Below are 63,604 nucleotides of genomic sequence, written 5' to 3' on the forward strand. Positions count from 1 at the left end.
TAAGGGAAATACAGCCTAAATTGTTTTTGAAAGCCAGAAATGATAACAAAGTTCAGCCATGCCAAAGTGAAATACTTTCTAGTGCCAGCTTCAACTTAAATCATACTTTTTAAAGGGACACATACAGAAAATTATAGGAAACAGGCGTAAATTTTGCTCTGTATTTAATGTAGAAGGTTATAGAATTTTTTCTTTTGAATTGCATTCAACCAAATATTTCTCATAAAAGACTAATTTCTGTATAAAGATTAGGGGCCGGGTGTGATGACTCATGCCTGTTATCCCAGCACTCTAGGACACTGAGGCAGGCAGATCACTTGAACTCAGGAGTTTAAGAACAGCCTGGGCAACATGGCAAAAACCCATCTCTACCAAAAATGCAAAAATTAGTCGGGCAAAGTTGTGCACCTGTAATCCCAGCTACTCGAGAGTCTGGGGTGGAAGGATCCTTTGAGCCTGGGAGGCAGAGGTTGCAGTGAGCCTAGATCATGCCACTGCACTTCAGCTTGGGCAACAGAGCAAGAGTCCATCTCAAAAAAAAAAAAGGTTACTTAAACCTAAGAAAACTATTAAATGGCTCTCAAAATTATTGCATCAATTTAAGATTCATAGTGGTTGAAGAGCACGTATGCTCATCAAAGGTGAGGCAACCTTTAGACTTACCCTCATAGCCCAATCTGGTGCTGGATTTTGTCTGGGGGGTTATACATAAGGGTGAATCAGAAGACTGTACCTATTTCTGGCACTCCGACCTGACATCACTAGTTCAAAGAACTAAAGAAATTAGGTTATTTGGCTGGGTGTGGTGGCTCAGGCCAGTAATCCCAGCACTATGGGATGCCGAGGTGGGAAGATCATGAGGTCAAGAGATCAAGACCATCATGGCCAACGTGGTGAAATCCCATCTCTACTAAAAATACAAAAATTAGTGCACCTGCAGTCCCAGTTACTTGGGAAGCTGAGGCAGAATTGCTTGAACCTCGGAGGCGGAGGTTGCAGTGAACCGAGATTGCACCACTGCACTCCAGCCTGGCGACAGAGTGGGACTCTCTCCAATAAAAAAAAAGAAAAGAAAGAAATTAGGTGGTTTCCAGAACTGAGCTAAGAAGGCCAGAATAAAGTAGTAGCAGTTTTTGAAACAGAAATAGATCAGCTCCTGGCTTTGGGGTTAGTGATTAATCAACAAGTATTTTCCTTTCTGCATTTCCTTCCTTTCATTTTCTTGGGCTGTCCTAAAAATTTTTGTGAGGAAAAAAACCTGTTAGGATCATCTCTTTGCCTCACATTTTAGGTGTTATGAAAGACCCTGATTATGTAGGAAGCTGAGATGAAAGGGTAACTTGAGCCTAGGAGTTTGAATCCAGCCTGGACAACATAGCAAGACCCTGTATCTTAAAAAAAGAAAGCAAGAAAGTGATTGATTAGGAAACACTGGCTTTTTGTTTTGGTTTTTGTATAGTAATATAATGAAAGCAATTTTCCTATCAGAGCAAATTACCAGATTTTTTAAATTCCAGTTTTACTCTTAACTTTCTGTAAAACTGAAAGATGTTTCAGTATTTCAATAACTTCCAAGAAATACTTCAAAACTGAATTTTCAAAATCATTATTAAATAACTAAGTCTATTATATATATAGTTTGTGTGACAGAAAAGTAAAATATAGAGTTGATGAAAAATACTACATTTTTTCTGGTGTATTTGTATCATAATTGTTGAGATTAATAAAGTTCTTTCCCCTCTAAACTCTATTTTAAGCTTAAATATGTCCTATTTAGTGAGACTTAGAAAGTTTTGAAATTCTACCCCCTCCACATGTACTCGTAATTCCAGTTAATTGCATTCTTGAGAATTACTTTGTATGACAAACACAACTTAGTGACTATTTTCAAATTTTATTCAAGTAATGATGAAAGCAAAATTTAACACAGAAGTGTGTGTGTGTGTATATATATATATATATATATATATATATGTTGTATTAAAACTAAATGTTTAACTTTCCAATACAAAATATACACATTACAAGAATCACAAAACTTCTATCTATAACGAAACTTTAAACCCCAGAAGCAAGAAAAAAAAATCGCCAATTTACCCCATGAGAATCAAAATTGCAATTAAAACTTTTTTAAAATCAATGTTAGATACAGGCATTCTTTAACCTTAATATTTAAAGTTCAAAATTATATAGAATTAATCCAAATCATATAGCAAAGAATTCTGAAAACTGAATGCACAATTGGTCACATGACTTTTAATGACCTGTACACTACCATCCTGCATATTGGTTTCTTTTATGCTGTCAAATCCAGGTACATTGTGAACTACAGTTTTGTTCAGTAATGAAGATAGGTGATTTCCATCTATTTCTTTCTCTTCAGTTATTACTAGCTTGTTTAAGTTATCTTTTTCCTCATGTGAGCAAGTAGCACTTTTTTCTTTTATAAATTCAGATTGCATTTTTGACTCAGGTTGCTGAGCTTTTCCAAGTATCATTTGAGAAACATCAAGAGACTCTTGTTGAAAGCATGTAACTGAACCAAAGCTATCTATTTGTAGTGCTTTAACTTCTACAGATGAATCAGAATCAGTTGTCGAGGTTTTACAATGTTCTATATATTCCTTTTCAGTTAGATGACTTTCTTCATTTACTCTTTCTTCCTTTGCTTGTAGCTGATCAGAGTTACTACATTCTTGCAACTGTGTCAAGAGAAACAACAAATTAATAATTCTTGGAAATATACAAAATTGTAGTAACTGCCGGAAATAAAAATTTTAACAGTTCTGAAGTAATAGCCCTCACAGACCTGCAGGTGTACCTCCAGGCCTCTCTGTCAAAGTCATCCTCCAGCGTGGCCACGGTAGCTCATGCCTGTGATCCCAGCACTTTGGGAGGCCAAGGTGGGTAGATCACTTGAGGTCAAGAGTTCGAGACCAGCCTGGCCAACCAACATGCTGAAATCCCATCTCTACTAAAAACACAAAAATTAGCCAGATGTGGTGGTGCACACCTGTAATCCCCTTTACTTGGGAGGCTGAGGCAGGAGAATCACTTGAACCCGAAAGGCAGAGGTTGCACTGGGCCAATTTCGTGCCACTGCATTCAAGCCTGGGTGACAGAGTGAGACCCTGTCAAAAAAAGAAGCAAAGAAAGAAAAAAAAGACAAGCAGCATTTGAAGGATGGCTTTTTTTTGTTTCTTTGTTTTTTTTTTTGAGACAGTCTCACTCTGTTGCCCAGGCTAGCACAATCTCTGCTCACTGCAACCTCTGCCTCCGAGTTCAAACAATTCTGCCTCAGCCTTCCAAATAGAGAGGATTACAGGAATGTACCACCATGCCCAACTAATTTTTGTATTTTTAGTAGAGACAGGGTTTCACCATGTTGCCAAGGCGTGTCTTGAACTCCTGACCTCAGGTGATCCGCCTGCCTCGGCCTCCCAAAGTGCTGGGATTACAGGCGTGAGCCACCACGCCTAGCCTACCAGCAGTCATATTTTAACATTATAAACCTGGCATTAATATCCTGATTATATTTTCACAACAGTAATCCACACTTTTGAACATGGTCTACAAAACTCTTTAACAGTTATTCTTTATTTTCTTTTTTTGAGACAGAGTCTCACTCTGTTGCTCAGGCTGGAGTGCAGTGGCGCGATCTCTGCTCACTGCAACCTCTGTCTCCCGGATTAAAGCGATTCTCCTGCCTCAGCCTCCGGAGTAACTAGAACTACAGGTACCCACCACCACACCAGACTAATTCAATTATTCTTACAAGCACATTGTTGAATTTCTTGAATTTTCTTAAATTCCTCTAATTTTTCAGAGCTGCCCTTCTAATAATATGTCTGTCAATTGTGGTAGTTACTAAATTATTTGCATCTTCAATACTGAAGACTATAAAGATAACCAAAATTAAGGTTGAATTAGAAATAATGTACAAATTGTATAACATAGTTCCCATGGTTTGGGAGTCAAAAAAGGCTGTGTATGTCCCTGCACTAGTACTCAAACTTCCTCAAACTTCGTAAGTGTTAGTTTCTCTTTGTTCCTCATTGTAGGATTATTTTGGGATTAAATGAGATTATGTGAAAATAAATAGTAAAGTGTTCAGAACATTGTAAATACACAGTCAAAAGGCTATGCTTGGCCAGGCAAGGTGGCTCACTTCTGTACTCCTAGCACTTCAGGAGGCCAAGGTGGGTGGATCACGAGGTCAGGAGATCGAGACCATTCTGGCTAACACGGTGAAACCCCATCTCTACTAAAAATACAAAAAATTAGCCAGGCATGGTGGCACACGCTTGTAGTCACAGCTATTTGGGTGGCTGAGGCAGGAGAATCCCATGAACCTGGGAGGCAGAGGTTGCAGTTTGCCGAGATCATGCCACTGCACTCCAGCCTGGGCAACAGAGGGAGACTCCCATCTCAAAAAAAAGAAAAAAAAAAAAAAAAAAGCTTTTGTGGCCATCACTGAAGCAAGAGTGGCCAAAATGAAGATCAATCACTTTTTGACTTCTGACCAAAGCAAGAATCGTTAAAGGCATTTCAATGCACCTTCCCACATTTGCAAGTATTATGTATTCCCCTCTTTCCAAAGAGCTGAGACAGAAGTACAACATGCAATCCATGCCCATTTGAAAGGATGATGAAGTTCAGGTTGTACAAAGACACTATAAAGGTCAGCAAATTGGCAAAGTAGTCCAGCTTTACAGGAAGAAATATGTCATCTACATGAATGGGTGCAGCAGGAAAAGGCACAACTGTCCACGTAGGCAACCCCAGCAAGTTGGTTACCACCAGGTAACACTGGACAAAGACCGAAAAAAGATCCTTGAACGGAAAGCCAAATCTCGCCAATCAGGAAAGGAAAAGGGCAACTACGAAGTAATCTTATATACAAGCTTTGATTAAAACTTGAAACTAAGAGAAAAAAAAAAACACAACATCACTATGCCCAGCCATTATGTACATTTTGTTTAAAGTTATGACATTAAGAAATCAATAATTTGTTAGGCTTTAACTCTGTAACTCTGTGCTTAGTTACTCTGCTATAGAGCCCACCAAATTCCTTACCTTTGCATTAATTTGAATCTTATTATCTGTAACCTGAAGAACTTCAATTAATGGTGAGGTTGAGGACATAGACTGTTTGAATGGAGAGCTCAGGACTTCTTCAAGAAACTCATTAACATTTTCTTCATTGACAAATAACCTTTCCTAAAATATAAAGGGAAAAAATATTCTGCCTTATAAGTAATACTTGACACAGTTGTATCTCAAAGCAGCTCAGAAAAATTCTCAACATTGTTCAGAGTTACACTTTTTTAAATGTTTATTTTAGTGTTATTCCCGTGAGCTGTCTTGGAAAAATTTAAGTTTGGTATTGTACAGAGCAATAAGAGTTGAACAAACATAAATGTATAGGAAAAGAACCTAAAAGAAAGAGGTTTTGGTATTTTTTCTATTAAATCTGACCTTTTAGTATTTCTTTTCTTTTTTTTTTTTTGTTTTTTGAGACATAGTCTTACTCTGTCGCCCATGCTGGCGTGTAGGGTGCAATCTTGGCTCACTGCAACCTCCGCCTCCTGGGTTCAAGCAATTCTCCTGCCTCAGCCTCCTGAGTAGCTAGGATTACAGGTGACCACCACCTTGGCATGAGCCAAGATTACAGGCACCCAGCCAAGAACTATATTATATTTTTAAGCACTGGGAAACTCTAGTGTGACATTAGCAAACTGTATAATTATTAATAAGAATGAAGTAGAGAACATATATTCAGGGAAACTTGAATCTGTGCTCCAGAGAAAAGGTAAATTATGAAAAACATTAGGCTGGGCACAGTGGCTCATGCCTGTAATTCCAGCACTTTAGGAGGCTAAGGCAGGCAGATTGTTTGAGCCCAGAAGTTCGAGACCAGCCTGGCCAACATGGCAAAACCCCCTACAAAAAATACAAAATTTAGCTGGGAGTGGTGGCATGCACCTGTGGTCTTAGCTACTCCAGAGGCTGAGGTGGGAGGATCACTTGAGCCTGGAAGGCTGAGGCTGCAGTGAACATTGATTGCACCACTGCACTCCAGCCTGGGTGAGACAGAGCAAGACCCTGCCTCCAAAAAAAAAAAAAATTAAAAAAGGATGCAGATTTCAAGATGCTGACATGAAAAGACTTCCAAACTATTACTAGGAAATGCAAAAATCGCTCTTTTACCTGAATCCCAAACACAAAGCAATTTGTTCATGTCAAGTGAATACAGGTATATAGTTAGGGTGTGGGGGAATAACCATATTAACCATATTTACAATTACTTAATTTATAAAACAGTTCATTTTTGCCCCAAATAAACTATTTTCCTTGGTACTTTTATTTCAACAATTTTTTTTTCCTTCCTTGTTTTTGAGACAGAGTCTTGCTCTTTTTTTTTCTTCCCCCCAGCTTTTTTCCTTCATAGTGGCAAGATCACTACTCACTGCAGCCTCCGCCTCCTGGGTTCAAGCTATTCTCCTGCCTTAGCTTCCCGAGTAGCTGGGATTACAGGTGCCCACCACCATGCCCATCTACTTTTTTTTTTTTTTAAGAGACGGAGTTTCGCTGTTGTTACCCAGAGTGGAATGCAATGGCAAGATCTCAGCTCGCCACAACCTCCGCCTCCTGGGTTCAAGCAATTCTCCTGGCTCAGCCTCCCGAGTAGCTGGGACTACAGGTGCACACCACCATGCCCAACTAATTTTTGTATTCTTCGTAGAGACGGGGTTTCACCTTGTTGATCAGGATGGTCTCGATATCTTGACCTCGTGATCCACCCGCCTCGGCCTCCCAAAGTGCTGGGATTATAGATGTGAGCCACCATGCCCGGCCACCCATCTAATTTTTATATTTTTAGTAGAGACAGGATTTTACCATGTTGGCCAGGCTGGTCTTGAACTCCTGACCTTGTGATCTACCCGCCTCGGCCTCCCAAAGTGCTGGGATTACGCCTGGCCCAATGTCAGCAAATTTTATAATTACAAAATAAATGCAGCTCATTATTTGGTCTAAATAGGTAGAAAATATCAGAATGAAACAAGTTTCAAGTTCTCTTTTATTGAGAACATACATTCAGGGCAACTTGAATATGTGTCTTCCAGGTTGCAGTCCTCTATTTTGGCCCAAATAAATTCTCTACATATATATTTATATCTCTTCCCTTTAAAATTGTGAAAACCTACCAAACAAAAGTCAACCTTGGGAATAGCAATATTTTACATTTAGAGTAATTAGCCTTGCTATTATATGAAGATCCAGAATAACACTGTGTTTCAGAAGCATCCCCATCAAAAGCATTTCTAAGGTTCATGCCTCTGGAAAAAGACATCATCTTTGAATCATTATAAATAATACACCAGCCGGGTGCGGTGGCTCAAGCCTATAATCCCAGCACTTTGGGAGGTTGAGGTGGGTGGATCACGAGGTCAAGAGATCGAGACCATCCTGGTCAACATGGTGAAACCCCATCTCTACTAAAATACAAAAAATTAGCTGGGCATGGTGACACGTGCCTGTAATCCCAGCTCCTCAGGAGGCTGAGGCAGGAGAATTGCCTGAACCCAGGTGGTGGAGGTTGCGGTGAGCCAAGATCGCACCATTGCACTCCAGCCTGGGTAACAAGAGCAAAACTCCGTCTCAAAAAAAAAAAACAAAACAAACAACAACAAAAAAAACAAATAATACACCAAATTTTTTTTTAGTTAATTCAAGGAAGATATAATGGAAATGGTTATGATTAAAATACAGAAGATTTGCATAAACTTGCCTTCTCACTCTAATGACTGATGAAATGACTAATGAACTGGAAAAGTTACTGATCTCAGAGGCCTGAAGCTCCAGGAAAACTGTCAGTGAACACTGAAAACTTCAATACATATATATAGTATTTATTTGTAAAGTTCTGACCATGAAAGCCACAACAGGCATAATGCATATAATATTATTACATTTGTTCCACTACTCATGATTTTTTTCAAAAATTTAACACTTAGAGCCTGGTCCAGTACAAAGTAAAGCAAAAGAGATGCTGGCCAAGTGCAGTGGCTCACACCTATAATCCCAGCACTTTGGGAGGCCAAGATTGGCTGATCACAGAGTCAGGAGTTTGAGACCAGCCTGACCAAACATGGTGAAATCCCGTCTCTACTAAAAATACAAAAATTAGCTGGTGTACTGGCATGCGCCTGTAATCCCAGAGCTATTCAGGAGGCTGCCTCTTGAACCCAGAAGGCAGAGGTTGAGCTGAGATCACACCACTGCACTCCAGCCTGGGCAACAAAGCAAGACTCCATCTCCAGAAAAAAAAAGTTAGATGCTATTGTTCCATCAGCCTTGGCAAATATGATAATTAGTGAAGTAATTAAAAATCTATTTCAGGCTTCAAAGATATAAAATACAGTTGCCCTAATCCCATTTTCATCAAGTTTATTTGCTAAAATGTTAGCATACTTGAAAATCAGATTAAAATGTATTATTGAATATTCTATTAATTCCTTGTCAACAAAGTTTTCTTCCCACACTGTGGGTTATTTTCATAATTACTAAAACAATTACAGGAAAGCAACTGCCCTTTCCTAAATTTCCCACTTCTGATTACATAAACAGATACTCAGTTTCATATTTTATATTCTAACAAACTACATTATCTAGCCCAGTTATTTATTTTACCACTTTTGGAGGGTTTTTTTTTCTTTTTTTTTTTTTCTGAGATGGAATTTCACTCTTGTTACCCAGGCTGGAGTGCAATGGCGCGATCTCAGCTCACAACCTCCGCCTCCTGGGTTCAGGCAATTCTCCTGCCTCAGCCTCCTGAGTAGCTGGGATTACAGGCACGTGCCACCGTGCCCAGCTAATTTTTTGTATTTTTAGTAGAGACGGGGTTTCACCATGTTGACCAGGATGGTCTGGATCTCTTGACCTCATGATCCACCCGCCTTGGCCTACCTGGGTGCTGGGATTACAGGCGTGAGCCACCATGCCCAGCCCCTATGCTCTATTTTCTAAACTCGGAAAAAATGATTACCAGCTTCAAAGTTGCCCATTACAGAGTGCTTTTTAAACTTACTTGTGTTACAAACCCTTTTTGAGACTATAATTAAAATTATAGCCCTTTTCTCTGGAAGAGATCACTCTCTACTTTTTGCATACAATTCCAGAGATCTACCGCTCCCTAAAAATGCATTCATGGTCTCCTTCATATTCAATGGATCTCAGAAAAACGACTATATTCGGGGTAACTTTGAAGATTTGAATCCCATCCACCAGACTCCATGCGTGTTTCTTTTTTTTTTTTTTTTTTTCAAAATCCGTCCAACATGCACTGACATCTTTCATCATGTGCATCAATATCAAGTCATTACAAGAAGTTATAATGGAAAATGCTTTGTTTAGGATAAACTTAAAGGGTGCCTGTAATAGCTTTTTTTTCTTTTTCTTTTTCTTTTTTTTTTTTTGCGACGGAGCCTCGCTCTGTCTTCCAGGCTGGAGTGCAGTGGCTTAATCTCAGCTTACTGCAACCTCTGCCTTCCAGGGTCAAGCGGTTCTTCTGCCTCAGCCCCCCGAGTTGCTACGACTACAGGCGCGCGCCGCCACGCCCGGTTAATTTTTGTACTTTTAGTAGAGACGGGATTTCACCATATTGGCCAGGCTGGTCTAGAATTCCTGACCTCATGATCCGCCCGCCTCAGCCTCCCAAAGTGCTAGGATTACAGGCGTGAGCCACCAAGTTTGGCCAGTAATAGAAAATTTTTTAAATAAGATGGGATATTTCAAATATTAGGACTCTGGAAAGAACTGTTACCTCCAAAGAATCGTTGTTTACACCATAATACCACTCTCTCCAATGTCCATGGCTCTCTGGAGATTTTGCCAGTTCTATCACTGCATTGTTTGAAGAAACGCTAATCACAGGTTCTATGGTACTCAATTTATTCTCTGGAGCAAATTGCAAAAAGAAGGAATAAACTAAATCTTGTGTGGAGAAGCATAATTTGTACCAGACGGGACTCAGATCTCCTTGAAGACTTTGCGGCTGGATCCGAGGCACTTGAATGATCAGAGTCAGGGTTTCTTCGTCCTGATTACACAGTAACGGAGGACACAAAGGTTCCCAGCTCTCGGTTCCGGGACCACCCATGGCGCGGGCGGAGCGCTCACCTCCAGTTCCCTCAGACTCCACGCGCGTCTCCACACTGCAATCTCCGCGCGCTCTCTCTCTTCCCGCAGAAGACTCCCAGGCTTGGCCCGGAAAGGACATAGAAGAGGAGCCTCCACCACCGGGTGAGCTTTCACCTCCGGGAGATGGCTTCTCTCCGCTGCCTGGCGGCGACCCCGCGTGCCAACTCAAGTCCTGCTCCCCCAGCCCGGGGATATGCTCTTCTCCAGCGCCGGCCAGCTGGGGCGCCACCTCGGGGTCCCCCAGGGTGGTGACCCCAGAGCCCGCAGTCACAGCCACGGAGGTATCGAGGCCTCGGTCCTCGGCGCGACCTCCCGCGGGTCCTGCCGCCCCCTCGCGAGCGGAAGTGCAGGCCTGGCTGTCAGTTCCGGGCAGACCCGCGGACTCTTCCGGCGCGGCTGCGGCGGTGACTGTGGGCTCATGGCGCGCGGCCGGCAGCACCACTGGAAGCGTTACCACCAGCTGCCGCCGGGCCTTGTTAAACTGTGCCTTGCCGCGGCCGTCGTCCACGGGGTAAGGGAGCGAGAGCCGCAGCCGGTAGTCGGGTTTCCTCGAGTCGAGGCACAGCAGCTTTCCCGTCACCTCCAGCGCCGCCTGCTCGGCTGAGCGCAACAACGGCAGTTCGATCGTGACCACTAGCTCGTGGGGCACTGGGCTCGGGACTGAGTCCCGGGAGCAGCGGTAATCTTGGAAGTCCACGTGGTGGCGCTGCACCACGCTGTAGCGAGGCTCGGTGGGGGCGGGCTGCAAGGCCGCTTCCGGAGGAGAGGGCGCCCGGGGCCCGGGAGCTGCAGAGTTTCCGGCGGCTGCCGGGTACTGGTAGGGGTAGGGGAAGTCCGGGAGAGGACCCTTCGGCTCCCCTTCGGGCCTGGCCGGGATGCCCCCGGGCAGGGGCGTGCGCAGCACCGCTGCCTCCCGGGTCCCCTTATATTTGACCTTCAGGGTCTTGGCATTCCTGCGGTCTAGCTTCACGCCGAATTGCTTCTCAACTGCCTCTAGGGCCGTGGTGTCCAGCATCTGACGGAAGCCCTCGTGTCGCCGGGCCAGTGCGAGCGCGTCTGGATGGAAGACCACGTCGTAGACCATGTAGCGGGTTCTACTGCGTCCCGCGTACTCGCGGCCGGGCGCCAGGCTGTAGGGCAGGAACCAGTGGCTGCCAGGCGCTGCGCCCTGGTCGCCCCTGGAGCCGGGCCGGCTGCTGGGTGCGCCCACCAGCTCGTTGCTGCAGACGTTCACGAAGCAGCGCCGCGCTCCGTCCAGGCTGGTGCGAAGCACATGGCCCGGCTCTGGGTGCACGAACCGCACCTCCACCCCTCGCTCACGCTCCAGCATGGTGATCTCTGCCTCGTAGCGTCGCCGGTTCTCGGGGTCGGTGAGTTCCTTGGCATACTGGGAGAACATTCGCCGGAACTCCGGGTCCTGGAAGGCGGAGGTGAGCCGCTGGACCTCCTCTCCGCTCAGGTCCAAGTCCTCCAGCGACGAGGAGGCCGCCACTTTGGCCATACTGCCCTGTGGCTCCTAGTCCTTGGGCCAAGGGCGATCAGTCTGAAACTGAGTTGGGGGGATGCGCCTCACAATCTCTGGGCAGCGGAGAGTGTCGGTAACGGCTGGAAAATTGAGCCTTGAGCAGCGCGTGCTTGTTGCCATAGTGACACCACTAACATTCGGGAGGAGGGATAGAAATGGTGGAATAGCGGAAATGCCAGGAATAGCCTCTTAATTTTTTCAAACCAACCCACCACCGTACTTTCTCTGTTTTATATACCTATTCCATGGTACAGTTACTTCTGCAGAATAACTGTTGTAGTAACTGTCATAATTTCCAGCAGTATGTACATTATCCCATTCATTGTTCACACCACTTGAAGATAAACCTCGTCTCTATTTCACAAACGAGATCTGAGAAGCTGGACGAAGGTCATATAGCCAGTGTATCAACAGGCTAATTCAAACCTGTTTAGCTACTTTTCTTCACTTTGCTAAACTAACATTTCAATCTTTTTCTTTATTTTTTTTTCTGAGATGGAGTCTCGCTGTCTCCCAGGCTAGAATGCAATGGCGTGATCTCGGCTCACTGCAACCTCCGCCTTCCAGGTTCAGGCAATTGTCCTGCCTCAGCCTCCTGAGTAGCTGGGATTACAGGCGCCTGCTACCACACCCGGCTAATTTTTGTATTTTTAGTAGAAACAGGGTTCCACCATGTTGGCCAGGCTGGTTTTGAACTCCTGACCTCAGGTGATCCGCCCGCCTCAGCCTCCCAAAATGCTGGGATTACAGGTGTGAGCTACGGCGCCCGGCCAACATTTCAGTTTCGGTGTACCTCCTTTGCATTTTCTGGCAATTCCACTATAATATTTACCCAGTAAAAACTCATTTGGGGCAAGACATATGGGCAGGCCATTCATAAATAATTACCAGTGGTCCATGGACTTAAAAACTTTAACTTCATTAATAATAAAATGCAAATATACCACATGTAAACTACCAAAATATGGAAGATTCTTACAACTACTGTATTTCCTTAGGGTGGGAACAGACTTCAGTAAGATAATTCTAGAGAGCAGTTTTGCAATTATATCAACATCATTTAATTATTTACATATGTATGTATGTATTTTTGAGATAGGTTCTCCTCTTGCCCATGCTGGAGTGCAGCTTCAACCTCCTGGGCTCAAGCAGTCCTCCTGCCTCAGCCCCCCAAGTAACTGGGACTACAGGTATGTGCTACCATGCCTGGCTAATTTTTTAGTTTTTGTAGAGATGGGGGTCTTATTATGTTACCTATGCTGGTCTCCAATTGCTGGACTCAAATGATCATCCTGCCTCAGCCTTCCAGAGTGGTGAGATAACAGGATTACAGGCTTGAGCCTCCACACTAGCTCCAAAACATTTTTTTTTTCCTTGAGGCCGAGTCTTGCTCTGTTGCCCAGGCTGGAGTGCAGTGGTGCAATCTCAGCTCACTGCACTGCCTCCTGGGTTCAAGCATTTCTCCCTGCCTCATCCTCCCAAGTAACTGATATTATAGTCACCTGCCACCATGTCCGGCTAATTTTTGTATTTTCAGTAGAGTTGGGGTTTCACCATGTTGGCCAGGCTGGTCTCCCGCTCCTGACCTCAGGTGATCCACCCATATCAGTCTCCCAAAGTGCTGGGATTACAGGCATGAGCCACCATTCCTGGCTGGGTTTTTTTTTAAAACCATGGTTTATATTGGGTATTTTCTTGCTTTAGGGTATGGCTCTCCCCATTTAAAAAGGTAAATAAACATCATGAAATCTAGGACCTTGCCTTTCTGGTTTACCACTGGATACTCTGATGCCTAGAACATTATTGGGCAGGCAGATGAATTAACATAGTAAAGAAAAAAGCAAGTTTAGTATGTATAGTATGATCCTAAAATATTTTTATAGGAAAAAGCTTATGCATAGGGAAAAATCTGGAAGCATATTTACCAAAGTATTAACAATATTTCTGATAGTAGAATTGCAGGTCATTAAACTTTTTTGTGTGTTTGCTTATATTTTATAATTTTTTTTTTTTTAAGAGACAGGGTTTCACCATATTGGTCAGGCTGGTCTCCAATTCCGAACCTCAGGTGATCCACCTGCTTCAGCCTCCCAAAGTGCTGGGATTACAAGCGTGAGCCGCCGCACCCAGCCATATTTTATAATTTCCTATGAACTTGTTTAGTAAAAAGTTTTAGAACACCCTACACTTAGGTTTTAAAGCTTTGCATCTAAAATAACTTTGAGACATAAAGATGAGTTCCAAAAGGTTTAAAGCACCTGAGGGATGTGTAAAATTGCACTCTTTTCTGTTATAACCCTGAAGTCAATGAGCATAACCAGTCAACTTATTTTCATTCACCTTTGTAACGTCAAAATTCTGGACGTTTGACCTTAAAAAAGGCATTTCCAACATGAACGCACCATACTTCTCAAAAGGAAACAAACTACAACTGGTTGTTTAGAAGTGCTAATGGCCTTTAAAGTTACTGAACCCTCTGAAATTATATGTAGAGGCAGACTCATGGGGTTGGGGGACGTGGTTCTCAGTAGAGGCCCATAGGGCCCGTAGGTTTCATTAGATTCTCTCGGGGTTCCTGCCCTCTGTTTTGCCAAATTTCTTGTATGTGATGTTCTCTTTCCCAGAAGAATCTCTTTGGGAAAAGACAGTGTGGAGTTGTGGAAGAGCCCACTTGCCCAAAACAAATGTTCTCTTACCTAAAATTCATCCATTGAGGAAACCTATCCTTAAAAAATTTAATGGGCAGGGTACAGTGGCTCATGCCTGTAATCCCAGCACTTTGGGAGGCCGAGGCGGGTGGATCACCTGAGGTCAGGAGTTTGAGACCAGCCTGGCCAACATGGTGAAAACCTGTCTCTACTAAAAATATAAAAATTAGGCAGGCGTGGCGGCCGGGCACCTCTAATCCCAGCTACTCAGGAGACTGAGGCAGGAGAATTGCTTGAACCCAGGAGGTGGAGGTTGCAGTGAGCCTAGATCGTGCCATTGCACTCCAGCCTGGGCAACAAGAGCAAAACTCCATCTTAAAAAAAAAAAAAACATGACTTTTGGAGGGAGAAGGTCCTAAGTATTAAATCTATTCTCAGTATTAACCCCTCTGTGCAAAGTCTTATCCTGTCCTTCCACAAATCCTGCATTTGCTCTCTTTAGATGCCATATGCTCTCTTTATTGGGAAGTGGAGGTCCAGAGTAGATGGCTGAGACCTACTGACTTAAGTCAAACACTGTGATAGTACATGCCAAATCCTAATACGTAACAGCTTCATAAACTAAACTTAATGCACTCGAATTTTCTATTCTGCTGTGACTCATTAATATTTCAACTCACTGAAGTTTGACCTTCAGTTTGAAACACTGCTCTAGATAAATGATCTTATATAGCTCCAGTAGCATGTTCAGTAAGGAGGTAGAGTAAGGTAAGACAATACCATGGTGGTGAGGTGCCCCTAAGCTCCAGTCAGATAACCCAACATCAACTCTGCTGCAACCCTCACCAGCTGTGTGACTTTGGGTAACTTATTTAACCTCCCTATGCCTGTTTTCTTCATGTATAACTAAAGGTAATAGTGAACCTAATGAGGAATAAATTGCACAGTGAATAAGCACTTAGCACAGTGCCTAGCATACTAAACATTTAATACATGTTTGGAACAATAGTCCTGTAAACCTTTCCACAACCCCCCAGCCCTTCTTTAATTCAGAAAACCTATCTAAAAATGAAGCCCAAAGTGTAAGCACAAGAAAAACAGTAATAGTAGAGCTTCAGTGGTTGACTAGAGTGGGTAGGGGCCTTGGCTCCAGAGGAAACACATGTATGTGCACAGGATCAGAATGAAATATCCCATTTTAATTTCACCTTTCCTGCTCTGAGCTACCCATGACAAGAGGTTATTCACAGATGGTGGTCAATGATTGCGACTCACCTGATTTTGCTTAATAGGGATATTTTATGGACCACAAAATTAAATTCCTTTGCCTATAAGGCAGAGAAAACAGTTCATGAGCACAATCCAGTCTGTAAGCATGTCTTCTTGGGTTGCAACTTTTTTGGGTTGCAAATTGCAGTTTAAATTAGTGCTTGCGAGGTCAGGATATTGTCCCGAAAAATCCAGATCTCTCTAAAATGGCCCCATTGGCCTGGTTTCCTGCATGGCTGCAGCTGGCTAAAAAGTGCTTCATTTGGTCTGTGCAGTCTCTGGCATTCTATGGTTCCCCTACAAAGACCACGTTTGCTTTTCTTGTAGAGAAATGTTACCACTGTCCTTGTGTGTTAACAATCTGGCTCCTGCTCTGAGGTGCACCTTCACTTGATGGGGGTGCCTCATAAACAGATTGCCACAGTGAGATCAGCTGGGCTTCAAACACCCAGTTGAGAACACGCTGTCTCTATTCTTTACCAAAGCGAAGTCCAGACACGCTTTCACACCGGCTCCTCTGCTGTCCCTTCTTACAGACCTTGGCTTTCTTTTCTGTCTCTGGATGATGTTAATCCTGACCTGGTTCTAGCTCCTGACTTACCTTATTCTGATTGCCTGCTTCTGGCGACTTACTGCTGAGTTAACTCCCTTGCTCCACTTCACTTCATCTCGTTTAACCCCTCAATGCACCCTATTTTCACGTTTTCTTGAAAAGATCTCAGAATACCTCTGCTTTAATTATAAAAACAATTATATATCCAGTGAGTGAGAGGACACCGTGATTTCCATTTCAATTTATAAACTGCCCATCATCATATTTAGCTCTGAGTCTCCTGACTGGACCAGCAGCCTTGCATGTCAATTTTACTTGCACTTTCTAGGCCCAAACTGTTTAAATTTATGCCTTAATTTCACCTGTAAACTTGAATTTTACCAGGTTATTCTTGAAATTAAAACTAAACCTCTTCTAACATTAGGTTCCTTCTGACATTCTCCCAGTTTCCATCCCCAAATCACATATCAGATTGTCATGTCCTCCTTGCTGCTGAATTTACTTATCACTGCATTCATATTAAATTTCCTTGGTGAATGTCTCCTTCACTGTGTCATTTTTATATTTTTTAATTAGTGCCTTTTCTCTCAAAAGCTAATTCCCTTTTAAAGCAATGTCTTCCAGTCTAGGCTCTTTGTCTTTTTTTTTTTTTTTTTGGAGACACAGTGAGACTCTGTCACCCGGGCCTGTAGTACAGTGGCCTGATCTTGGCTCACTGCAGCCTCCGTTCTATTGGGCTCAAGCAATTCTCTAATCTCAGCTTCCCAAGTAGCTGGGACTATAGGCATGCACCATCCTGCCCGGCTAATTATTGTATTTTTAGTAGAGACAGGGTTTCATCATGTTGGCCAGGCTGGTCCTGAACTCCGCCTGCCTTAGCCTCCCAAAGTGTTGGGATTACAGGTGTGAACCACTGTACCCAGCCTATAATTTTTAATTACTTATGTTTGAAACATTCTTTGCACCTCTATCTAACAACTTCCTATCATGCAGATTCATTTCTGGGCTGCTGTTTCATCAATTCCGTAAACTGCATGGTAAGTAAAGGGGTGATGTTGAGTGATTATGTACAAAATAACATACTGCTATGGTTTGAATGTGTCTCTTAAAAAGCATGTAGTAAAAACTTAATCCCCAATGCAACAGTGTTGGGAGGTAGGGCACAAGAAGAGGTGCTTAGTCCATAAGGATGGAGTGAGGGATTCAGGCCTTTATTCTAGGAGGGGATTCATTATCTTGGGAGTAGTTCCCTTATAAAAGGATGAGTTTGGTTCAGTTTTCTCTCTCCCTCACTCTTTGCCCTTCTGCTATGGAATGTATAGTAAAAGGCCCTTGCTAGATGCTGTCCCCTCAAACCTGGACTAACCAACCTCTAGAATGATGAGGCAGTAAATTTCTGTTCATTGTATATTACCCAGTCTGTGTGGTATTGTTATAGCAGCATAAAATAGACTAAGACACACACTGATCCAAAATAAACATTGTCATCTAAATGTAAAAACAATGGGAATTATGTTTTTAAATTTCCAGTGCCAAAAGATAATTATGTAATAAATATCATACTGATACCATGAAGCAAAGGTTTTCACTATTATTAGAATAAATTCTGTGACTTGAATGAGAAAAAATTTTTGCAATCTACCCATCTGACAAAGGGCTAATATCCAGAATCTACAAAGAACTAAAACAGAGTTACCAGAAAAAAACAAACCCATTCAAAAGTGGGCAAAGGATATGAACACTTTTCAAAAGAAGACATTTTTGAGGCTTACAAACATATGAAAAAATGCTCATCATCACTGGACATTAGAGAAATGCAAATCAAAACTACATTGAGATACCATCTCTTGCCAGTTAGAATGGCGATCATTAAAAAATCGGGAGACAACAGATGCTGGAGAGGATGTGGAGAAATAGGAACACTTTTACACTGTTGGTGGGAGTGTAAATTAGTTCAACCATTATGGAAGACAGTGTAGCAATTCCTCAAGGACCTAGAAATAGAAATTCCATTTGACCCAGCAATCCCATTACTGGGTATATATCCAAACGATTATAAATTGTTCTGTTATAAAGACACATGCACACGTATATTCGCTGCGGCACTGTTTACAATAGCAAAGACCTGGAACCAACCCAAATGCCCATCGATAACAGACTGGACAAGGAAAATGTGACACATATACACCATGGAATACTATGCAGCCATAAAAAATGAGTTTGTGTCCTTTGTAGGGATATGGATGAATCTGGAAACTATAATTCTCAGCAGACTGACAAAAGAACAGAAAATCAAACACCACATGTCCTCACTCAGGTGGGTGTCAAACAATGAGAACACAGACACAGGGAGGGGAGCATCGCACACTGGGGTCTGTTGGTGGGGGAAATAGGGGAGGGACAGTGGGGAGCAGGGAGGTTGGTGAGGGATAACATGGGGAGAAATGCCAGATATTAGTGGCGGGGGGATGGAGGCAGCAAACCACATTGACATGTGTACCTGTGCAACAATCCTGCATGTTCTGCACATGTACCCTAGAACCTAAAGTGCAATAAAATATATATATTTAAAAAAGAAATTCTGTAACTTAAAAAGCAATTTGAAAATTGCAGAATATACTATTAGGGCCCTTATGGTGATTAAATTAAAAAAAAAACCTAAAACTAAAACAATGATTAAGAAATTTTTATATGTTTGTGGTTTTTCTTACAGTGAACACAGGGTATGATTAGAAGTAAACTTTTGATTTTAAGTGCAAATGTACAGAGCATATCTTCGGACCAGGCACGGTGGCTTACACCTGTAATCCCAACACTTCAGGAGGCAAAGGTGGGCGGATCATGAGGTCAGGAGTTCGAGACCAGCCAGCCTGGCCAAATGGTAAAACCCTGTCTCTACTGAAAATACAAAAATTAGCTGGGTGTGGTGGCATATGCCTGTAATCTTAGCTACTGCGGAGGCTGAGGCAGGAGAATCACTTGAACCCAGAAGGTGGAAGTTGCAGTGAGCTGAGATCTCACAACTGCACTCCAGCCTAGGCAACAAAGCAAGACTCCATGTCAAAAAAAAAAAAGGGAAAAGAAAAAAGAGCTTATCTTTATACATATCCACATATTTTTTCTCCTCCTCCTCCTCTTTTTTTTTTTCTGTGCCCACCTGCAACTGCCTTGATCGAGTTACATTCTTTTGTTTGTTTGTTTGTTTGTTTGATGGAGTCTTACTCTGTCCCCCAGGCTGGAGTGCAATCTTGGGTCACTGCAACCTCTGCCTCCCAGGTTTAAGTGATTCTCCCTGACTCCTCTTCCCAAGTAACTGGGATTACAGGTGCCTACCACCACACCCAGCTAATTTTTGTATTTTGTTTTTAGTAGAGATGGGGTTTCGCCATGTTGGCCAGGCTGGTTTCGAACTCCCAGTCTCAGGTGATCTGCTCACCTCAGCCTCCCAAAAGTCCTGAGATTACAGGCATGAGCCACCACACCCAGCCCATATCCACATATTTTTCAAAAGAGACTATGCAGAAAATATTTTACCTGGAAAACTTTCTAAAGTATACCATCATATTTGTCACTTAGTATCAAAATTTCACAAAATAAAAATGTAAGCAGAACATCCTAAAGTTTACCATAATTTTACTGTAATATCAGAATCATAAAAGATACAGAATTAAACAGAAAACTGATGAATTTTCTTTCTTCAGATGGTCTTTAAAAATCTCAAAAGCCTTGAAGTTTGCTGAAAATACAAAAAAAAAAAAAAAAAAGAATTAAATATTTGGAAACCTAAGTTGTACACTTACTACTATTTAGTTGTAGTTAATTTTTAAAAATAGGTGTAGTTAACTGATTTTTAAAAATAGGTTAATACATACACAATGTTTCAAATTCAAAAGGAGACTAAGAAATAAGTCATCTTCACACCACCTTTTTGTTCCCCAAAAAACAAGTAAACATCTTTTTTTTTTTTTTTGAAACAGAGTCTTACTGTTGCTCAGGCTGGAGTGCAATGGCAGAGTCTCGGCTCACTGCAACCTCCGCCTCCTGGGTTTGGGCAATCTTCCTGCCTCAGCCTCATGAGTAGCTGGGATTATAGGCACCTACCACCATGCCCAGCTAACTTTTATATTTTTAGGAGAGATGAGGTTTCACCATGTTGGAGAGGCTGGTCTCGAACTCCTGACCTCAGGTAATCCACCTGCCTCAGCCTCCCAAAAAATGCTAGGATTACAGGCATGAGCCACCACACCTGGCCGACAATTTATGTTCTTATAAAGATAGTCTAATTAAATAAAAGATAGTCTAATCATATATAAGCACATGTATATGTGGGCTTATGCTTTAAAAACACATATAGAAGTGATAGGATATTATGCATACTTTTTACACCTTTTTTCCATTAGTAAATACATTTATCTATATTTAATTCTTTAAGGCTTTGAAATTTAAGTAAATCAAAGTTCTGAATAAGTACAAACATTTTGATAAATAAATTTTTAAAAATTTATTGATATGAAAACTGCAATAAAAAGGCTGGGCACAGTGGCTCACACCTATAATCCCAGCATTTTGGGAGGCCAAGGCCTCACCTGAGGTCAGGAGTTCGAGACCAGGCTGGCCAACATGGTAAATCCCTGTCTCTACTAAAAATACAAAAATTAGCCAGGTGTGGTGGAGTGCGCCTGTGATCACAGCTACTTGGGATGCTGAGGCAGGAGAATCGCTTGAACCCGGGAGATGGAGGCTGTAATGAGCCAAGATTGTGGCACTGCACTCCAGCCTGGGCGACAGAGCAAGACTCTCAAAAAAAAAAAACTGCAGTAAAAAGCCAGTTGTGTCTACTTCTACATGATGTACCTACTTGTATGCATAAGCTTAAGTATATCTGTAGGATAAATTCCTAAAATGGAATTGTTGGTGTAGGCATGAATAAATCTTGTCAAATTGCCCTCCATAAAGGTTTTTGCCATTTTTTATTCTGACCAACTACATGTGAGAATGTGTATTTCCTCCACTACATCACTAATCATTGTGTTTTTAAATAAAACTATTTAAAGTCATGTTAAAATAGGATTAATTTCATCAACTTTGACTACATTTCTGTGATTAATGCCACAATATAATTTCACAAATATTCTAACAGAAGGCTTCTTAAGACAAACTAAGTGGCAAGAACACCAGATTATTTCAATTTATCTTGAAATTTTTGTTTTCCCAAAACATAAACATCAATTTGTTTGATCTAGCATTGAAAAGATCCCCCAGTTATCAATATAAAAATCATAGTTTGGAAATTATGTCAAGGCTTTCAGCATCTGAGACCACAGCAGATAAAGGAACCAACTATTTCAGTTTGACATGGAAGTCAACTACAAGTACCAGGCTAGAGTGCAGTGTGGACCAATCACAGCTTACTGCAACCTCGGACTCCCAAGTTGAAGCAATCTTCCCACCTCAGTCTCCCCAATAACTGTGACTACAGAGGTGGGCCACCATGCCTAGCTAATTTTTTGTATTTTTTTTTGTAGAGAGAGGGCCTTGCCATGTAGGCCCAAGCTGGTCTTAAACTCCTGACTTAAGCCATCTGCCCACCTTGGCCAACTCCTGACTTAAGCCATCTGCCCACCTTGGCCAACTCCTGACTTAAGCCATCTGCCCACCTTGGCCAACTCCTGACTTAAGCCATCTGCCCACCTTGGCTGGATTACAGATATGAGCCACCGCAAATGGCTGCAGACTGTTTTCTGTCTGTAAATTTTATGCCAAATCTTACTTTGGTAAAAGTCATTCTAACAGTGGGCAAGACATATGCTCCAAGCTAATCTTAGAATCACAGAATCAAGTGCCCTCAGGATATCGAGCATAGACGAAAAGTGGGGCTGGAGAAGAGCGTGCGTCCCTTACCTAAAGGCATTCCAAATCAGTTTCTTTATAATTTAGTCTGGGTTAGGTAAAAATCAAACACACATTATGAAGTTTTAGCTTTCATAAAACTAAGGGCTAGAATATCTATGACCTTTATGAGAGTATCTGCCTATATTCCAAGAACTCAGCTCTGCATGGGAATACAGCAAGAATCAACTGTATGTAAAATAAGCAAATCCAAGAATAAAATTTAGAATATATCACAGAATAAATGGACTTAAATCTTCCATTAGTATTGAGCAGCAAGAATATATGCATAAAAATTTTCTGAAAGAAATATATTTAAGAAACTTAATCATGGTTTCAGGATTTAGGAAGCAGAAGTATTTTTTCTTTTTTTTTTTTTTTTTTTTTTTTTTGAGATGGAGTCTCACTGTCACCCAGGCTGGAATACAGTGACCTGATCTCAGCTCACTGCAACCTCTACCTCCTGGGTTCAAGTGATTCTCCTGCCTCAGCCTCCCAAGTAGCTGGGACTACAGGCACTTGTCACCATGCTGAGCTAATTTTTTGTATTTTTAGTAGAGATGGGTTTTACTCTGTTGGACAGGCTAGTCTCGAACTCCTGACCTCAGGTGATCTGCCTGCCTTGGCCTCCCAAAGTGCTAGGATTATAGGTGTGAGCCACCATACCCAGCCTCTTCAATTTTATATTTTTAAGCACTGTTTTGAAATTTTTGTATTTTTATTTAAATAAATACGTTTATTACCAAAAAGAAAAAGACAGTTGGGCTATGTGTTCAAGATTATATTGTCTGACGAGAACCTCAAAGTGAGTTACTTGATTTGGTCACTTGTTCTTAACCAGAGTGGGAGCTTTTTCAAAATATAGTTATCTGAGAAATTACATGTTAGGATGCCTGAATTCAAGGGGAAAATGTTTGAAATGCCTGTTCTTTACAATTAGAAAATGATTTGCTGAGTCTGGTGTAAAATCCTGAAACTTAACATTTTTAACAAGGACCCTAGAGGATTCTGATGTGGGTGGTCTATATAGATCACCCTGTGAAAACCACTACCCGCCAAGCGATGACTTTCTTTTTTCCCACGACCTCTCTGTAATTCCAACCCTATACCATCACCAACCTCATACACAGTTCCCTCACCATCAATTTAAGGGAAATTACCTAAGAAGCAAGCATATGGAGGGCAGGGCTGATCTCTCAGAAGAATGAGACCATCATCAGAAGTCAGCCTGTAAGAGAACTGGCCCACCTCCACAGCTGGCCTGAGATTTCCCCCAGAAAACAGTTCTTGATCTATTTCAACAAAAACGTATCATCATGTATGCACAATTCAGTGTCACACAGCATAACCACATTAAGTTCAGCCAAGAACATTTCTTATGGGCCGCTGTAGACATTTTCAAAAACTGCAACACACTGATAGAACATTCCCATTTTCAGTAATTTAACACCTAGAGAAAGATCTTTCTTGCTATGTCTGTGCACACACTTACCTGTCTTCTACGGTCTTGTTGGAAGGATAAAAAACTTTGAATGAAAACCCACTTCTTGGAAAAGAGCCCTTTAGGGGAGAAAAATGCCTGTAAGTGAATGCTTTAACTTTTTTTAAAAAATAATATTTTAAACACTATATATATATATATTGAGACACGGTTTCACTCTCATTGCCCAGGCTGGAGTGCAGTGGGGTAATCTTACTGCAATTTCCATTTCCTGGATTCTAGTGATCTTCCCACCTCAAGTTCCCAAATAGCTGGGACCACAGGCACGGGCCACCACACCCAGCTATATTTTTGCATTTTTTGTGAAGACAGGGTTTCACTGTGTTACCCAGGCTGGTACTGAACTCCAGGGCACAGGTGATCTGCCCACCTCGGCCTCTCAGACTGCTGGGATTACAGGCATGAGCCACCGTGCCCAGCCAAATACTCACGTTTTCTAAAATAATCCCTGTTTTTAAAATTAAATTTCTTGGTCATGACTTAAAATGACAAGATGTGACTATAAAGTAACACAACAGATTTTTACATGATCTTTGTACAGAGTTGTTACTATAAAATATCCCCACTTGAAGCAAAAAGCTTTTGAGTTGGCTCGACAGTCTTATGCTAACAGATGAGGTTGGAAATGCTTAGGAGGAGCTCTACTTTTAGTATAAGAAATAAACAGACTGTGTAATGCTATATTGCATGTGAGACAATCAGCAAGTTCAAGAAGTCTTTCCTGTCCCTCCCTCCAGTGCAAATCTGGGTTTGATTCCCTTCCTATGTGCCTATAAAGCAACTGTGCAATAATCACACATACAATTGTTTGTCTATTATGAAATTCTCAAGTTGCTGAACAACTGTCTTTTCAGTCTTTGTGCCCCAAGCACCGAACCAAATGCCTAACCTATAGCAGGCATTCGTTAATATGAATCAAGAAAGGATGAGGTAATGTCAAAAGCTAGTTTTGAGCTTGCCCAAAAGGTATAAATAAGGTAAAAAAGACATAATGATGGTGTAGGAGGTGGCAGTTTACTGACAGGAATGAAAAAGGAAAATTCAGAAATAAGGTATATTCAAATAGAGCATTAACTATGAGAATGCCCAAAGTTTAAGGAAATATCATCACCATGAAAGACTATTTCCATGTGAATAAAAAGCAGGTCATAAATTTCTAAGCAATAAAACCAAATCAGTTAACTGTGCTCATCTGGGGGATACTACTGGCATTTAGTGCATAGAGGCGAGGGATACTGCTAAAATACCTTACAATACACAGGACCCCACAACCAAAAATTACTTGGTCCAAAATGTCGAAGGTGCCAAGGTTGATAAGCCCTGTAGTGGAGGAAGCTGGACAAACTATGTATTTGAGGAAAGCAAAATAAGTAGAGACAGGGCCTTCTCATGTTGATCAGGCTGGTCTTGAACTCCTGGACTCAAGCCATCTGCCCGCAGGCCCAGCATCATGCCAAGGCATGATGTTTCTAGAAATGTCTCAGATGAAAACAAAAAATTATTAAAGTCTAAAATTTATAAGAATCAAGGAAGCATGCATATTAGAAATCACTAGTGGAGATAATATTTTTTGTTGGACATAACTGTGCTTATATCATTTTTTTATGCAGTATTTATTCTACAAGTTCAAAAAGTCAATCATATTTCTGTAGAAATTCTGAAGCAACCTCAAGATTCTGAAGCAATTTCAAGGTTCTACATAAAAATTAAGTAATAAAATGTATACCAATGAGGTTTCTACATTAATCAGGCTTAGATTTTTGGAACCTGTGCAATTTCCCAAAATCAAAATCATTCTCCAAGGACAAGTACCAACAATATGCAGGCTCTGAAGCAGTTCCCAGAAAGGAGCCCCAAGATGAGTTAGTTTGTAGAGGAGAAAATACTCTTTTGGATTTATGTTTTGGTATGCTTGTTGATATGCTTTTTTTTTTCTTTTTTTAAAAAGTCACATTACTTTATAGTCACATACTATACTGAAAGTTTAAAAACTTTCTGTGTATACCAAATGAATTCAGTGTGTTTCATTAATAGTATATTTTTACTTCAACAATTTTAGTAAATATATATTTTAAATAAAAAATGTACTTTATTCTCGACAAATAATGAGTATATAAGATTAACTACATTCTTACAGGGTTTATGCAGAGGCATTCAGTATTGGTCATAGTGAAAGGATCGTATTTGTCTGCAATGACAAGTAGATCAGGCAGGGGATACACTCTCAAAGCATAGTCATATGCCCAATACACTGGGCAGACATAAAGAGGTAGGGGAGTCAGGTGTCCTTGGGATAAGACAGTCTTTACAAACTACAAAAGAACACAAAACAAAGCAAACTTCAGTTCATTTGCAAAAGTGAAAATAGCTAAACAAATAATTTCAAATCAAATATTAATTACCAAAAGGAACCAGAAAATTTGAGAAACAATTAAGAAAACTTTGTCTCACAGAGCTTTGGGAGACACTATTTTTAAAATGAAATGAATTGTTCTGTATTTTAGAAAAAAAAAAATCTATGAGTTTTAATAGCATATACATCATTATTCTGCCCAGGCTGATCTCGAACTCCTGGTCACAGGCAAGCCTCCTGAAGTGCTGGGATTACAGGCATAAGCCACTGCTCCTGGTCCAAAAACTTTAAATATTATAAAATGAGTAATAAAAATGCTCTGTAAGATCTATTTCTGTACTTCTTAAATGGTATGTGTAACCTGGGATTAACAACTGTATGTCAGGGAACCTCAAAGCCACAAGATAAATACTGCACATTCTTCTGATATGGACATACTGTATAAAATAATCCCATACTATAACCAATGGGATAAATAAGAACAGTTTATTAAAGCTATGTATATTAAATATACATCTATTTTAAAGTATAAGATTAAATATACATCTATTTTAAAGTTTAAAAGGCAAAGCTTTTAACGCAAAGCTTGAAAGAAATTCCCTGCTTATTCTCGGCTTTTCTCTGTCCTTTAGGGTATACACTTCAGTAGAAAGCTGAGAAACACTGACTTCACTTATAAAAATTACTGACAAAAGTATGTTCAAACTATTTTGAACCATAAATAAATGTCCTAACCTAACCCAAGGGCAAATTATTAAGTGGTTTAACAAAATTTTATATAATGCAACATGTAAGACAGTTTAATAAAAAAGATGTTTCACTTACATGATTAGGAATAGCCAAATTGCTACTAGGAAAACGGACACAGTTTCTACACATTTTATTTACTAAGTCTTCACGGAAGACAATAATTTCCTGTGTACAATACTGAATTCTGAAATGAAAACAGTAGTTGAAATTTGACTTCTCAGAAAACAATGAGATAATTTTAAAGGTATACTCTCTTATAATACAGCACCATTCCCACTTCCACTGTTCACCACACAAAACTTCAACCAGGGTCTGTCTATTCACTTAACAGCTATGTACTGAGCTCTTAATACTTGCCTACAACATTCTAGGGATTAGCAAACCGAACCAAAAGATCCCAGCCCTCATACAGCCTACATTCTAGCTGTGAGTGGGGCTGAGAAAATAAAAAACAAACATAATTATAAAGTATGTTTCAAGATAGTTAAGCACATGAGAAAAAGAAAAAGGCTAAAAAGGATAGCATATGTGGGAAGAGAAAGTCTAGAGGGCTGGCATATTAATCAGATGATCAGAACAGGCAGGGCTCGTAATTTAGTGTGACTTGAGCAGAGGCTTAAAGCGGAAGAGGGACTTAGTCAAGCAGATGATCCAGAGGAAGCAAACTGTAGGCAAAGGGAACGGATGTAGCACAGGCCCTCAGACTGCAGCTCGCCTGGCATCCTTGAGGAACAGAAGGGAGGCTAGTGTGGCTGGAGTAAATGGGGAGGAGAGGGAATCAGAGAGGTAGAGGCCAGATCACACAGGGCCTTGATTACCACTGCAAGGATATGGCTGTCACTAAATCACATGAGGGGTCCTTTTTTCTAGGATCATGAAGGTGGACAGGATATGCCTTATGCTTTACAGGATCACTTTAACAATACGTTAAGAGTAGACTATGGAGGGGAAGGGGTAGAAGCTGGAGGCCAATTAGGAGGCTACTGTAATAATCCAGGCTGAGAAGATGGGGGAGCAGGGCTCCTCAACTCCCAGCCCATGGACTGGTACCAGTCCATAGTCTGTTAGGAACTGGACCACACAGCAAGCAAAGCTTCATCTGTATTTACAGCTGCTCCCCATCAGTTGCATTACCGCCTGAGCTCTGCCTCCTGTCAGATCAGTGAAGGCATTAGATTCTCATAGGAGTACAAACCCTGTTGTGAACTGCACATGTGAGTGATCTAGGATGCCCACTCCTTATTAGAATCTAATGCCTGATGATCTGTCACTGTCACTGTCTCCCATCACCCCCAGATGGGACCATCTAGTTGCAGGAAAACAAACTCGGCTCCTACTGATTCTGTATTATGGTAAGTTGTATAATTATTCTAATAATAGAAATAGGGCAGGGCACGGTGGCTCACGCCTGTAATCCCAGCACTTTGGGAGGCCGAGGCGGGTGGATCACGAGGTCAACAGATCGAGACCATCCTGGTCAACATGGTGAAACCCCGTCTCTACTAAAAATACAAAAAATTAGCTGGGCATGGTGGCACGTGCCTGTAATCCCAGCTACTCAGGAGGCTGAGGCAGGAGAATTGCCTGAACCCGGGAGGCGGAGGTTGCGGTGAGCCGAGATGGCGCCATTGCACTCCAACCTGGGTAACAAGAGCGAAACTCCGTCTCAAAAAAAAAAAAAAAGAAAGAAATAAAGTGCACAGTAAGTGTAATATGCTTGAATCATCCCAAAATCACCCCCACCCCCTTGGGGTCTGTGGGAAAACTGTCTCCCGTAAAACCAGTCCTTGGCACCAAAAAGGTTGAGGACCACTGGGGTAGAAGGTCGTGGAGGTGGAGGTGTAGAGAGGTAGCACATTCTGGATGTAATCTGAAGTTAATAGGACTTCCTGAAAAACTTTATGTGAGAGAAACCCCAAAGTTTTTGGCCTGAACAAGTGGAATAATTATTGTTCAGGCCATGAAGATGCCATGAACTAAGATGGGGAAGTCTACAGACGAGGTTAAGGGCACTGGTGGGGAGGAAGATCAGGAGTTCACTTAAGTTAGGGTGGTGATAAGTAGGCAACTGGATACCTGAGTCTGGAGTTTGGAAGGAAGGTTGAGGTGGAAATATAAATGTGAGAGGTGTCAATACACAGATGATACTTAAAGCCATAGGACACTAGAGAAGGCCAGCAAAGGAGTGAATGTAGGCAGAAAAGAGAGGCGAACCAAGGCTGACTCTTATAGTATTCCCACAGTAAGAGTTTACGATTACAATGAGCAATACCAACAGTAAATAAGTAATCTTTGTATTCTTCCTTTGTAACTTTTCTTAAAGGATGTCTAATAAGAATATCTATTTTTAAATCTCTTTCCATTATTCAAGCTTATGAATTCATTACCAATAAATTAAATATAGTTAAAATATTTTCAAAGTTTTGAGAAACCTCCAATATAGAATAAATACAAAAAATAATTTTTTTGTATTTATTCTATAATAGTCAAAATTCAGAGACAGATTTTAGGAATCAAGTTAGTTTTTGTTTGTTTTGGTTTTTTGAGACAGGGTCTCGCTCTGTCACCCAGGCTGGAATGAAGTAGTGCATTCTGAGCTCACTGCAGCCTCTCCACCTACCAGGATCAAGCAATCCTCTCACCTCAACCTCTTGAGTCGCTGGGACCACAGGTGTGTGCCACCATGCCCAGCTAATTTTTGTATTTTGTAGAGACGGGGTTTCACTATGTTGCCCAGGCTGGTCTCAGAACTCCTGAGCTCAAGCGATCTGCCTGCCTCAGCCTCCCAAAGTGCTGGGATTATAAGCATGAGCCACCGCACCTGGCTGAGTTAATTTTTAAATGAAAGGAAAAATGTGTAACACAAAATACTAATTCTTACCTGCAAGGATTAGTAGTAAAAACTGAAAATGGTACCCTTTGTCTGAATTCATTAGTGATGCTTTCAGCAAGTGGTGGCCTAAAAAACCAATTTATGTGATATGGTTTATCTCTTTAAATTTTACAGAATTTTCTATACTGTTGCAAAAATTTGAACAAAACTTACCTTGGTAAGATGGAACCAAATCCAGGATCCTCTGGACCAGATACAAACACAAAACGACTACTGTAGCAAAATTCAACAGAATTCATTTTAAAGTATTATTGTAACACTATCCAAGGGCTTAAAAACAGTTTATTCCCTTTGTTTTCACTTTAAAATTTAAAAAGTTTAAATTTCATGCATTATAATAAACGAACTATTAAATCTCCAGACCAACACTGTTTAGTAATATGACAGCAAAGTTCTGTATCTGTACTGCCCAACTGAACACTTGAATTGTGGCTAGCATAGCCGATGGACTGAATTTTATATTTTAGTTAACTTTAATTAAACTTCAAAGAGACATGTGGCCAGTGACTATCATATTGGAGAGTGAAGCTCTAGACCCTTGGAGTAATGTCACAAAGAAATTCCAAATTATGGCTGAAATTATCTCTATCTCTTTCAGTACTTTTCATTATAAATCTCTAGTACCATGTACAATGTGAGGATAACTTTATCTCTTAGCTCTTTTAATTTTCTCAACTTTATCTTTCTTAGTTTTATAATAATTGCTGATAAAACAAAATTCACTTTTTTAAAGCAAAACTGTGAAAAAAATATATAGTGGTAGAGATCATTACCTTTGGTGAATATCTGGGTATTCACATATTATATCTGCCAAAGTTTTTAGGGAATCTAAAATTTTAAAAGAGTATTGTATTAAATTTGCATAGAATGCCATAAAAATTATATTTGATTAGATACAACTCTGTATATGCTGAATGAAATTAAAATATTATGGATAATTTCTTATTACTTTAGTTTATATGACTATAGAAACACTTCTTATTAAATTAGACCCTTAATACCTTTCAAAGCTTGAACTTGATTTTTTCCATATGGTGCAGATGAAAAATTACCACACAGAATAAAACAGGTTGGAGGTGCTGGTGAATAACCTAAAGAATAAAAGAGTAAAAGAACAATACTTTTCTAATCTACAAATCAAGTTAAAAACCCCTTAACCATGAATTTTTAATAAAAATTTATTATTTTAATGAAAATAACATTTTCATAACATTAAAGTAATAGAAATAATAGTACCCAATTATTGAGTACTTACTATAGGCCAGGCCCTGCACTGGCTTAATTCATCCTCAGAACGTCCATATAATCTGAGACTTGGGTTAAGTAACCTGCCCAAGGTAATAGGCTCGCACTTAAACCCAGGTTTGTTTTTGCTTTTGTTTAAAGATGGGGTCTCACTATGTTGGCCCACTGGTCTTGAACTTCAGGACTGATTCTTATTTATCATGACTATAAACACACACACACACACACACACACACAGGTTTTTCTCAATGTAAAAATTTTGGTCTTTAAAATAAAATCTAATTTAAATTATATCATTGCTAACCCAGTGTAGTTTTTTTTTAAAATAGAATACTCAAAAAGATAAATGTAAAAAAAGAACTTAGTTTTAAGACATGAACCCTCATAAGAGTTCACGAAAGAAAAAAAAAATAAGACCTACCAGAAAACATTATGCGAAGTTTTTCCAGTACTTCCACTTGGTCCAACCAAACATCAGATAAAAACACAAACATAGCATCTTTATTCTCCTCTTCTAGTTGTTTTAGTTTTGCAGAAGTCTTCACAGATGTATTAGAAGGCCCTCCAAAAAAATTAATACTTCCATAGTATGCCCTAGATAATTATAACATAATTAGCTTCTGTATACAACTAGAGATATTTTTCTAATAATTTTATAAATTTAGCTCCTTTTATCTAATGAAGTTATTTTCCAGTGTAAATAGGTGAAAATGTACTCTTTGTAACACTTTAAAAGTACAAGGTTATCGAAATATTCTAAAATAAGAAGCAATACAGAAGCAATAAATAAAATATTTAATAGGCTATATCTGTTTCTTAAAACTAACTAAAGCAAACATTAAAATAATAATTTCCTATGTTGCTGAAAGTAGGAGAAATGAGTACACCATTTGAACGATATCTAATAGAAACCTCAAAATATGTGTTAACCATCTATCCAAGCAATTCCACTTCTGGAATGATTAATCCTAAGAAATTAAGGATATACACAGAGACTAACCTATATTCCAGAACTGTGAAAAAATTATTCGACAGTTCCTTCAAAGCTCGGTTTTATTCAATGCTCACCAAGCAAGGGTCAGTAGGAAAGTGGATAATATACACACTCCCAGCCTCCACCACTTCTGCCCACTCTACACTGACATCTTGCAGTTCCCAGCTTAAATGCAAATACTCCAGAGGCCTCCTCTGAGGATCCCAAAAGAGGTTAGATTTCCCCATTATACACTCTTGTAGGAACCTGCACTTCTCCTTTGCAGATCTTATCAAATTTGTAATCAGGCCAGGTGGGTGGCTCACACCTGTAATCCCAGCACTTCGGGAAAAGCTAAAAAGCTCTTATTTCCTGGTGACATCTTAGCTGTCAAAATGTCCTAGTACCACATATTACTGTCTTTGTAGAGACGCTGGTGTATACAACATACTTAGGCAGCGGGACTGCTTGAGGTCAGGAGTTCGAAACCAGCCTCACCAACATGGTAAAAATTCACCCCATCTCTATTAACATTATGAAACTTAGCCAGGCATTGTGGTGGGCACCTATAATCCCAGCTACTTAGGGGGGGCTGAGGCAGGAGAATCGCCTAAACCTAGGAGACAGAGATCGTAGTGAGCTGAGATTGCACCACTGCGCTCCAGCTTGGGTGACAAAGCAAGATTAAAAAAAAAAAGTGTAATCGGCCAATTGTAATCGGGCGATTGTTTCATGTCTGTCTCCCCCACCTAGTCGCAATACAGTGTGTGCCCAAAACATATTTCCAAAACAATGTCATAAATCATGCTATAAAACACAAATCGTACTATAAAACTATTTTACAGTAATAGAAAAATATTGATAGCATATTAGATGAAAAACAGATTACAAAGCAAGGTACAGTACGTATCCATTTACAGTGCCAAAAAAAGGACCTGTGCATTCATGCATAAAAAGAAACTCTCCAGATATACATACATATCTTGTTATAGTAGATTTTTTTTTTTTTTTGAGATGGAGTCTTGCTCTGTCATCCAGGCTGGAGTACAGTGGTGCAGTGGCACAGTATCAGCTCACTGCAACGTCTATCTCCTGGGTTCAAGCAATTCTCTTGCCTCAGCCTCCCAAGTAGGTGGGATTATAGGCACATACTACCACATCCAGCTAATTTTTGTATTTTTAGTAGAGATGAAGTTTCACCATGTTGGCCAGGCTGGTTTTGAACTCCTGACCTCCATGAGATACCTACCTCGGCCTCCCAAGGTGCTGGGATTACGGTCATGAGCCACTGTGCCTGGCCAATTGATTCTTATTATTAGTGAGTTATATTCTATAAAGTCTCCACAAACAATTAATTGGCAAATACTGAACCACTGCTCCTTGGAAAAATCTGTACATATATAAAAATATATATGGATTGATTATAGTCTTAAGTCCTAAAACCAATTCATCCTGGTAGATTCTGTTTTAACAAATGAGAAAAGTTGGTTCAGAAATGGTAAGTGACTTGTCTGAGCCTGCTGCAAAAACAGGTGCCAGAGCTGAGATTCAAATGCCCCCTCCCCGCTCACAACTTCCCCCAGGACCAGAGATGCTTGCACTACCCTGCACTGCTCCCTGTAGTCTCTGTCCTCTGGTCATCTCTTAATGAGGCAGAAACAAGAGGGTAGTTCGGCTTTGTTCGCCCTCAGCTGGGAACATGCATGCCAGGCGACTCAAAATTTTTTGCTGTTCTGCTGCACATAAATGACCACTAGAGCATGACTTTGGGACGTACAAGAAAATTTTAGCACAAATCTGTAAACAATGAGGATCTACTGTATATAGACAGTCATGCACAGCATAACAACATTGCAGCAATGATGGACTGCATATATGACAGTGGTTTCATAGAATGATAATGGAACTGAAATGCTGTTATTCCATGGTGACATCTTAGCTGTCAAAATGTCCTAGTGTCACACATTACTGTGTTTGTAGAGACACTGGTGTATACAACCTACTGAGCTGCCACTTGTAGGAAAGTATAGCACATACAATAATGTATAATATGTAACACTTGATAATAATAAATGACTGTTACTAATGTATTTACGGTGCTTTTAATCATTATTTTAGAGCATACTCCTTTTACTTTTTTAAGTTAACTGTAGAACAGCCTCAGACAGATCCTTCAGGAGGTCCTTCAAGAAGGCATTGTTACTACAGATGGCAGCTGGATGAATTATTGCCCCTGAAGACCTTCCAGTGGATAAGACATGGAGGTGAAAGACAGTGATACAGATGACTCTAACTGTACATAGGCCTAGGTTAATACTTTGTCTTAGTTTTTATTTATTTATTTTGATTTTTTATTTGTCACCCAGTAAAAACTTTCTCTTAATTTTTAACAAAAAACATTTTAAAAAAATATAATGATGGAAGAAAATGGCTGGGCACAGCGGCTCATGCCTGTAATAATCACAGCATTTTGGGAGGCTAAGGCAGGAGGATTGCTTGAGGCCAGGAGTTCAAGACGAGCCTAAGCAACATAGTGAGACTCCCCCACCATCCCTACACAAAACATTTTTTTAAATTACCAGTCCTAGCTACTTGGGAAGCGAGGCAGGAGGAACACTTATGTCCAGGAATTTGATGCTGCAGTGAGCATAACTGCATCACTGTGCTCCAGCTGTTTCCACTTTGACACAAAGACTGATACTTGTAGTAACTGAGATATGATGTACTGTCTTACATTCAATCCTGCCAGTATTACCAAATTCTCATAGGGTATAAACCAAACATTTTAATACCTAGTAGTACTAGAGGGCTCAGTGGGTGGAAATCCAAAGGCATTGACATGAAACACTTGCTCTTCAAACCAACCTGAAAAAAAGTAACATCACTTTCATTTTTCCAATCCTCTCTGCTTGAAAGGACAAAATTATGTCACACAAAGCAATAATGCCAGGCTAATCTCATGCCCTGTGAACTAAACAGAGGTTGCCAACCTCAATGAACCACACAACAACTTTAGATCCAAAGAGAGTCTCAACTTACAAAGTCCATTTGATAGAAACAGATTTCAGAACTTTTAACTTTTCAATTTTGTAGTACGTGTTGAAATACAGATCAGGAAATGTTTTATTTTATGGCCCTATATAATTTTTTTTTCAACTTTATTGAGATACCATTCACATACTATACAATTCACCCTTTAAAAGTATGTAATTCAGGCTGGGCATGGTGGCTCATGCCTGTAATCCTAGCACTTTGGGAGGCCAATGTGGGTGGATTGCCTGAGCTCGGGAGTTTGAAACCAGCCTGGGCAACATGGTAAAATCCCATCTCTACTAAAATACAAAAAATTAGCCAGGCATAGTGGCACACAGCTGTAATCCCAGCTACTCACGAGGCTAAGGCACGAGAATCACTTGAACTTAGGAGGCAGAAGTTGCAGTGAGCCAAGATTGCACCACTGCACTCCAGCCTAGGTGACAGAACAAGACTGTCTCCATAAAACAAAAAAAAAAAGTGTATAATTCGGTGGTTTTTAGTATATTCACAAGTTGTGTAGCCATTACTACTAATTTTAGAACATTGTCATTACCCCAAAAAGATTTCTATTAGCCTATTAACAGTCTAAGAGTTATTTTGTCAAAAATATGCTCTTCATCCTATCAGGGTCTTGACATATATATATATATATATATATTATACAATATATATATAATACAATATATATTCTACAATATATATTACATATATAGTAGAATATATATTGTATTGTATATATATTATACAATTATATATATATTGTATAATATATATTATATATATATGCTCTTCTAATTAATGGTATCCCAAATTATATCATGTTCACACATTTTACCTAGTGCAGACATAGTTTTACTGTAGAGTGAGAAGGAGGACAGTAACAAAGTATACTGACTTACCTTCTGCTAAGACAAAGCATGCCTCTGTGTATAAACCACTATGGAACTGGTGCACAACAGTTAAGAAAAATAATCCTATGCTTGAGGCAGTAATAAAGTCAACATACATTTTGAGTTCAGCAGAACTTCTAAATAATTCAAAGACTTCCCATTTGAAACTGTGACCAGACCACAGCTTAGATAACAGCTTTAAAAAATTTACGTTTAAATGTCCCCATGCCACTATTACCAAGAGGTAATAGTGGCAGTGTGGATCATTCTTACCATGATATAAACTTTGTCAGTGATTTGTCTAGATTTTCCAAATAAGAGGAAATTAAAGTTGTTCTGCCTCTGTTTAGGGTTATATCTCTACATTACTACACCACCAACATAGAGAAGTTACATTGAGAACCCAAGTTGGCTGGGCACGGTGGCTCATGCCTGTAATCCCAGCACTTTGGGAGACCTAGGTGGGTGAAATCACCTGATGTCGGAAGTTCAAGACCAGCCTGACCAACACTGAGAAACCCCATCTCTACTAAAAATACAAAATTAGCTGGGCGTGGTGGCACATGCCTATAATCCCAGCTACTCGGGAGGCTGAGGCTGGAGAATCACTTGAACCTGGGAGGTGGAGGTTGTGGTGAGCTGATCACACCATTGCACTCCAGCCTGGTCAACAACAGCAAAACGCTGTCTCAAAAAGAAAAAACAGAGAACCCAATTAGGTAAATTCTAGAAGGATATATCATCAATTTCCCCAATTCACATAAAGCAGATTTAAAAAATACAGACAAGTGAAGGATATAGCTTTACTAAGGTCTAGTTGTACTGTTCCAGTAGGATCTTCCAAAAAAAATTTTCCCTAAAAAAAAAAAAGAAATCCACATTTATGTAACAAAACTATGACAAAAAAAACTAAACTACTGACAAGTTTGACAATGGAATACAGAAGGGAGAAAAGTGGATTTTAAAAACCAGCTATTATTTCTAGTCCAGGCTCTTCAATTTACAAGTCTGGTAACTCCAGACTAATCACTTAACTGAGACTCCTCACAGGTACAATGGAGAATGACTGTATAGATCAAAAAATGGCAAGAGGGACACTTGCTGTCTGCCATAAGGAGGGTCTCCCCAGGTACCTTCTAATATAGCCAACAGCATCTCCAAGTGACCAGGACATAGTCTGAAGCTTGCTTTTTCAGAAAACCTGTATTATCTGTTTTTTTTTTCTAAGGTTCAATTCAGGTAGTACTCTCAGTTTATCCAGAGGTCACTGGAGGCCTAATTTCAGGCTATGCAAACTGGGCTCCTGGACAAGACACTCTGTCCTGATGTCTACTCAGGAAACCAAACACAGACAAAAAAGATACTTGGTAACTAAGGCAAGTTTTTTTTTTTTTAACTATTATGAAAAAAGTTTATTTAACAAAAAAAAATCTAATATGAAAATGTAGGGCTAGGCATGGTAGCTCACGCCTGTAACCTGAACACTTTGGGAGGCTGAGGTGGGCACATCACAAGGTCAAGAGATTGAGACCATCCTGGCCAACATGATGAAACCCTGTCTCTACTAAAAATTGAAAAATTAGCTGGGCATGGTGGCGCTCACCTGTAATCCCAGCTACTCAGGAGGCTGAGGCAGAACTGCTTGAACCTGGGAGGCGGAGGTTGCAGTGAGATGAGATTGCGCCACTGCACTCCAGCCTGGTTATAGTAAAACAGGTCTTATGGAGAGGACATGGTTTCTCTGCTGAACACCCAGCCATCATTTATACTCATTCCAAGGCTTCCTTTTTTTTTTTTTTTTTTTTTTTAGTTTTATTTATTTAATTTTTTTAAGGACAGGGTTTCTCCATGTTGGTCAGGTTAGTCTCGAACTCCCGACCTCAGGTGATCCGCCTGCCTTGGCCTCCCAAAGTGCTGGGATTACAGGCGTGAGCCACCATGCCCGGCCTCATTCCAAGGCTTCTAACATAATGATACTATTTCCTCGTATTACCACCGTTCCAATATTGTTCTGCTGGTGAGCCAAGTTTTCAATAAAGAATACATTCTTGTACCTGCTACAATAATGTTCTATGTAACCGACATTTCATCAATCCAAGGCCAAAAATAAAAGTTTGATGCTTATTTAACTTACCTCTTTTAACTGGGTTATCATTCCAAGAACAATCACATCTCCGATTTTGGTTGTACTACCCAATAAGGTTTCTATTGTTTTAAGCTAAAATAAAGCAAAATAAATTTAAAGATTGTAAATACATTCTTTCAAGAAACTAAACTTTTAATGAATAAGTAAATTCAGGGTACACATTTTAGCATTTATAGCTACTTTACAGTAAAAAATCAAATAAAATGGAAATGAAGTTGTAAAATTAAACTCAGGATGTTTAATTTTGTCCTATACAAAAGCTGTAAGATCATGTATATGATGGCCTCGAAGAATCATGCCTAAAGAAGCACCACATCAACTCAGGCTCTTACCAGTAACTGAATCCACACCATATCATTATGAATAATGATAAGTACATTTATTTTTAAATATAAAAAAGAATATCAATTTTATTTTATTTGATAAGTACCTCTTGAAAATTAGCAACCTATTTAAAAATATATATTCTAATTTTACTATTTTAAAAGGCTCTCATTATTATTTATATTCTCAATCTGACCATTATATTTTTTTTATCAGAAAGTTAAAGGTAGTAAAAATTGGGACACCATTTTAAAAAATCCTTTCCATCAGGCTGGGTGCGATGGCTTACGCCTGTAATCCCAGCACTTTGGGAGGTTGAGGCAGGCGAATCATGAGGTCAGGAGTTTGAGACCAGCCTGGTCAACATGGTCAAACCCCATCTCTACTAAAAATACAAAAAATTAGCCGGGAGTGGTGGCGTGTGTCTGTAATACCAGCTACTCAGGAGGCTGAGGCAGGAGAATTGCTTGAACCCAGGAGGCAGATGTTGCAGTGAGTGGAGATCACACCATTGCACTCCATCCTGGGCAAAAGAGCAAGCCTCTGTCTCAAAAAAAAAAATCCTTTCCATCTTTTTCTATATGTAATCCTAATATATGTAAATACATACATATATAATTTATAACACACACCTATACAGTTTATTTAAAAGGATGAAATCATAGTATATGTACTATTCTGCAACTTAACTTTTTCCAGTTAATATTATCTTAGACATCTTTCTATTTTTCTACATATAATTATATTTCCTTCTGTTTAAAGAATAGCAATGTCTATATTATATATATGACCATTTATTTCACCAAACTCCTATTAAAGGACATTTAAGTTGTTCCCAGTTTTCTACTAATAAAAACAATGTTTAATATTTCTGTTCACCTTTCTTGGCCCACTACACATAAACTTTTTTTTTTTGAGATGGGGTTTCACATTGCCCAGGCTGGAGTGCAGTGGCAATATCATAGCTCACTGCAGCCTTAAACTAGGCTCAAGTAAACTTTCCACCTCAGCCCAAGTCACTAGGATTACAGGCACTAGCCACTGCATCCAGCTACAGATATAACTGTTGAAAGTTCTACACATTCTAGAAACATGATTGCTAAATAAAAGGATAATTTTTCATTTTTATAGAAATTACCAAGTGGAGTTTCTTTTATCTTTACTTTTTTTTTTTTTTTTTTTTGAGACTGAGTTTCGCTGTTGTTACCCAGACTGGAGTGCAATGGCATGATCTCGGCTCACCGCAACCTCCGCCTTCTGGGTTCAAGCAATTCTCCTGCCTCAGCCTCCCAAGTAGCTGGGACTACAGGTGCCCACCACCATGCCTAGCCAATTTTTGTATTTTTAGTAGAGACGGGGTTTCACCTCATTGACCAGGATGGTCTCGATCTCTTGACCTCGTGATCCACCCGCCTTGGCCTCCCAAAGTGCTGGGATTATAGGCATGAGCCACTGCGCCCGGCCTATTTTTATGTTTACTTATTACGAATAATTAATATTTACAATAGAAAAAGATTTAAAATATGGACAAGGAAGAAAAAAAATGTACACAATACCATCATTCTGTAATAATCACATTAATATTTAATAAGGAGTTACTCTTAAAAAATATGAACATAGGGCTGGGCGCAGTGACTCACACCTGCTTTCCCAGCACTTTGGGAGGCTGAGGTGGGTGGATCGCTTGAGGTCAGGAGTTTGAGACCCACCTGGCCAACATGGCTAAACCCCATCTCTACTAAAAATACAAGAAATTAGCCAGGCGTGAGCATCTGTAATCTCACTACTCGGGAGGATGAGGCAGGAGAATCACTTGAACCCGGGAGATAGAGGTTGCAGTGAGCCAAAATACTGCCACTGCACTCTAGCCTGGGCAACAAGAGCGAAACTCCATCTTAAAAAAAAAAAGTTATCAGAAAGCCAGTGTAGTATCCAAATAGACTAGGAAGACTAGGAATCTGTCTTGGAGGCCAGAGAGTATCTGGGCCCACCATCGTATCAGAGTCTTCTCAAAGGAAGCAGTAGCTTCTATTAGAGATTTGAGGGACACAGGATGCTAGGAATGGACTGTATCAATAGTGGGCCTGCAGCCAGTCCAGTTAGCTAAACAGTTACCAGTAATTTATTTTCATTTAAAATTCAATGAATTAGAATTAAGCAACAAATATTAAACGTACACACTTATACCCCCCTACATAACTAGGGTAATGTTCTAACCTGGAATTTGCTCCCGCTTTCATCAGGGTTAGAACCTATCACCGGAGGAGTAAATAATTCATGCCTGTGGGTCCTCTATAAAAAACAAAGATTCACATGAATTCCTTAAACAGACATTTAAAACTAAGATTCACTAAAATAGTACCCTGATGAAAAACTGTCCTTAAACTAATGTCACTATTACCTAGTCTCAACAAATTTGAAAACCCATATAATTTAATATACAAATATCTAGTAATATAATTTCTAAAATTTGAAAAAAAACTAAAAATTTTAAAGGTCTACTGAATGCATGGCTGCAGCACACTGTGGGCTAAGGATATGAAGACCAACTAGGTGTCACCCTCAGAGCACTGGGGCTAGTGAAAAAAAAGTGCCACCACACAACAAACTATGTGAGGGCTTACTATACCCCAGGCCAAAGGGGCCATTGAACAACAGCTCAAATGATAAATAAGATTTGGGTAGTAAGAAACAAAAGGAAGCTGAGATAAGACATTCCAGGCAGAGAAATTATAAGAGTTAAAGAGTACCTAGGAAGCTACGCAAAGTTTAGTACAGTCGAATCAGGGTTGCACAAGGCCAGAGATTAGTAAGAACATGAGACAAGGCCAGAGATTATTAAGATCCATGTGGGGAAACTTCCCTCCCCGACTCTCAGTCCATATAGTTTAGGTAGGATTGATGCCCCTTCTCCCTTCTAGAGATAGGAATTCAAGGTCTAGAAAGTCAAAGAACTCCATCCTTTTGGCCAGTGACTTGCTCAAGGACGAGCAGGTGCTTCAAAAGCTAGGTTCAAAAGAGACAGATTCAAGACTTTTGCTAGAAATACTAGAAAAAGAACTCTCTTTCCAAGAATTGCTAAGGCTACTAGTGGAGACCTTTGTCGCTTTACAGGGAGAAACTATTTGAAAGTAAAATCAATTTTTAAAAAGAGCTGGGACATGGAAAGAGGCAAATGACTCCTGACATTGTGTCAGCACCTGGAGCCAGCCAGGCTTGAAACTGATGGACTTCTAGACTTCATAATAAAGCTAAGCCAATATATTCCTTTTTCAGTTTTAGTCAATTTGGGTTTCTGTAACCTCCAACTCAAAAAGCCCTGACAATACCAACTTTGTATGCCCAGCCAAGAAGTTTATCTTATAGACAGTGAGAAACAAAGATTTTGAAGTAGGATAATGATAAAAATCAGATTCGTTTTCAAAATAATTGCAATGAAAATATGAATGGACTGAACTTCAACATGTTTATTTCACAGATGAATAAATGAGGCTCAGAAGGGATAAATGGCACACCCACAATAATAGAGTAGACTTCAAAACATATTTCAGAAAAAAAAAATGTGGTTTTTACTGAGCACCATCTCTGTATAAAGTATAGCACCAAATGTGGCAGAGGAGATAAACAAGGAATCTGCAGTCTGATCACAAAGATAAACATCTCAAATACAAGGCAGGGCCAAGTCTAGTCAGTGACAGAAAACTACACTCAATTCGAGCAGAAGGAGACTGCATCCAGCCAGGCGTGGTGGCACATGCCTGTAATCCTAGCACTTTGGAAGGCTGAGGCAGGCAGATCACTTGAGGTCACTTGAGGTCAGGAGTTTGAGACCAGCCTGGCCAACATGGTGAAACCGCTTCTCTACTAAAATGAAAAAATTAGCTGGGTGTAGTGGTACACACCTATAATCCTAGGAGATTGCATCCAACTGGAGATCAAGAAGGGCTCCAGAAAGGAGGAATCTGAGAAGGACCGTCCAAAATTAGGAAGGTTTCAACAGTGGAGATAAGAGAGAAGAGCAGTCAACAGGATAAACAAAGTCCCAGAAGAAGTGAAAGAAACAATAATTCCATACTTCAGTTTTGGCTCCAGCACAGAGTATGACTAGAGGAAAAGTAGAGATTAGGCCAATTATGTGTGAGAGAAGATCTTAAATATTAAGGAATCTGCATTTAATTCACTAGGCAGTGAATTTCCTTGAAAGACCTCTATGCAAAACCCATGAGGTGGCCAGAGCTACACTTTGGGCAGATTAACCTCGCAACACTATGTCAGCAATGGAAGCAGCAGAGGATGCTGGTTCCTCAAGGATCATTCTCTTCAACCTTCATTTAACCTACTGCTGACCATCTGCTCCTCCTTGAAGCCTTCTTGTGCTTCTGCCATATAACACCATCCTTGCCTGGCCCCTAAGTTCTGTCCTTTCCCCCTCTTCTCTCTCTCCTTTTTTTTGGATATAGTTTTGCTCTTGTTGCCCAGGCTGGAGTGCAATGGCACAATCAATCTCTGCCTCCCAGATAGAAGCGATTCTCCCATCTGAGCCTCCCAAGTAGCTCAGATTACAGGCGTACGCCACCACGCCCTGCTAATTTGCTTGTATTTAGTAGAGATAGGGTTTCACCATGTTAGTCAGGCTGGTCACAAACTCCTGACCTCAGGTGATCCACCCGCCTCAGCCTACCAAAGTGCTGGGATTACAGACATAAACCACCACACCCAGCCTCCCTCTTCTCTTTCTGTCACTTCTCTTTCTCCCAGGGTCTCATCCTTGCGGTTCCATTTTTTACTCTATGCAGATGCTCCCAAATCTCTCTCTTGCTTAGCTCCAGATGTACACTTCACTTGATACTTTCCTGGCAATCTTAACTCACATGCTTAAAACAGAACCTGCCATCACCTTCTACAAACATTCTCTTTCCCATGTAATGAATTAATCTATATTCTACTCTCTGACTCCAGGTCTTACTCATCTCTGATTCTCCACCCCGTCCCTTCTCCTTCACATCCAGACAGTCATCATGTTCTTACAGTTTCTGCTGCTTGAGTGTAATGTCCTCATTCTATGCCACTTGCCACTTCCTTCATCCAGGCTATCATTTATGTCAAGACTAATACCACAGACTCCTAAAAGGCTTCTTTCACACTTTAAGTCATCCCCATATCTGCTGGTGGAGGAAGCACTCAAAAAACCTGGCTGTGATTAAGTTTCTCTGGTATTCCAAAGCACTGTGCACAAAGAGAACAGTCCCAGCTCCCAAGTGTGGCATCCAAAATACTCCTACAATTTGGCTCCCACTTGCCTTTCCAAATGCTACACCTGACTTTTTTCATCAAGTCTTGCACAGAGTCCATTTTTTCCTTTTGCTGTGCCTTTGTTCAAAGTTACCACCACTTGTTCCCCATTTCTACATGATTAAGGCAATCTAGATCTATGCCAAATGCCATCATTTCCTTGAAGCTTTCTCTGATTTTTCTATTGAAAACATTGTATCTTTTTTACAGCACATATAAAATTCTACTTTATAAATTTGTACAAATGTCTATAACTTCATAGACGTAAGCTACTTGAAGGCAATAAAGTGTAATAGGCAATGGTTGGACTTTGGAGTCATGCTGTACTGAAATCCTATCTTTACTTACTACATGTGATCTTTGGGCAAGTTACTAAACTTGTTTAAGCCTCAGTTTCCTCATCTGTACAATGGGGATAATAATAGCATTTACACATATGTTAGTATTATGATGATTAAATGAGGTAAATAATGTTTGTAAAGTGTTAAACACAGTGTCTGGCATATCATGTATTAAATGGTAACTACTCTTTTTACTATCGTTGTTAAGGGGAAAATAGCTTTTTCATCTCTGTGTCTACTACACAGTCTCAGTCACAGAAATCTCCGTAACACTTTCTTGAATGACCAACTTTGGACCACAAAATTCCATTCATTAAATATCCCTGAGATTTCCCTAAACTGAAACAGTCTCTTTTTCTCTCAATTTACCTAGTATGCTCCCCTTTGCCCGCTACCAAACTTACCTGGTGTAAAATGGTATATCGCTCACGAAACAGCTCTGCTTTATCTCTTGCTGTTCCGAATAAATTTGGTGCAGGGTGGTTGGTCATTAACAGACTAGAAAAAAAGAATGCCTATTTTTGACTATCATAATTCACAAAGGTGAGCCAAAAGTACAACAAGAGACTATACCTTCTGGAAAGAAAGTACATTTGAAATTAATTTAAAATAAGTGGATGATATACTTACGGAAGAAATTTTTTTCTTTCTGAATTGTATACAAAGCGTGGAATATCAAATGCTCCTATGATATTGAAAACGTGTTCTCTGAAAAACATTCCACAAAACACAGACCTGATTTACTAAAACCTAAGTACTCTAGGTGAACATAATAACTTGTATTATAATTCTTTGTAATAACATACTTTTCACATTTTCTCAGGCCAGGCATACAATTTCTTATAGTGTCAAAAACACTATGGAAGTAAAAAGTTTTGCTTGTGCATTTTCATTTCAAGGGACAAGAAAATACTGCCAACACTCACAAGAAAAAAAAATTGGCCGGGCACAGTGGCTCACCTGTAATACCAGCACTTTGGGAGGCCGAGGTGGGTGAATCACTTGATATCAGGAGTTCAAGACCAGCCTGGCCAATACTGTGAAACCCTATCTCTACTAAAAATACAAAAAATTAGCCAAGCATTGTGGCAGGTGCCTATAATTCCAGCTACTTGGGAGACTAGGGAGGAGAATTGCTTGAATGCAGAAGGTGGAGGTTGCAGTGAGCTGAGATCGTGCCATTGCACTCCAGCCTGAGCAACAAGAGTTAAACTCTGTCACATACATACATACATACATAGTCAAGTTAACTTCCAGTTAAGAATTTCATCTGTTGAAAAAAAAAAAAACAATTACATATACAATAGTCACATCTTAAAGAAATCTCTCCCTATATGTACTACTCTTACGAGCTACAGTATTATTAAAGGTTTAACTTCTAACAATTCTTATTTTTTTGTTATTGTTTTTGTTTTGTTTTGTTTTTTGAGACAGAGTCTCACTCTGTCACCCAGGCTGGAGTGCAGTGGAGTGATCTGAGCTCACTGCAACCTCTGCTTCCCGGGCTCAAGCAATTCTCCCACCTCCTGCCTCAGCCTCTCCAGTAGCTGGGATTACAGGCCTGTGTCACCACACCCAGCTAATTTTTGTATTTTTACTAGAGACGAAGTTTCGCCATATTGGCCAGGCTGGTCTCAAACTCCTGACCTCAAGTGATCTGACCGCCTCAGCCTCCCAAAGTGCTGGGATTACAGGCATGAGACACCATGCCCAGCCCCAATAATTTTTAACATCTAAAATGTTACGCAAAAGTGTCCCAGGAAAAGTTACACAATGGAAAAAGAACTCCCCCAATTCTGGCCATATCTTTCAGGCTTATATAGTATATATAATGTTAGAGATGGAAAACTAACAAAATTATTTAATTTCATACATTTTTAATAACATAATGATGTTTAAAAGAAGTTAAAATTTTCCACAGCACTATTGTATAAATTCCCAACCTAAAAAGATCTTTCTTAAAATTATATGTTTATCTCCCAAATTGATAATGATCAAAAAAGGTTCATGTTACCCTGGAGGTAACAAGTATAGAGTAGCTGAGAATCAGTGAACTTGAGGACAACCTAGACTCCAGACACAGCTCCATTCTTTTCTGGTGGATCAGTCTGAGTAAGTTATTCACCTTATCATGCCATCTCTTCATCTTTGAGAACAAGGGCCTCTCTTGTGGTATGATATAATGACTCTCTGACAATTGAAGGTGCAAAAATCCTTTACTGTTCAGTCCCCACTGGACCTACACGTAGGCTGGCTGTAACACACAAACAGCCTGACAGAAATAACCGAGCCAGGTCAGTGAGGGGTGCGGGATGGCCGACCCCAGGCACTGCGCTCCGAGGCCAGGGATGAGTCTAAGCCTCACACCTCCTCTGAAACTACCCTGTGCCCTACTTTTGTGATGGGTGTGGGAGCAGGGGCTGCTCAAAGGTGGGCTGGGGTTGGAGGAAGCAGTCTGGTAGTTGCTGTGTGTCCTAAGGCTTTAAAGGCACCTGACCCCACCCTTGTTGGAACTGGTGCCACCAGGAGCTGTTTACTCTAGGTGAGAATCATGATCCTCGGGCGCTCAGTGCATTGCCTGGAAGAGCCACTCACCCTGGACAAGCCTCAAACAGTCCTTGAAGAGAAGGACTGAGACAACATGGGTCACGTACCTGCTCTTAGGGAACTATGATCATTGACAATAGCTGTATCTTCATCTAGAAACTGGGGGAGGGTGGGTTCAGCTATGTGGACCTAGTGGAGGGGTTACAGGATGGACACTTCTATGACCTGAAGTGAATCCTGTGTCATGAGCAGAAGGACCAGAGGAGCCCAGTCAAGAAGCAAACATGCATCACCTCTTCAATCACCCCAGCCTCCTTTACCTCATGGCTTACTGTCTGAGGTAGCAGGGTGCTAGGAATGAGGCCTGGCTGCTGCTTCTGTTCTGTAAGAGAGGAACACTGTGGAATGGATAGAAAGGCAAAAGGACGATGGCAACTTAGGATCAACTCCTTCAGCTGCTGCTGGGTAGCTACAGAGGCCTTGAGGCCATTCATGCCAAGGGTTAGGCCCACGGGGACCTGAAGCCCACCAATATCTTGCTTGGAGATGAGGGGCAGCCAGTTTTAATAGACTTGGATGGCATGAACCAAGCATGGATCATGTGAAGGGCTCCCATGAGGCCCTGACCCTGCAGGACTAAGTGACCCAGCAGTGCACCGTCTCCTATTGAGCCCTAGAGCTCTTCCCTGTGCAGTCACTGTGTCATTGATGAATAGACTAATGTCTGGTTTCTGGGCTGTGTAATATATGCCATGATGTTTGGGGAAGACCCTTATGAAATAGTGTTCAGGAAACATGACAGTGTGGCCTTTACTGTGCCAAACCAACTCAGCATCCCACAAAGCCCCATGCATTCTTCAGGAACATGGCAGCTCCTGGCCTCATGATGACTGTAGACCTGCACCAGCAACCTCACAATACTTGCATCCTCAATCAGTTGGAGGTACTGCAGCCTGCAGCTTCTGGCCAGCACACTACCCAAATCCAAGAAAAGCAGTGGCCATGTTGAGAAGGTACCCCCTTGTGCCTTGGAAAGAGGCTCCTATCCCTCACTGGAATCTCTATCCTCCCTCCCTCTTTCCTTTCCTGCCTTCCCTCTTTTCCTTTCTTCCTTCCTTTCTTTCATTTCCTTCCTTTTCTTTCCTTCTTTCTTTTTTGAGAAACAAGTCTCACTCTGTCATCCAGGCAGGAGTAGAGTGGCACAATCTTGGCTCACTGCAAACTCCGCCTCCCAGGTTCGAATGATTCTCCTGCCTCAGCTTCCCAAATACCTGGGATGACAGGCATGAACCACCATACCCGGCTACTTTTTGTAATTTTTAGTAGAGACAGGGTTTCACTATATGTTGGCCAGGCTGGTCTCAAACTCTTAACCTCAGGTGATCTGCCCACCTCAGCCTCCCAAAGTGCTGGGATTACAGGGGTAAGCCACTGTGCCCAGCCTGCTCTTCTGCTTTCTTACCCCCAAGAACAACACCTGGACAAGGGGCTTTACTGAGTGGGGTTGGGGGAGGGGGTGGGAAAAGGAAAACTGATGGGCTATGGTACACGGCTCTGTGCAGGATTGTTGAGCTCATGTTATGTTCTGTCTCCAAATCTGGAAGCAAGAGAACGTACAAACAGAAGAATAAAGTGAATGCAGATTGGTGGGGGGGTGGGGATAAGTAAATAAATAACAGGTAAACAACAAGTAATGTCTATTTTAGGATAACAATCCTTAAACTTTAGTACAATCATTTTGAATTTCTACTGATGGCTTTAGGAACATCCCTTACACCCTAGTATTTTATTTTATTTTATTTTTATTTGAGACAGGGTCTCACTCTGTTGCCCAGCCTAGAGTACAGTGGTGTGATCTCAGTTCACTGCAACCTCTGCCTCCCAGGCTCAAGTGATTCTCCCGTGTCAGCCTCCTGAGTAGCTGGGATTACAGATGTGCACCACTGTTGCCCGGCTAATTTTTCTATTTTTAGTAGAGACAGGGTTTCACCATGTTAACCAGGCTGGTCTTCCAACTCCTGACCTCAAGTGATCCACCCACCTTGGCCATCCAAAGTGCTGGGATTACAGGCGTGAGCCACCATGCCTGGTCACACTACAGTATTTTAAATGAGTTTGCAAGGATAAAATAAAAAATCCTCAATTTCTCTATTTTTTTTTTAGCAGTTATAAGTTCTGAGAGGGAGAAGATTACAACTTCCGACTAAAATAAAGGTAATGACTCCTTGCAATCATCTACATTGCCCCAAATAGGAAAGAAGTAGCAACGTTAAAACTGTCTCTCCACCCATTTTCCCCAGTGTTTTCCTTCCAGTTAAATGCCATGAATTTGGATGGAAGTATCATATCAAGAAGAAAGAGGGATATTCAGAGAAATAAAACCCAGAAGAATTACTGCCATATAAATTCTTAAACCTAAAAGTATGAGAGTGGAGTCATACAACTGAGGTCCTACCCTCATTTGCTATTCACCAAATGTGGTCACCTCATGTGACCAAGTAAAGTTGCTGAACTTCTCTGGGTGTGGTACTTTCCTAAGAGCAAAGTAAATTATACTTCTAAATATTCATTTCAATTCAACTCATTTGTAGCACACAGAAAAGTCAGATCTATCTGGGTAAGCAGCAGAAGTTAGTAATGAATGGTACAAGCAACACTGTATCCTCAAATCCTAGGAAAAGGGAGTAAAGATGAGTCATGTAATAATAAGGTTTGCAAAGAAAGCTGTTGTTTTTGTTTTGTTTTGTTTTAACTGAGACAGAATTTCGCTCTTGTTACCCAGGCTGGAGTGCAATGGCGTGATCTGGGCTCACCGCAACCTCCACCTCCTGGGTTCAGGCAATTCTCCTGCCTCAGCCTCCTGAGTAGCGGGATTACAGGCACGCGCTACCGTGCCCAGCTAATTTTTTGTATCTTTAGTAGAGACAGGGTTTCACCATTTTAATCAAGATGGTCTCAATCTCTTGACCTCGTGATCCACCTGCCTTGGCCTCCCAAAGTGCTGGGATTACAGGCTTGAGCCCCTGCGCCCGGCCCAGAAAGCTATTGTTTAAAAAGAAACACAGAAATAACAGTAACCACTGTAGAAATGTTGATCACTAATAATTTTCCAAGAAAATAATGAAAAATAAGTGCTCCATAATAATTAAAATAATTAAAAATAACACCTCCAACAAGGAAAAAAGTTAACTGTACCCACATACATAGTTTCATCAACAGATTGACTACATTCCTGGACTGCTGCTTCCACCACAGATCGTTCAATCATGTTTGATGACACTGAAAAGATAATTTCAAAGTCAAAATTTAAAAACAAAAAAATTAGTTCTTTCCACCGACAGCTTTTCCCCCAAAATAATTTGCAAATATTAACACTGGGATTCTTATTACACAGTTTTTAGAAAACAATAGTGTTAGGTGAGAACAATAACAAAAGCCTTATCTCAAATACCTCAGTCTTCCACACTCAAAGTTACAATACCTTAACATGCAGTCAAATGCCTTAATTTTCTAAACACCGTTTAGTTATAAAAACATTTCTGATCCAGGCTTGGTGGCTCACACCTATAATCCTAACACTCTGGGAGGCCGATGCAGGAGGATGGCTTAAGCCAGGAATTTGAGACCAGCCCAGGCAACATGGTGAAACACCATCTCTACAAAAAATACAAAACTTAGCTGAGTATGGTAGCACATGCCTGTAATCCCAGATACTCAGGAGGCCAAGATGGGAGGATCACCTGAGCCCAGGGAGGTGGAGGCCGCCATGAGCTGTGATCACACCACTGGCACTCCAGCCTGGGCCATAGAGTGAGATACTGTCACAAAAAAAAAAAAAAAAAAAAGAAAGAAAAAAAATTCCTAAACTCCCAGTTTTAATAAGGTTACATTAGTGTAACTTTATCACAACTGCTGTTTCAATGAGCATGATAGTAACAATAGTATCAATAGCAGCTACCACTTATTAAGCATTGAGTAAATGTGTGGCACCATGCTCAGTACTTGATTTACAAGCATTATTCCATTAGGTAGATGTCCTGTAAGACTGATGTTAATATGCCCATATCTTATAGACAGGGAAAATACACCTTTGAGAGGTTGAAAAATTTACCCAAAAACTAGAAGAGATAGAGAGCAACAAAAACCCAGGCCTGATTCCAGAGTCGACTCTTTTTTTCTTTGAGATAGAGTCTTACTCTGCTGCCCAGGCTGTAGTGAAGTGGCACAATCCTGGCTCACAGCAACCTCCACCTCCCAGGTTCAAGCAGTTCTCCTGCCTCAGCCTCCCAAGTAGCTGGGACTACAGGCGCGTGCCACCACGCCTGGCTAATTTTTTGTATTTTTAGTAGAGATGGGGTTTCACTGCATTAGCCAGGATGGTATGGATCTCCTAACCTTGTGATCCACCTACCTCAGCCTCCCAAAGTACTGGGATTACAGGCGTGAGCCACTGTGCCTGGCCCAGAGTGGGCTCTTTTAACCACTTTGATATGTTGTCAGGCAAAATACCATGTGCCATGTTAAATCAATGTATAACAGGGACAAGTATCATTTTCTTTTTTTTTTTTTTTTTTTTTTTTGAGATGGAGTTTCACTCTTGTTACCCAGGCTGGAGTGCAATGGCGCAATCTCGGCTCAACGCAACCTCCGCCTCCTGGGTTCAGGCAATTCTCCTGCCTCAGCCTCCTGAGTAGCTGGGATTACAGGCATGCGCCACCATGCTCAGCTAATTTTTTGTATTTTTCTTTTTTTTTTTAGTAGAGACAGGGTTTCACCATGTTGACCAGGATGGTCTCGATCTCTTGACCTCAGGATCCACCCGCCTCAGCCTCCCAAAGTGCTGGGATTACAGGCTTGAGCCACTGCGCCCGGCCTGACAACTATCATTTTCTAAATATTCAACTGTAAAGGAATTTTTTCAGTTATGTAAAATATATGTAAAATTCTGCCTTTAGGAATGAAAATGAGATATAATAACAATTTATCCTATATCATGGAATGTTTCTTCCTACATAATTGAAGAGACTAGCATCTATATAACATTAAGAGTGAACTCAGTACTTTTCAGCCTTTTGACTAAGATCAGGTGGAGTGAGCCATACCCACTTCTAGCCTCAGGGTGCTATAAATATCAAGACTCTTCTTTGCAGGCCCGTGCTTGTGGTATGAAGTTAAGTATTTAACAAAAAGGTCCCTGAATCCCTGTGACATTGTGGCAGTGGCAGGAGGAAATATGGTGACACAGTTTTACTGACTGGCTGAATAGAGGTCTCTTAGAAAACTCCCCCAAGTATCCAGCTGAAATGGACTGCCAATCATAAAACAGTGGAGCAGAGGTTTAGTTCATGGATTGGTGGCCCCATTCTAGCTTCTTTGGGCATCTTTCAACAGATGTGAATTCCCAAAAAAGAACATGAAGGAGGAGAGGAGGGGCCGGGCCCAGTGGTTCACACCTGTAATCACAGCACTATGGGAGGCCGAGGTGGGCAGATCACATGAGGTCAGGACTTCAAGACCAGCCTGGCCAATATGGTGAAACCCTGTCTCTACTAAAAATACAAAAAGTAGCACGGCGTGGTGGCATGTGCCTGTAATCCCAGCTACTCAGCAGGCTGAGGTATGAGAATCACTTGAACCCAGAAGGCAGAGGCTGCAGTGAACTGAGCTTATACCACTGCACTCCAGCCTAGACTACAGAGTAAGACTCTGTCCCCGCCTCAAAAAAAGAGGGAGGAGGGAAGAAGTGTGTAGAAAGGAAATACCTTGAAGGAGTTCCCAAACCTCTACCTTCCTGGGTCACTTTATGTTTTATAACTTTGGTGTACTCAGGAAAGAATGACCAACTTTTATAGAATGTGCTTTTCGCCGGGTGCGGTGGCTCAAGCCTGTAATCCCAGCACTTTGGGAGGCCAAGGCAGGTTGGATCACGAGGTCAAGTGATCGAGACTATCCTGGTCAACATGGTGAAACCCCGTCTCTACTAAAAATGCAAAAAATTAGCTGGGCATGGTGGCGCGTGCCTGTAATCCCAGCTACTCAGGAAGCTGAGGCAGGAGAATTGCCTGAACCCAGGAGACGGAGGTTGTGGTGAGCCGAGATCGCGCCATTGCAGTCCAGCCTGGGTAACAAGAGCGAAAAAAAAAAAAATAGAATGTGCTTTTCTTGATATCCACTTACTATTATTATTATTATTACTGAACTGGAATCTCACTCTATCATCCAGGCTAGAGTGCAGTGGCATGATCTTGGCTCACTGCAACCTCCGCCTCCCAGATTCGAGCAATTATCCTGCCTCAGCCTCCCGAGGGGCTGGGATTACAGGCACCCACCACTATGCCTGTCTAATTTTTGTATTTTTAGTAGAGATGGGGTTTGCTATGTTGACCAGGCTGGTATTGAACTCCTGACTTCAGGTGATCCACCTGCCTTAGCCTCACAAAGTATTAGGAATACAAGCATGAACCACTGCACCTTGTCCTACTTATTCTTATCACGAGCATTATATAATTTTGAATAAATGTTGATTTCCTATAGTTTGATTTCAGTAAAATGCTTTCCAACTCTGTTTAGTATATTTATCATCCCTGCATTAGTAGAATTGCTTTTATTGAAAAGTTACTGCCTCTGCCCTTTAACTTAGACTTACTAAATTAAGTTAAAATGACTAGCCATTCTAGAAAAATTAAAAAAAAAAAATCCCTGAAGAAATCAAGAAGGGATGGCAGCTCTGCTTACTTTACTCTTCTTTTTTCCTCCCTAACATTTAGAAATATCTCACTTAAATAAGACGGGGTAATAGGCACTAGGAGAGACAAAGTGACCATAAAGGTCCAGATCAAAATCAGAAACCAAGTGCAGAAAAGACAGTGATGACACCTCCAACAGGGAGAGGAACTATAAAAGGGCCCTTGGGCTAGGCATGGTGGCTCACGCCTGTAATCCCAGGACTTTGGGAGGCCAAGGCAGGTAGATCACCTGAGGTCAGGAGTTTGAGATCAGCCGGGCCAACATGGTGAAACCTTGTCTCTACCAAAAATACAAAAAGAAAAATTAGCCGGGCATGGTGGTGCACTCCTATAATCTCAGCTACTCGGGAGGCTGACGCAGGAGAATTGGTAGAACTCGGGAGGCAGAGGTTGCAGTAAGCCAAAACCACACCATTGAACTCCAGCCTGGGAAACAAGCAAAACTCCGTCACACACAAACACACACACACACACACACACACACACGGCCCTTAGGAGTCATCCTAAGGTTCCAACTAAATCAAAGTTTGAATATCTTCATCAGTTAAAAGAAAAAAAAAAATTAAAATAAACTAAACGTATTGCCCCTTGGGAAGAAATGCTACCAGGCATACGTCTCATATCATGAGGACATCTTAATACTGGAACCTCCACTTCAATTTAAATCTATACATCTAACTGAAGATATAGAAAGATATTAACAATTTTAGGAGTTATCAGAAAATATTACTTACAGGGTTGTTTTTCAACTGCATCAATTATCTTTTCCAGTTTATCTTCAAGCTCTAACTCACTGATAGACTGAAGAGCTTCTGTGAGGTACTTAATAGCTTCACTAAGAAAAGGGAAGAAAAAATGAGGCAGGTCATTAGTAATTAAAGGCTAAAAGTTTTCTGCCAAAAAGCGGCAAACACTCATCAATCTGACGTTTAAAGAACCACTAACTTCTCTCTTCAAGTAGTACTCACATTTCCTGTGCTTTCTGAACAAAACCATCCTGCCATGCCATGCTAACATAAAGCCCCAAATCACATCCTTCCTCTAAGAGGCCTTCCTAGACCAGCTCTACCTGCTGCAATCTCCCCTTTCTTCTGAAACTTTTAAAAATTACATTTACATATACCTTAGATCTGATCTATCATATTAGCTTTGTATTACTTTTTACCCTACATTTAAGGCAAGGGTCCATATGCCTCAATGTCAAGCACCGTATCCTGACACTCAAATATTTATAACAGACACTCATATATTTAATTTGATAATGCATTTGTTCAAAGTAAATTCCAGTAATTTCATCACTGTTTTCAACTGTAAAATAAGAAAAACAAAGGCTTTAAAAAACTATGATAAATAAAAAAAATTTTAAAAATAATTTTAGGCCGGGCACGGTGGCTCACGCCTATAATCCCAGCACTTTGGGAGGCCGAGGCGGGTGGATCACGAGGCCAAGAGATCGACACCATCCTGGTCAACATGGTGAAACCCCGTCTCTACTAAAAATACAAAAATTAGGTGGGCATGGTGGTGTGCGCCTGTACTCCCAGCTAGTCAGGAGGCTGAGGCAGGAGAATTACTTGAACCCAGAAGGCGGAGGTTGTGGTGAGCCGAGATTGTGCCATTGCACTCCAGTCAGGGTAACAACAGCGAAACTCCGTCTCAAAAAATAATAATAATTTTTAAAAACTATAATATTTGAATATAATCACAGAAGCAAAACTCATATTAAAATCACATGAATTTTTGTTTTATGAAAGTAGAGGTTAGCACTCCCCTTGACAAAGACAGAAGATAGAAGCCTTTAATTGTGGGTTGGGCCTGAAAATATGCATATGGTTAAGGCACTGCCACCTGCTTCGTGGAGTCCGACCATCATTAAAAAAAAAAAAAATCACATTAATTCCTGACTTAAATGCTAATAATGCTCAGAAGGAATACTGTCTATTAGCTAGTTACATGCCATTCTGTATTTGTAGCACACAACTTTACACTTCATATCAATATTATTGTTATACTCATCACACTAATTATTCTATATTTATTTATTTTATTTTATTTTAATTTTATTTTTTTGAGACAGTCTTGCTCTGTAACCCAGGCTGAAGTGAAGTGGCACAATCTCAGCTCACTGCAACCTCTGCCTCCCGGGTTCAAGCAATTCTCTGCCTCAGCCTCCTGAGTAGCTGGGATTACAGGCACGTGCCACCATGCCCAGCTAATATTGTGTATTTTTAGTAGAGATGGGGTTTCACCATGTTGACCATGATGGTCTCGATCTCTTGACCTCGTGATCCACCCGCCTCGGCCTCCCAAAGTGCTGGGATTACAGGCATGAGCCAGCGCGCCCGGCCCCATATGTCCTATAGGTCCTCAGAAACACGGATATGCCCAGGAAACCTGACTTTCATATAAACTGGCAACTGCAGACATGCAAGTGGGCTTTCTCGGGTCTCTCGTGATGTCTCAGCAACCTCCTAGGGAGCCTGAGAGCTGCCCAGGTCACAATGCTGATAACTGGTTGCCACAGACAGGCTGCGGCTTCTCGGGGTCACTTTGACAAGTGCAGAAGAGCCTCGGTCTGCCTAGAAGAAACATTTAAACTCCTCGCGTGCGTCGGGGAAACCAAAGAAGGCATGGCAACCTCAAGATCCACCTCGCTTCTTAGAACATTTGAAGGGTCTCTGTCATTTAAGGTCAAACCCTCTCTCGGCACGCGGGGAGCCGCCGCGGTGCGTCCCGCTGCCCCAGGCGGCGGTCGGGTCCCGGCTCTTCCCTCTCGCCCCTCAAGCTGCCCGAGCCCACTCACCCCCGGAGCAGCAAGCCCCGCAACTTGAAGGCGGAGAGAGCCCGGCTCCGCAACCGCTCCGGCGCCATATTCGCCATTTGGCGCCACCACCTCAGCTCCGCCCCTTCCCGGGCGTGCCCCGCCCCAGTTCCACCTCTTCCTGGGCGCGCCCCGGCCCCGGCTCCGGCCGCTCTGGACCCTGTTAGACCGCTGATTGGTCCCCGCTGTCTGCGCCCCAGCAACGGGGACCTAGCAGTTCGCAGCCCCGGACCGGGTAGGCTGACAGTGGTGACCGCCTTGCACTCCTTTGCTGCCGGGAAACTGACTGCCAGAGCGTTTTCCCCGGTGTCGAGTTGGGAATGTGCTTCCCTTACCCCAAGTGCATCGTTGAGCTGCAGCTCTCACCGCTGCCCTAGACATGCCACTACCGCGGCCGGGCTTCCCTGACCCAGGATCGCTTTTTTGGAGCTATGAGAGCTGTTGGGTTCCCTACTTCGCACAATCTCTGGAAATACTGTGCCTCGACATTTACTGGAAGCTGTTGTAAATCTCCATCGCTCCCACTACACCGATTTTTATTTAACTTGAGGGCTTTGTATGCGCCATGCACTGTCATAAGTGCTTTTTTTTTCTTTTCTTTTTTTTTTTTTTTTTGAGACGAAGTGTCTTGTCGCCCAGGACGGAGTGTAGTAGCGCAGTCTCGGCTCACTGCAGCCTCCGCCTCCCGGGTTCAAGTCATTCTCCTGCTTCAGCCTCCCAAGTAGCTGGGACTACAGGCGTTGGCCACCACACCCAGCTAAGTGTTTTTTGTTTTAGTAGAAACGGGGTTTCACTATGTTGGTCAGGCTGGTCTCAAACTCCTGACCTCGTGATCCGCCCGCCTCGAAGTCCCAAAGTGCTGGGATTACAGGCATAAGCCACCGTTCCTGGCTCATAAGCACTATAAATGTGTGAACTGATGTGTTGTCTATGACAGCCGAAAGAGCTGTGTGCTGTCTTTTTCACAACAGTCCCATTTTACAGATGAGAAAACTGAAACACAAAAATGGTAAAGGGCTCGCTCAAGATGAAACGAAGAGTTAAGTGGTGGAGTCACGATTTGAACTCAGTTATTCTGATTCCAAGAGGACTGTCGATCTGCCACACTTGAAAACGCTTGCTCCAATGAGTTGACTAAACCACAGAGTGCTTATAAGTAAACATGCAGCTTCTAAAACGTGAGGACGATTTCACAGTACCAATATATAGTGACCTCCAAAGTATACAGTGTTTTTTTTTTCAAAAGAGCAAAGTCTAATAAGGGAAGGGAAACAAGAATGTATGTATTTGTTTCTGCATTTTAAAAAACTTCTGGGGGCCCAGGCACAGTGGCTCACATCTGTAATCCCAGAACTTTGGGAGGCCGAGGCTGGCAGATCACTTGAGGCCAAGAATTCGAGACCACAAGGTGAAACCCCATCTCTACCAAAACAAAACAAAACAAAAATTAGCCGGGCATGGTGGTGCGCCTGTAATCCCAGCTCCTGGGGAGGCTGAGGCAGGAGAATTGCTTTAGCCTGGGAGGCTGAGGTTACAGTGAGCCGAGATCCTGCCACCACTCCAGCCTGGGCAACAATTCAAGACTGTCTCAAAAACAAAAACAACAACAAAAATTCCTGAAGGTTAAACCAGAGACTACAAAAGTGATTAACTGTAAAGGGATGAGGGGGATAGGGATGAAAGTGAAGTGTTTCTTTACAATGAGACTTTTAATCCATTTGTATGTTTTACATATTCAAACAATAGAAAAGAAAAAGGCGAGCTTAAAATTGAAAGCACACTAAGCCAGGCGCGGTGGCTCATGCCTGTAATCCCAGCTCTTTGGGAGGCCAAGGTGGGCAGATCACGATGTCAAGAGATCAAGACCATCCTGGCCAACATGGTGAGACCCGAGACCCTGTCTCTACTAAAAATACAAAATTACCCAGGTGTGGTGGCACATGCCTGTAGTCCCAGCTACTTGGGAGGCTGAGACAGGAGAATCACTTGAACCTGGAAGGTGGAGGTTGCCGTGAGCCAAGATCATGTCACTGCACTCCAGCCTGGTGATACAGCAAGACTCTGTCTCAAAAAAAAAGGCATACTAAAATAATACAGCTAACTGTATATTAAATTGGTAACATAGCATCACAAGTGATTTTTGAACACAGTTCTCTTTATTTAGTGAAATATTTTCCAAAGACAAAAACTACAAAGAACTTTTGAATTTTTCTGTAACAAAGAATAGTAAATAAGAATAGAAAGACAGTTAATTCTCAATACTGTACCTGTGATAGTTAGATTTTATAAGTAGCCACCAACAAATAATTAATGAATACTAAACCATTGCTTCTAGGGGAAGTACAGAATTAGGTTCCTGTGAGCTTCTGGTCACCATGTTTTCATCAACTGATCAATATATAACCTTGTTTTATGTGTGTTTTTATTTAAAGACATCTTTGTATTGTGATTCATTAACACTGAACTCAGGGCCAACAGCACTATAACTCATAGCTGAAGAAAGCTTACTTATCACATGTATTTTCTCCATAAGGCACATCACAACCTTCTTGTGTCTTCAAACTCTAGACAAAACTTCAGCACTATGGTTGGAGGCCACTTTTAACAGCAAAATCACCAACAAAAACAGCAAAAATGCTGAAAACATGGCACTAAATACGCCAGAAAAAGGACACTTACTTATAGTATGAGAGATGAAACAAAAAGACAGTGTCTGGGAATATACGTGGCAGGCAACTCAAATGTTTTGCTTCTCTATGCATGTCCTCAAATGACCATGAAAGCTTCCAACATTGATTTGGGAATTACAAACAAATGTTAGTGAATAGGTGAATTTGCAAATAAGGCATGCACAAATAACAGGTATTATTTGCTTACCAGTAGACGGATGAACAAGAAATAAATGGTTACCTATGTGCAGGAAAGGAGCAGGGGATAAGGACATAAAATGATAAAGCTATTAGGTAATGTGTTTTAGGAAAAGGATATTTGCACAGTCCCAAAATATCATCCTCCATATTACTGATAATTACAAAGGGAAAAATGTACTTTTACAATGGAACATTCAGAGGTTACCACCTTAATCAAGTATCAAACTTAGCAATCCAAATAGCAGGACAACATTATGTTACTGTTACTATCAGACAAATCCAGAATGTGGAACAATCTAAAAACCAACTGGCCTGGTCTCTTCAAAATGTTTTGTCATGGGGGAACCAGGCAGAAGGATTGATCCAGATTGTGGTGGCCAGTCTCTAATATAGCCCCCAATGGGCCAGGCACAGTGGCTCAAGCCTGTAATCCTGGCATTTTGGGAGGTCGAGGTGGGTGGATCGCCCGAGGTCAGGAGTTCAGGACCAGTCTGACCAGTATGGTGAAACCTCATGTCTACTAAAAATACAAAAATTAACCAGGCATGATAATGTTTGCCTGTAGTCCCAGCTTCTTGGGAAGCTGAGACAGGAGAATTGCTTGAACCTGGGAGGTGAAGGTTGCAGTGAGCCAAGATTGCGTCACTGTACTCCAGCCTGGGTGACAGAGCAAGACTCCATCTCAGAAACAATAAAATAAAAAAAACAAGATAGCCCCCAGTGATTTCTGCTTCCTGGTATTCATGTCTTGTACACTCTTGTACACAGAAGATGACTGAACTGTATAATCAATAGGATATTGTGGAAAGGACAGGTATAACTTCTAAGCTGGGTCATAAAAAACATGGTTACTTCTGTCTGGCTGTTTCTTGGATCACGCTATCTTGGGGAAACCAGCTGCCCTCAAGAGCTCTATGGAAAGGTCCACATATTAAGAAATGGAGGCCTCCTGCCTTCAGCCAAGACTAACTTGCAGTCCATATGCCAGTATGCATGAACAATTTCAGAAGCAGACCTTCCAGCTCCAGCAAAGTCTTCAGATGACTTCGCAATAGCCAATGTCCTTGTTTTTCAGTCTAGGTTCTGGCTATATTGCCCAGGTTGATCTTGAACTCCTGGCCTCAAGTGATCCTTCAGCCTCAGCTTCCTAAGTAGCTGGGATGATAGATGCATACCACCACTCTGGTCCCCTAGCCAATATCTCAACTGCAACTTTTGTGAGAGACCAGGGACTGAACAACTAGCCAAGCTGTTCTCTAATTCCTGACCCACAGAAATTGTGTGAGATAATAATTGTTGTTTTAAGCCACTAAGTTTTGGGCTAACGTGTTATGCAACAATATATAATACAAAGCTTTAAAAGACTAAAAGGGGCCGGGTGCGGTGGCTCACACCTATAATCCCAGCACTTTGGGAGGCTGAGGCAGGTGGATCACTTGAGGGCAGGAGTTCAAGACCAGCCTGACCAACACAATGAAACCCCATCTCCACTAAAAACCAGGCATGGGGGCTTCACCTGTAATCCCAGATACTCAGGAGGCTGAGGCAGGAAAATCGCTTAAACCCAAGAGGCAGAGGTTTCAGTGAGCCGAGATTGTGCCACCGCACTCCAGCTTGGGCAAAAGAGCAAGACTCCATCTCAAAAAAAAATTAAAAAAGGAGTAAAAGGACTGGCTAGGTGCAGTAAATTGCTCACCCCTATAATCCCAGCACTCTGGGAGGCCAAGGTAGGTGGATCACCTAGGTCAGGAATTTGAGACAAGCCTGGCCAACATGGTGAAACCCCATGTCTACTAAAAATACAAAAGTTAGCTGGGCATGGTGGTAGGCAGCACCTATAATCCCAGCTACTTGGGAAGCTGAGGCAGAAGAATCTCTTGAACCTGGGAGGTGGAGGTTGCAGTGAGCTGAGATTGCGCCACCACACTCCAGCCTGGGTAACAGAGCAAGACTCTGTCTCAAAAAAAAAAGAAAAGAAAAAAAAAGACTAAAAGGACTTAACAACCAAATGCAATAGGTAAAATTTTTTTTCTCTGAATGCATTCAGAAATAGGTCAACTTTGATTAGCTCCCAGTTTAGAAGAAAAAGCTATAGTTAGAATACAATTCAGGAATTCTGAATATCAAATTATATTAAGAAATAACTGTTGGCCAGGCAAGGTGGCTCACACCTGTAATCCCAGCACTTTGGGAAGCCGAGGTGGGCAGATCATGAGGTCAAGAGATTGAGACCATCCTGGCCAACATGGTGAATGAAACCCTGTCTTTACTAAAAATACAAAAAATTAGCCAGGCGTGGTGGCATGCGTCTGTAGTCCCAGCTACTCAGGAGGCTGAGACAGGAGAATTGCTTGAACCCAGGAAGCAGAGGCTGCAGTGAACCGAGATTGTGCCACCGTACTCCAGCCTGGTGACAGAGCAAGACTCCATCTCAAAAAAAAACAAAAAAAGAAAGAAAGAAAAAGAAAAAGAAATAACTGTTGGTTTTCTTAGGTGTGGTAATAATATTGTGGTTTATGTGTTTATCTAAACATCCCTATTTTTAGAAAATGTGTGAAGTGCAACATTATACCTACCACTCTCAAATAAATCAACAAAATGAAAAAGACACACACACACACACACACAACACATACCAACAAACATAAGGCTAGTATCGTAGTATTAATAATTATTAACCTTGAGTGGAAGATACACAGGTATTCTTTGAACTGTTTTTTTCAACTTTTTTGTTTGCTATTCTTCATATTAAGCAATTGGAGAGAAAATAATCAATTTTAGTTGCCCATCTTCCTCTCACGATCTGACCTCACAATTCTTTTTTCCCCATAAATTTCCCAATCACAATTCTCTTTCATAAATTTTCAACTTCTTCCTCTATGGCTCCTTCACCTGGCCAGTTCATAAATTCCCAATACTTAAATGAACAATTATATGCTGATAACTCCAAAATACCTATCTCTAGCCCTTAGCTCTCTTAGACTTCAAATCCAACTCAACAGGCCTCCAAATGAACTCACCATTGCCCTTGTCCCTGCCACCACCAAAAACTGTTCCTCCTCCCATATTCACTAATTAGTGAAGGGCTCCACCCACCTTCCACCCAGTGACCATGCTGATAAACTAGGCATATCTTTGACTCTTCCCTCTCATGAATGAAGATTCCCTGAATAACTTCCATGCATCTTTCAGTCCTTAACTCAGACTTTACTTTCTCTCGGGAACCTGCCCTGTGTCGCCTAAATCTGAGTTAAACGACCTCCGTAGAACCAAGGTACCCTGGACTTTTGCTATTTTCACACTTACTGCACGATATGGTAATTGTTTGTTTGCTGGTCTGTAGACTCCACCAGACTCTGCAGTCTAGAAGGACATGTGCTCCATTTCAAAACCATGGTACCAATATTACTAATAATAATGAAGTGATGGAGTGAGAATTATAATTGATGTATAGTTTACACTAAGTAAAATGCACATATCTGCATGCAGTTCAATGTATTTTGATAAATGTATACAGCATGTAACCACCATCTCAATCAAGATATAGAACGTTTCCATCACTCCAGAACACTACCTGTACTCCTTTCCATCAATCCCCTCCTTTGTCCCTGCTCCCAAATAACCACTTTCCTGCTTTTGTCTCCCTTGAATTTCTTCTTTTCTTCCTTTCTTTTTTTTTTTTTTTTTTTTTCTTTTTTTTGCTCTGTCGCCCAGGTTGGAGTGCAGTGGCACGATCTTGGCTCACTGCTACCTCCACCTCCAGGGTTCAAGCAATTCTCCTGCCTCTGCCTCCCAAGTAGCTGGGATTCCAGGTGCAGACCACTACACCCAACTGATTTCTGTCCCCCTCAGTGTCCAAGCCTCTGACTTCCTTTCTTCTCTATCAGCTGGCAGTATTTTCTGTTCTGCCTCTCTCGGACCCTTTGTCCCATAACTCCTTTGTGCCAGCTTCTCTCATGGTTCTTATCTCCCACAATCCCACTCTGGGGCCCTTTCAGTGACTCTTAAAGGGACAGCCTGACAGCAAATGGCTGTTCTCATTGGGCTGGCTTCCCCTTGAGACTGGGGATGAGGAAAACCAAACAGCAAGGACCATTTCCTGGGTGTCCTGGGTGTTTACAGCAGGCCATTTACTAGGGATTAACAAAAAAACAACAGCAATAACGAATCTCATTTCACCTTCACAAATGGAAGTCAAACAATGCCACCTCTATTTTACAGATGTGAATTTTTAAAACCTCCTCCCCATATGCCAGCTCCAACCTCTGCCAGGTATGATACAAGGGGCACCCCAATTCCCAAAAATATACAAAATGTTACACAGATATAATATGTACACTGGGGAAGGGGGGGCTACACCAGCAACCTGTGCCCTTGCCTCGTCCACAGTCAGCGCCACTGTCCTGCCCCAGCTGCCTCTCTGAATAAGAAGATGGGAGTCCCCCTGAAGGAAAAGTTGCTTTGGTGAGAGGAAGGAGGCCATTAGGCCTCCTCCAAACCAACCAACTTTAGCAGCCTCTGGCTCTTAAATAACAACCAACATCAACCAGAAATTTGAGGACTCAGCCCTAGTGAAGGTGGCAAAGGGTCTGTTTGTCTCCCCGCATTAGACAGGGGTCTTGTCTTGCTACACTAATAATAAAGGGGTGACTGGGAAGGGGTTGAAGGGACATGGTGGGGTCAGAGACTCCACCCCCCTTCTCCAGGCCTTGCTGATAGGGGCATGCTTTTATTTATTTTTATTTTTATCCCCATGATGTTTTTTTAAAATCTCATAACTTCCTTTTCA

The 63,604-nt window shown here is 41.3% G+C and overlaps 2 protein-coding genes and 2 pseudogenes across 5 annotated transcripts; 2 read left to right on the plus strand and 2 right to left on the minus strand.

Moving 5' to 3' along the window:
• Positions 1–1,878: 1,878 nt before the first annotated feature.
• On the minus strand, positions 1,879–11,854 carry DNAAF2 (dynein axonemal assembly factor 2). Of its 4 annotated transcripts, none has more exons than XR_013521166.1 (3): positions 10,183–11,854; positions 5,077–5,220; positions 1,879–2,702 (listed from the first exon to the last, which is right to left on the minus strand). XR_013521166.1 is itself a non-coding variant. In XM_035260430.3 (3 exons), exons 1-3 carry the CDS (start codon positions 11,702–11,704, stop codon positions 2,196–2,198), a joined length of 2,529 nt encoding a protein of 842 aa, XP_035116321.2. In that variant the 5' UTR covers positions 11,705–11,854; the 3' UTR covers positions 1,879–2,195. The 4 variants fall into 4 exon arrangements, 3 of the variants coding, with proteins under 3 accessions (XP_035116321.2, XP_035116323.1, XP_035116322.2); XM_035260430.3 differs by having other exon boundaries at positions 9,827–11,854; XM_035260432.3 differs by having other exon boundaries at positions 10,183–10,539.
• A 7,960-nt stretch (positions 11,855–19,814) lies between these two features.
• Positions 19,815–56,026, minus strand: POLE2 (DNA polymerase epsilon 2, accessory subunit). Its single transcript, XM_002753870.6, has 19 exons — positions 55,928–56,026; positions 53,859–53,959; positions 49,582–49,657; positions 44,462–44,539; positions 44,236–44,329; positions 40,416–40,490; positions 37,863–37,946; positions 36,528–36,584; positions 35,738–35,786; positions 34,595–34,667; positions 31,251–31,423; positions 30,586–30,675; positions 30,358–30,412; positions 29,738–29,797; positions 29,573–29,650; positions 26,767–26,875; positions 25,724–25,900; positions 23,580–23,647; positions 19,815–19,934 (listed from the first exon to the last, which is right to left on the minus strand). Exons 1-19 carry the CDS (start codon positions 56,002–56,004, stop codon positions 19,916–19,918), a joined length of 1,593 nt encoding a protein of 530 aa, XP_002753916.3. The 5' UTR covers positions 56,005–56,026; the 3' UTR covers positions 19,815–19,915.
• On the plus strand, positions 46,233–47,515 carry LOC144577526 (serine/threonine-protein kinase 16 pseudogene; annotated as a pseudogene).
• On the plus strand, positions 54,865–55,002 carry LOC118145412 (U6atac minor spliceosomal RNA; annotated as a pseudogene).
• Positions 56,027–63,604: the final 7,578 nt, after the last annotated feature.

The sequence above is a fragment of the Callithrix jacchus genome, chromosome 8 (assembly GCF_049354715.1).
Source record: "Callithrix jacchus isolate 240 chromosome 8, calJac240_pri, whole genome shotgun sequence".
In the NCBI taxonomy this organism is placed as follows: domain Eukaryota; kingdom Metazoa; phylum Chordata; class Mammalia; order Primates; family Cebidae; genus Callithrix; species Callithrix jacchus.

Excerpts from the sequence above, each read along its gene's own strand:
- DNAAF2 (XM_035260430.3), bottom strand. The coding sequence starts at position 11,704 with ATGGCCAAAGTGGCGGCCTCCTCGTCGCTGGAGGACTTGGACCTGAGC. Across the intron at positions 5,221-9,826 it reads TAAACAACGATTCTTTGGAG|GAAAGGTTATTTGTCAATGA; the intron begins GTAACAGTTCTT and ends TTTATATTTTAG. Across the intron at positions 2,703-5,076 it reads AGATTCAAATTAATGCAAAG|TTGCAAGAATGTAGTAACTC; the intron begins GTAAGGAATTTG and ends CTCTTGACACAG.
- POLE2 (XM_002753870.6), bottom strand. The coding sequence starts at position 56,004 with ATGGCGAATATGGCGCCGGAGCGGTTGCGGAGCCGGGCTCTCTCCGCC. Across the intron at positions 31,424-34,594 it reads GAGCCCTCTAGTACTACTAG|GGCATACTATGGAAGTATTA; the intron begins GTATTAAAATGT and ends ATAATTATCTAG. Across the intron at positions 23,648-25,723 it reads AATGCCTCTGCATAAACCCT|GGCTCTTTTCCAAGAAGTGG; the intron begins GTAAGAATGTAG and ends TCTCCCCTAAAG.